The 67,863-nt window shown below is 58.4% G+C and overlaps 3 protein-coding genes across 3 annotated transcripts in view; 2 read left to right on the top strand and 1 right to left on the bottom strand.

The window, feature by feature from the left end:
- LOC119156493 (PTTG1 interacting protein) overlaps window positions 1–6,878 on the bottom strand; it is a 9,853-nt gene extending 2,975 nt beyond the window's left edge. Inside the window, exons 1-4 of the mRNA XM_037406252.1 lie at window positions 6,607–6,878; window positions 3,995–4,047; window positions 2,933–3,041; window positions 1–102 (exon numbers count right to left, since the gene is read on the bottom strand). The exon at window positions 1–102 is cut by the window's left edge and continues 1 nt beyond it. Coding sequence (XP_037262149.1) covers window positions 1–102; window positions 2,933–3,041; window positions 3,995–4,047; window positions 6,607–6,700 — 358 coding nt within the window. The 5' untranslated portion in view covers window positions 6,701–6,878. The remainder of the gene's footprint in view (window positions 103–2,932; window positions 3,042–3,994; window positions 4,048–6,606) is intronic.
- A 13,605-nt stretch (window positions 6,879–20,483) lies between these two features.
- On the top strand, window positions 20,484–49,331 carry LOC119156473 (diacylglycerol kinase beta-like). The gene is made up of 25 exons (XM_037406218.1): window positions 20,484–20,678; window positions 26,835–27,102; window positions 29,160–29,236; window positions 30,567–30,732; window positions 31,535–31,771; window positions 32,507–32,677; window positions 33,067–33,116; window positions 33,715–33,789; window positions 33,899–34,018; window positions 35,021–35,138; window positions 35,330–35,418; window positions 35,849–35,965; window positions 36,104–36,202; window positions 36,317–36,430; window positions 36,528–36,601; window positions 36,730–36,804; window positions 36,893–36,978; window positions 37,187–37,276; window positions 37,735–37,895; window positions 39,416–39,480; window positions 40,497–40,587; window positions 43,351–43,552; window positions 45,055–45,175; window positions 45,266–45,326; window positions 45,927–49,331. Exons 2-25 carry the CDS (start codon window positions 27,036–27,038, stop codon window positions 46,023–46,025), a joined length of 2,625 nt encoding a protein of 874 aa, XP_037262115.1. The 5' UTR covers window positions 20,484–20,678; window positions 26,835–27,035; the 3' UTR covers window positions 46,026–49,331.
- A 2,004-nt stretch (window positions 49,332–51,335) lies between these two features.
- Window positions 51,336–65,096, top strand: ETV5 (ETS variant transcription factor 5). Its single transcript, XM_037406232.1, has 13 exons — window positions 51,336–51,449; window positions 51,943–52,079; window positions 52,215–52,302; window positions 52,453–52,500; window positions 52,612–52,662; window positions 57,775–57,904; window positions 58,046–58,303; window positions 60,078–60,337; window positions 61,077–61,136; window positions 61,615–61,683; window positions 62,062–62,231; window positions 63,040–63,141; window positions 63,325–65,096. Exons 2-13 carry the CDS (start codon window positions 52,035–52,037, stop codon window positions 63,544–63,546), a joined length of 1,503 nt encoding a protein of 500 aa, XP_037262129.1. The 5' UTR covers window positions 51,336–51,449; window positions 51,943–52,034; the 3' UTR covers window positions 63,547–65,096.
- Window positions 65,097–67,863: the final 2,767 nt, after the last annotated feature.

Below are 67,863 nucleotides of genomic sequence, written 5' to 3'. Positions count from 1 at the left end.
TTTTGCTCTTTTTCTTACAACAGCAGCAGCAGCAGACCCCCAACATGATAAGGATTGTTCCTCCCACCACAGACATCGCAATGATCAGGGCTTCAAAGTTCACTAAAGGATGTGACAAAACAAATTTAGCACATAAACACACGGCTGTCTGGATTTACAGTTTTTACAAGCATAAGCTACTGTCACCAGCAGCTTCAGTCACTGGGCTGGAGACATGCGTAACCACCTCAGAAAGCAAGATGGACATCATTATCTATAGGTACACCAAGCACTAGCACCAGCACGTACACACCGAGCAGATATAGCTGCTTAACTACAGCACTTATTTACTGGCTATGAAGACATGCAAGAACAAATGCACTGAGGTCAGACCCCTCTGGCAGAAACAGAAGCAAAGTTGTCTTAATCACTAATCCAGGTGAACAGTAACCCATCAAGGGGAAAAAACCCTGCAGGCTGCAGTGCTGAGAAGCAACCTCTGACAAAGAAGCTGCAGCTGGCACTGGAGCTGCTGCCCACAGGGGCTGGCCTCAGAAGTCATCCAAGATGAAACGACAGTGGACTGGAGGCACTTATGGGCGTCTGGAGCTCTTGGACAACAAGCAGAGCAAGACAAGATCTGTTGTGATTTATCAGCTCAGGGCCAGCAGCGTGGCTGAAGCAGCTGAAAGTGGAGGGCTGCTTCATGCACACCACCACCACATCTCCCCAGGGCTTGGGGGATCTGCTCGCCCATGCACAGCGCAAAACCTGCCAGGATGTGGTGGTGAAGCAGCAGCCTTGAGCCCTGGCCCCAGGGATGCAGTCATCCTACTCAGCTTCTGTAGTGACAGCAGTAGAGACACTGGCCAAAATGGACATATCTAGACATCACCTGAAATCTTTTGCCACAAAGAGGAATTTCTTCCAAGTATGATTCAGACTGTTCAGCGACTTGGGCCTCTAGAAGTATTTGTTTACAAGCCGCTTCGCGAACAGCGGCCAAGTTGCAGAAATCCTAGAGCACCCAAGCCTGCTCAGAGCACTTCCAACCCCCACTTCTCCATGCATCTCAGACCGTAAGCCCAGTGGAAAACCTAAGCACCACACATCGTGTATCTCAGGATATTTCAGAAGATGCCTGCCTGTCCCCTTGCTGCAGGGACTCAGCTGCAGCAATCTTACTGGGGTGCTCCAGGCTGAGCTGACTCCACCACTGAACTTGCTTTCAAAGCCTTCTGCTCCCAGTGGAGAGCTTCATTGCTGCCACCTGCGCCCCCGACTCTCAAATCATACTGCATCCCTACCCAGGTTACTGTGGCATGCACCATGCAAGGAATGTGGTTCCAACTGCAGACCACTGCCATGGCCTAGAAGGTCACCAGTGAGCCCAGAACTCAGCAAGCCACCAGCCTGCAGACGCTTGTGTTTGTCCCCACAGGTGGGCTCGTGCAGCCTCTCCAGCAGCCACCCTGCAGCAGGGAGGTCAGCAAGTCTATGTTCCCAGTAAGGCTTTGAAAAAGTCTGAATTTGAGACCTGACGGTCCATGGCACTGTCTTGCTTCAGAGCAACATGAAGCTTTTGTGAGTCCACCGCAGCACAGCCAGCAGTCACACAGGGGACAGCCCAAAAGCCAAAGACTAGGAGTCAGCCCAGTGGGGGTAGCTCAGAAGGGAGTTTCTCCACTAGCACATGTCTGTACTGGTGCCTCTGAAACCCTGGCTTTCAGGGTGAGCCTGGGGGCTCAGATCACCCCTTCCCGGACAGGGGTCTGTGGCAGAGCACCGGGCACTCCTCCACCTGATGATAATGTCACACACACTAAAAACACAGACTTGTTTAAGAGCTAATCCCCCACAGGACTAATCTCCTCTGAAGCGAGTTTTGCAAGCAAAGGAATGTGTTCTTCTGTAATTAAAGTTTTTGTGAAGCTGCTCACAGAAAAACTTGTATTTCAAGGTCTTGCACAAGTTTCAGAAAAGCACACTGTGGTGCTCACAAAGAGCAGATTCTTCCTCCACAAGGTATCACAGCAGCTTTAACTGTCCTGTGGGTAGAGAAGAGAGCCCTGCCTCAAGCACAATAGGTGACATAGGACCACAATTCAACTCCAAGCCCCCCACCAAGGGGATAGGTGAGATAAACCAGCTTGCTTCCTAGCTGCCCCAGCCCCTAGAAGCTGGGTCCTGTCCGAGCAGGAGCATGCACCAAGCTTGGTCTAAACAGACGCTAATTTCTCCAGAAACACACCAGAAAACAGAGCACCAAGGCGTAAAGTCAGCCAACAGTCAGTGTCAGCCAGAAAACGCTCCCAGAGGTGACCCGGCTGCAGGCAAGCCAGCTGCAGCACAGCTTGCACAGGGCTAGTTTCGGAAGAGGGCATTTCTCAGGCGGGTGAGAGCTGAGCAGGACTGTGGGATGCTCAGCACTAGAAGCCCATGCAGCCCCCTAGGTAAGTCACCTCACTTCTGATTCCAAGAGGCCCCGTGAATTTTGAGAGCCCGCCTGGGTCCACAGCTGCACTGCTAAACATGAAAAGCCAGAAGCAGTGCAAGGAGCGACGCACGGGGCGCAGCAGATCCTGGTGAGCACGCTTTGAGCGCCGGGAAGGGCTGCGCAGGCAGCTACCCACAGAGCACCTTCGGCTCTTGTGCCTAGGTGCTAGCCATGTCGGAAGCCTTCCTTCACACCAAAACATGAAGAACATATTTAGAGTCGCTAAAGCCCCACTGGTCCTTCTTGCCAGAAGGCAGGAAACTGCTCACACTCTGCTTTCTCACCCACGCTTCAGGAAGTTTACAGAGCCCTGATTGACTTCAGCCTGTCAGTGCTACACCAGCAGCGAGAAAGGGAGGGAAGGGAAACCTCCCGTTACCACTAGTGCAAGCAGCAGCCCGTGCCATTTAGCAGCAAGCGCTAAAGGCAGCCATCACTCGAGCATCATCCACTTACCCCAGCAGACTCCCCAGTGCGCAGAGCGGAGCTCACAGAGGTCAGCTGGGGGGAGGACTCTTCGGACGGGGTACTCCACACACCTCCCACTACTGGCACACCATAGGCACTGGAACACAGGAACCAGGCAGCATAGCTTTACTGGTGCATGGCTGTGCTGCCAGTTAGCCATGCTCTGCTTTGTTAGCCACAGTGACAGGGCCGCTGACACCTGCTCACGAGAGCCAGGCACCACCCCTCAGCAACAGGTAACAGTTGTGTTCAGTCAGCACAGGCTGCATCAGGCTTGCCCGCACCTGGGGAGAGGAGTGCACATTTCTAGAGCAAGTGAAAGTGCTGAGCGCCCTTCTCCTGGCTTGCATGATGGTAGTAATAACCAAATCCTTTGTGTTTATTCCACGCAGCATTTTGGGGACAATAAGAAAGCCTTTGAAACAAGCCACTCGGAGCTGATGAGCAGGAGAGGTTTGTGTGTGCCTTCACCAGTCTCTCCTAGCCAGACTACCTGCAGCAGCTCTACACCCTCCTTTCCTGCTGGCTCCAACCCCCAACACCAGTGTTTGGCTGTGTTTGGTCAAACTGGTTCTGGCTACATCAGCTGCAAGATCTGACTCAAGTTCAAGTTTGCTGATATCAGAGATAAGGTCATCGGTAGTTGGCAGCACACAGGTACATGTCCTGCATCCACCATCTACCCACTGCCACAACACCCACACACTGGTGGGGAGGCAGTTTGACCAGCCAGTCCAGCCCACTCTGCTCCTTCTACATGCACCTCCCCTGACAGTGTCTCCCACCCGTGAGGAGGGGCTCAGCAATTCCATTACTCACCTCAAAAAGCACACAACAAAACCCCAGGGTTTCCAGCAACCTCTTCCCAGAGCACTGAGTCATGGCTGGCTGCTCACCAGCATGGGCCGGTGGCATTTGCAGCATGCTCAGGATAAGGGCAGGGGAGCAGCCCCTCTTCCAGGAGGGAAACTGCTCCCTAACAGCCCTGCAAAGCCCACGCTACATTTTCAGGCATCATGAGAGGTTGGGAGTTATACTGCTGATACTTACGGTGACATTTTTCAGACACTCTTCACAGCTCCTGTTTGTATACTGGTGACAATCTACAGGAAAGAAAAAAAAAAAAAGACATCTCAGTACTTTGAGGACTTCTCAGTGGTTTAAAACTTGAGGTTCCTCGGAGCCTGCTGCCTTGCGGGCTGCAGGAGGCAATCGCTCCCCTCTGACCAGCAGCAATGCAGCATAATGGTGCTGCAAGAGCTGCCAGCTTCAAGACACACTCCGTGTCACAGTGGGAGGCCTAAATGCAAATGGAAGTCATCTGCCTTGCCCATGCTGACCCAAAGCCCTGAGCTGTTGAGTTCTTTTCCCTGGGTCTTATTTTCCCTAAAAGCCTGAGCATCTGCTGTGGCCAGCAGGCAGCAGGACAGCTGGGGTCAGTCCAGAGGGACCCTCCAAGGATAACAGGCACTGGGTAGGCAGAACAGTCCCATAGCACTGGATGACAGAGCAGCCTAAGCAAACAAGCCCCAGACAAGGAAGTTACCACAAGGAAAAGCAGAAGCAGAGAAGCACGAGGGGTGGGGGGGGTGGACAGGCACAGCTACAGTCCCCACAGCAGCGTGTACCCTCCTGCTGCACATGAGGGGCCATACACTGCCCCAGCCAATTCATCCAAACCCTCCTTCAGCAGGAAACGCTCTAGCTGATGGAAGTGGCACCACAGCCAAAATCTGCACCCTTGTTCAGGACCTGTTCCCGAGCCCATCTGGCAGAGAAAGACCCCTGCTCTATAGGCAGGGGTGGCTCTCTGCACCAGTGCTACCACAGACGACAGCATCCCCAGGGGAAGCAGGTAGCTGGGAACAGGGAACAGATCAGGTCTGAACAAGGGACCAGGTGGCCCCGTCCAGATGCCTTCCTGGGCTTGCCTGCAGCTGCCAGCAGTACTAGCTCTTCAGGAAAGTCTTCCTATAGGATACTCACCTGCTATTTCACCGGTATGCTCCCCTAGATCCTCAGGGATGGTGGTTTCTGAGTCCTTGAGGATCAGCCATTTAAACCGCACCCCTGCCCACAGGGTCTAAGCATCAGCCTGTCTTGACTGTGGTTTAAAAAAACCAACCAAACAAAACACCACAAACCAATTTGCTTGACTACTCAGTAACTGGTGGAAGAAGGATCACTGCTTCACAGTACCTTAATCAGGAAAAAAATCCATCCCAGAGGTGCTTGTTTTCAATACGAGCAGCAAAGCTGCATTTTCTCTCTCCAGCTGGCAGGAACCCTCAGCTGTGACCCACTGTCAACAGTCACATGCTCTGTGCAGCCCTCCAAACAACTGGGCGATTTATTAACATAGCTCAGATAAGGGTGTTTACACACTGCCCAGAGAGGCCAAGACTGCAGATTTCAAACACTCTAGGAATCCGAGTCTTCCCCATTTCTCCAGTGGAGGCTGAAAAAGCATCACAGCGCCTGTGCTGCTCCCAAAGCCATGTGCTTACCAGGAGTCCTGAAACTGCCCTCTCACATCACGGGAGGCCATCGACAGGCAGAAGGGGAGCCTGTGGTTTTAACTGGGCTTGCTACTTGATGCTTTCCTCCGGGTGTCCTCTCTCCTGGCACCCCTGGCTGGCATTCACTCTCTGAGCTGTTAGGTCAAAGCCACACTCTCACAGCTGTATGGGATGGGGCAATTTCCAGGACCTTGCAGCCCTCCAGGACTGGGGTTTTATCCAAACGCCCAATCTCAGTGGACCAACCCACTCACACAGGATGGCACGGGAAGCATTGCAGTCCTTTGGGGCAGAGGTGGAAGAGCAGCTCTTGGGGTGGTAGAAGCCTCCCAGATGATACTTTTGCCACTTGGCAACAGAAGTGAAGCCAATGGCTTGGGGTGGAAGGAAGACAGCAAAGCACGTGCTGGTCCTCACCCTCCCCCCAAGCAGAGCTGCCGTGCAGCCATCAGAGGGCTGGTCACCACGTCAAGAGCTGCTCGCCCAGCGGGGCAGGCGGGCTCCCCGGGACACCCCGAAGGGGACGGTCCCCACCCTGTACTAGAGCTTCTGCTCTACCTGGCACGGCCCTCGCGGAGCTGTGCTGCACCCTCCGTCCAGCAAGGGGGCACAGCCGCCCCCCACCCTCCCCCATGGCACCCGGGGCTCACCCAGCCCTGAGGCGGGACCCCCTCCCAAGGGCCGCTGGTGCCAGGGCAGGCGCCCAGCCCCCCCCCCCGCCCCCCCCCGAGCCATTAGCATCACCGCACGCAGTCACATCGCAGCGGCCGCCGGGCATGTGGCGAGCACAAGTTCTGCTGCAGCCGCACACCTGAACGCTGGGGATCCGCACCGCGCAGGATCGCGCCCTGCGGGGCTCCGGGCAGGGACGGGACCTGCCCTCCCGGCTCCCACGGCCCGTCCCCGTCCCGAGTGGGCGGCCACGTCGGAGCAGGAGCGCAGCGCACAGGCCGGCAGCCGGCGCCCCCCGCCCCGCAGCAGCGGGCTCCGGGGTAACGGCACGGCCGTGACCGCCGCGCGGGGAGCGCCCGGTGCCGGTGCCGCTGCCCCTGCCCCACACCCGCGGCCCCGGGGGCAGCTCCCCGCGGGGCTCGGATCCCCGCTCCCGGGGGGGCCTGGGCGGCGAGGGCAGCCCACCCTTACCTGCTGCCATGTCCTGCGCGGCGGCGGGCAGCAGGGCCAGGGCCAGGGCCAAGGTCAGCGCCGGGGCAGCGCAGAGGCGGAGCGCCAGGGCCATGGCGGAGCCGGGCGGGATGGCCGCCGCCGCTGCCTATGTAGGGCCGAGCGCGGGGGCGGGCCGGGGGCGGCCCCTCCGGGGGCCGCACGGAGCGGGAGCCGCCGCCCGCCCGGCTTTACCCCCGCAAAGCGGGCGGAGAGCCCCCCGGGGCGGCCGGAGCACGCCGGGGCGGGGGAGCCGCCCCCCGCGCAGCCCCGGACCCGGCCGCAGGGGGGGGCCAGACCCCCGCGCAGGAGGAGCGGGCGGCTGCGGGGGCGGCTGCCCCCTCGCAAAGCGCCCCCGGGTTGTGTTGTGCCAGCCCGAACCGCGGAGCCTCCTCCCGCCCCGGTGCGGACCGACCCCCGAGGGTCCCCCGGGCCCCTTCCTGCACTGCTACGTCCGTCTTTATACCGTGAAAGTGCTTTAACTCTGTTGGTACATGTATTAGTTCACATGATGCAAGGTGATGAGATAGTGGAATTTTACTGGAGACTTTGGTATCGTTCGTGCTTAATTAAAACAACCGAAAGAGCGGCCCGGCCCTGGAACAAAGGGTTGTGCTGCTGGGAAGCTCAGGGCTGTCCATGAAGGAGAAACAGCTTTATCCCTGGGACAGCCACGCTAACGCCGCCCCCCAGCCCCTCTGGCACGTCTTTGAAACCCTCCCAGCATCATCCGGTGTCACAGGTCCCCACCGCCAGCAAGACCGACTGCAGGGACACTGGATCAACAGGCGAGTGGCAAGAATGCTGCAGAAACAGAGCGGCTTTGCAAAGTTCTGCTGCAATTAGCGATTGGTAGCGTGGGTGTTGGTGATTAGCCAAGCCGTGTTGTACCTGAACACTGGAAGAGTGTAAGAACCCCGTGTAAAACCACACTTGGGTGCCCTGGTTTGGCTGGGACACCTCATGCGTGTGAATAACCACTTACCCTTGTAGTTCTCTGCTTTGCATCCCAGCCTCTCGCCTCAGTCAGCACAGGCCAGGTGTAAGTTTCTGTGACTCGTGGTGCTGGGGTCTCTCTCCTGGTCAAAGCAAGAAGCCCACTGGCCTCAAGCCCACGTGTTCAACGTTCAAGATGTGAGAAGTTGCAGCACTACATACAGGGATTTTTGTATGCTGTAGGTCTAGAACATTGCTGAGTGCTTTTCTTTGTTGGAGCCAAAGAGCTCCATGTTCTTTGATTCATGCCCAGCGATCCAGACAAGATTCCCAAAAGGAATGAGTTTCCAGCTGTCACTGTGAGGACGGTTGTGACACTGCAGGTGTAGGGCTGCTCTGAGTTCTGGTTTTACCCCCGATCCCTTGGGAACAGAATAAGGGTATCACTACATGCATGTGGGCTTCTTGGCAGCAGCAGAGCAAAACTGCTGTTCCTACACCCATCTCAGCTTCCAATCCCGCGCCTAGGCCCCCACGGGTACCGCAAGGTGCTGTATCCGCACTGGCAGCTGCTTCCCTGCTCTGCAGTGATGGTGAAGCCAGCGTCCCTCGAAGCTGGGTGCGCATCGGGCTGCAGCACAAAGGCACACTCAGGCCAGGCTAATTGAGAGCAAGACCAAGATTTTTCCCCAGAGGGAGTCACGCCCTGACACCATCACCCCATACCTGTCACACTCCTGAAGCACACCGTGCTTGCCTTGAGGTGTGGCAGCAGCAGGCAGCCTGGCACAGGCAGCGGGGCAGGAAGACAGGAGCTACCCCCACACCAGCACCACGACCAGGCGCACCCTTGGGATCCCGTGGAGGAACTGAGCACCACACGGATGTTTTTCTGTAGGAAAGCTGGCTGAGTTGTTCATGGTTGACTGATTTCAGCCATGTGGCAGGTGTGGGGAAGCACGAAGGACCCCATGGGTGGGAGGCAGGAGGCTGTGCCAGAGCTGAGTGTGGGTGCCAGGGGCAGAGCTCTGGGTTGGCAAATAACTGACTCCTCAGCGTGTAGGCATCTTGGGGAGAAGGAAGAAAATGTATTTTGGATTGCCCTAAAGTAAATTAAGAAGTCAACTAATATTTTTCAGCAAAATGGAAAGTGAAACTTAAGGAAAGTGATCCCATGGCTTGAGCAGGCAGCATCGCTGGCCACCCCTGGCACCGCCACCTTCATCACGGAGCTCATCATCTGCTCAGAAAGATTCACTCCCCCTGTTGTGTTCCTGGTGTCCTTGAGAGCCAGATGGGCTGGCCGCTGGTGACAGAGCTCCCGTGGACTGGGAGAGTAAATAGCTGATAGCATTAGGTTGGCCGAACCATGGGATGTATGGGCTGAGCTGTGGGAGGTGCGTGATGTGGAGGAGGGAGCGAATGGGCCTCTCTTGATTTTGCCACTGCAGGCGAGCGCGCTGACACCAGCAGCCGCCTCTTGTAGGTGGTTCAGATTTTGGCAGCTCCTTGGGAGAAACACGGGGCTCTTTGCACGTAGCAAGGACTTGGGGGTTGCCAAAAAGACACGGAACCTGTGTGTTTGTTCCTCCAAAAGCAGCTGGTGCTTGAGGCTGGGCAGGCATGGGGATTGCTCCAGCATTAGCAGGCCCTGGGGGGGCTCTCCCTGAAGCCACCTCCTCAGCTGGAGGCAAATCTTTCACACTTGCTGAGCGATGCGCTGATGCCGAAGCCGCTGCCGGCCGGCTTGGGCAGCAGGAGGAAGTGCCTACTGAACCATTTCTGTCTGCAAAGTGCCTCATTCGTTTGTCCCGGGTTCATTCATGAAGCAACACTTGGGCTACGGAGCATTCAGGCGACATGGGCAGGGACCCAAAGCGAGTGGCCACGGGTGGGTACCCCAGGCGGTGAGAGCAGGCAGGGTGCCAACGGGCAAGCCGGGGGAGACGAAAATGCTGCTGTAACCCCGCCAGCCTTTCCGCTCCCTCTCCTTATTTGTCTCTGAAGGGTATTTTCAAACCCTTCAAGATGGCCTCAAATGGTTTCCAAGGTGACGGTGCTAAAGTCATCACTGCCATGGAAACCCTTTCTTTGGCATAATATAAATATTTCCCTTGAAGGAGGCTGGATGAGTGGGCGATGTGCTATTTTCTAGCACTCCCTGGCTGCAACAGGACAATCTCCAGGAGCTGGGGAGGATAAAATTAGCTTGCCATGCCAGCCGGCAATAGAAGGAAGTGGTTGCCAGTGTTTCAGTGCAAAACCTGGGCTTGTTTGTGTCAACAGGCACCAAATGAAAAAGGTTGTAGGGAGAAAAAGGGAAAAAAGAGTGGGGGAAAAAAGTAAGGTAGAAAACAGCGGCATTTTCTTGTCCTTCTTCTAGGTTTTCCCTTTAGTCCCAACTCCACATCCCCTCCGGTCAGCGCGGGCAGACGGGGGTCCTGGAGCACCCTCTGTGCTGGGCCAAAGGCAGCTGAACCTGAGCCAGCCTCTCCCGGGGGCACGGGCATGGCCACGGTGCTTCATGCTGCTTTTAATTGCCTCCTTTCTGTCTCGTCAACTCACCAACACCTTGAGCCTGGGGAGAGGTGCCTGCCTGCAGCCCTGAGCATTAGTGGTGGAGCAGGAACCCCCAGAACAGCCTCTGTGCTGCAGCGTCCCCTAAAGTGGGGCTGCCCACAAGGGTGGGGGCTCTGCCTGGAGCCCCAGCCCATCGAGCCCTCCAGCCCCGTGCCTGCCTGGGCTCCTCAGCACCTGGGCACATCTCCAGAGCGGGGCTGCCAGTGTGCCCGGTGCCCTCCACAGCAGGGATGCCCCAGCAGACCCCGGTCTCCCAGCACACAGCTGTCCCCGCTGCCACCCCGCTGCGCCAGTTCTTGTCAGCCACCAGCTAAGGGGGATTTCCAAGCTGCTGTAGGAGATCCCAGTGCAGCAGAGCCGGTGTTTTCCTAAAGAGAGACGGCTGCATTCATCACCGGGGTGGAGGTGCCAGCGGGGTGATGGGGGGCTGGGGATGAGGCACCCGCAGAGCTCGTCACTGCCCGAGCTGGCACGGCAGCATAAACACTGCCTGTCCCGAGCAGATGGCTCCTCTCACGGCCACACTCCAGGCAGATACCAAAGGGCTTTCCTAACAAATAAAACCCCACACTGAAGGCAGGGATGTTCCCAGGCCTGGAGCAGCGCTTGCCACTTTCCTGGAAGAAGGGGATGCTCTCACCTCACTGAACCACCCAGACTATTTTTAAATCGCCATAGCAACTAGAGGATGGGGAGACCGGGTGTGCCTCTGGCTGGGGGCGGATTCCCCCCTCCGTGCTCTCGTCTGCTCTTTGGCAGGGGCTGGGGATGAGTGCAGCGTGCCAGCAGGTGCAGCCCCCTCCAGCCAGCCAGGCTAGGGGACAGGGGCTTACCCTGTGACCCCCCCAGCACCAGCTCAGAAAGTGTCCTGGCAGGCAGAGAGCTACCCCAAGGCCCACTTGACCTCCCTACCCCAGGAGATGCAAGGGTGTCAGGAGGGCCGTGGCAGGGCAGCAGGGTCAGACCTCAGCACCTGCTTTCCTTTTTCTCCCTTTGGAAATAAAAACCCTAAACCCAGAGCAAACAATTAAAATGTTCCAGCTGCTGGCTCAGAGCAGCAATCCCAGATAAAACCCCAAGGATCTGCCGGCTAAATATAGTCTGAGCCCCATAAATTAAACAAAAGCTTTTCACTGGGCTCTCAGAAAGCTGGTTCCAGCAGCAGTTTTAGCTATGTAAGGTATAACTCTGGTGGTATTTGTTATAATTAGCCATACCTCCCCCATGTCACTGACCTCCCCAATGCCATTGTTTAGGAACATGAATTTTTCAGAGCCAAACTTCTACCTCCCAGCAGTTCCTCTGCTGCAGAGGGACCACACCTCAGCCACTTTCCTGCCTTTTAGTAAGACTTTACAAACCCAGAATTTTTTCATTTGGACAACTGATTATTTGATACTTGCCTGTCTCAGGTGTCCCCTGTTTTCTAAGGCTACCCTCATTTAAGGCCCATCTCAAGCATCTGCTTGATTTTTATCCCTATTAGCTGTGAACCCTCTAATAAAATTACTGCTTGCAGTGCAAAGGTGTTGGAAAGCTCTTGTGGATACCGTGCAAGCCAATACACATGTAGGTGCTTGTCTCGCCTCAACATTAACAATATTTTATGATATTACATATATTGCAGTATATGTATATGATATTAGGTAGCCAATGACTTATGGCTTTCTGGAAGTTTTGTCCCCTAACCCTTTAAAGAAGGACACTGCTGCCTTGAGTACATGTGGTCAGCTCACAAGGAGGAGTGATGCTACTTGTGTTGCTGAGGATGAGTTTGCTCCATTTTTTCTCCAGTGCTTCCTCCCAGTGCTCTGTGTTGGGTATGAGGAGTGCATCCAGCACCTTCTTTCCCACCCTAGGTATTTAGGCTCTGTTGCTTTTTCTGTGGGCTTTCCCCTTATTGCAGTCAGAGCAGCTCCATCCTGAAGCTGAGGGCTGGCTCAGCCTGCATGTAGCGCTGCTGAAATCCCAGCCCCTTGCTCCATCCCAGTGCTGGGCTTTGATTTTGTTTCTGGATTTGCTAGTGGGTCTATGGCTGAGTAATCTCAGAAAGGTGTGAGCAGGGCTGGCAGCCCAGAAAATCCAAATTGCCTTTTCCAAATGAGAACACCACCTCCTCACGAGTTCTTCTAAGCCTCCCATCGCTCCTGGCTCCCGGCAGCAGACTGGCTTTGCCAAAACCACCCGGCAAAGTTGCTGAGCTACATGTAAGCAAGCCTCTGCAGGCGCCAGCCTTTCTCCGAGGCCACCCGCTTGTCTTGTCCCCCATCTTGTCATGCTCTGTCCCCCCTCCCCAGCTTTTTTGGTTCCCTGCAATGGTTTTTAGGCAGATAGCCCTTTCCTGGGCAGGGTGTGAGGAAGAGGAATCCAGAGCTGCCTCCCTGGTTCCTCCTCAGGGACTGGAAGGCAGGCCAGTGGCTCTGCACCTGCATCCCCTCCATCCCTCAGGAGCATCCCAGGGTGGGTGGGAGGAAAGGCGAGGTTCCCCCTCCTGTCACCTCCTTGGGTTTGTACCTCCGTAAACACACCTCTACCTGCCCCCTTGGCAGGGCACACCAACAAAAACAACAACCAGGCTATTTTAAGTGAACTCAGCCTCCCAAAAAAAAGTCAACTCCAAGGCTGTCATGGCTATATTTAGTTGGAACTTTTCTGTCCAGGATTCAGACTCTATTTGGAAACCATGTACCTTGGCATGCAGCCAAGCATTTTGGTTTTATACAATAATCCCTTAGCACATGGCAAATGTTTCCCATCTCCTGGTGGCTGCGGCACTGGCCCCAGTAGCCTGGCAGCGGAGGGTTTTAAGCTGAAACCGAGACAAGCTGGCTGGCTGTGGTTATGGATTCACATCTTAGACCCAGAAAGTCCTTTAATAGAAACATCTTGATGTAGCTTTAAAAAATTCACAACATCCTGGGAGCATCAGAGCAGCCCCCTGCGCTGGCCCCCAGTGCCTGGTGGGTGTTTTAGGGGTGCAGACCTTGGGGCATCTCTACCAGCTGCTGACCTGGGGTGATGCCTGGGAATGGAGCAAGAGGAAGATGTGGGGCATGCCGAACCATGCCCTTGGGCCTCTCAGCTGTCAAGGTAAGAAACAGCTTCTGGCTTATTTTGCCCCTCTTTCCACTGAAAATGTCATAAAAATTCCCCTGTTTCACATGCCAGCAGTTCAGGGGGTGACACAACAATTGCCCAGAGCATGGTGTAGTTCCCAGTAACGTGATGGGGATTCAGTGCCAACAATTTTGCCCTGACAGTCTGCGGGTGTCTAAGTGATGCTCAGGGAAGCAGCAACCTCACATGCCCTGGTCCTGTCTCCTCTCCCATCCTCTCCTTTATTTTGGATGAAACAAGGCTTGTGGCAGCATCTCTCATGGAAACACAGAAAGTAACAGAAAGTAAAACTGCAGGTTTGAGTGTGCCACACACATCTCCCTGCTCGGTGGCAGCTGGGAGATAGAGGGAAGCAGGAGCGAACTGAGAAAAGGTGGATTTTAAAACGGCTATTTATACAGTCCTTCCAAATATTTTAGACTCGTGACATGCATGATGATGTATAACAAAAATATCTGCTTCAAAACTTTCCAAGTTAAATCCCACATCTTTATTTTAATTCAGGAGTTCAAGGGATTTAAGGAAGTGCTTACTTAAAGTGATCCTTCTTATCACCCACAGCAAGGAGCACTCCAGCCAGCCCTCGGGGACAATGGGGCGGGCTCTGGGGAGAGACCCTATAACCCAGCACCACAAGCCCAGGGAAGAGGAGCTACAGCAGGAACCCAGTCTGGACCAGTCGCAGGAATAATGTGAAGGACATCTGCAGGGATGTGCAGGATCAGCGCCCTTGAGGTGGTTTGATTCGGGGGGGACCCCTGTCCCCGTTGGTGGCCCCGTGAAACCTGCCACAGGAAGACTTGGTGTCCCCTGCAACCTGGTGCTCAAGACTGCTCAGCCTAACAGGGTTTCTAATGGGGCTAATTTAATCTTGCTCACTTAAGAGAGGCCAAAGCACCCAAGGGATCATTCAGGGCTCTGCAGGGCCCAGGAACTGCGGGTGGTGAGCCCCCCAGCCCCCAGCTGGGTGTGGGCAGGAGCAGAGGGATTCCTTGGGGGTGCCAGTGTCTCACACCAGTCCAGCCCTGCTGCTCTTCACCTTCCCCATGCTGTAAGTACCGCTGCAGCACGCCGAGGCTGGAGGGCTGGTAAGCAGAGCCAGGAGCAGAAGAAACAGCGGCAAATGAAGATCTGCCACCTCCTTCCAACCCGATGCAGCAGCAGCCTCCGCCGGCTTCCCCAGAAGCTCCACAGCCCCCAGGGCAGGGCTTGTCCTGGCAAAGCTCGGCTCGTGCTAGCATGCTGTGCTGGGACCACGTGCTCTGGTGCTGCAGCTCAAGGCACTCGTCTGCTGGCCCCTTCTCCTGCCTCGGGGGTGGCAGTGTGCGGGGTCCCCCATGAGCACGGCGCTGTTCGGATCTCCTCTCTGCCTGTGCCGTTTCCCCTGTTCTGGTGGGAGAAGCCTGGGAATGGGGCGCAGAGCCCATTCCTGCAACACCCAAGCGTCTGCCGGCACTGAGCCAAGAGTAGTTTAAACACCTGCTGGCATGTTTGCTGAAGTTCTGTGATTCATCGATAGCCGCTCAGTTCAGCTCTACCCTTTCATCATCCCCGAATGCGGCATTTCCCTAAATCACATGGGCTTTTTCTGTGCTATTACACACCTACGGGTCCAGCTGTTCCCTCCCAAACACTTTCTGTACAGTGCCATCTTGCTTTAAAAGTGCCCGCTGCCTGCATGACACATCGCCTTTAGGTGAGGCACAGGTTTGTCACAACGGGTTTGATTCCCACAGTCTCCCTGCAATCCCTCTTCCCAGAGGACAGGAGTTTCCACGCCGTGGTTGCCACCCCATGCATCTACCTGTGTCCCTTGTGGTGCAGCAAGGAAGGATGAGAAGATTTGGATAAAGGTCTGGTGGCTCCTTGTGGATGAAAGGCTGGTGGAAAACCTGGGCAGCCCAGCCAGCCCCCTGGTCAGGGATGCAGGATCCATGTGTGCACTCCCAGCGAGACGGGGCATCCATGGGAACCAGCTGCCCCACCAGAAGTGACCCACTGCTGGGTGGGTGTTTGCAGGCTGTGCAGGATCTGCACATCCCAGAACATGGAATGAGTTGCCCAGGAGCTCTGCTGTGCAGCAAGGATTTTTGCTGTTGTTCTGGTTTTTCTCAGTCTCAGACTGGGAAGTTTGAGCTCACAGTGCCAAATGCCACCCTGGCATGTTTATTAATGCTGATTGTAAAACCTTGGCAAAAGCATTCACCATCAGGTCTGCAGAAATCCTGCCGGATCCACTGCCTTCCAACCAGATGGGCCTTATTAAGAGATGTCACACAGCTAACAACATCTGACAGCTCTTGGATTCCCTTCCCTGCTCTGCTCCATGCACTCCAAGCAAGGCAGCAGCCTAAGCTGAGAGCTGAGGGGAGGCAGGAGCCCACTGTTCCCATGCCAGCCCCAAGGGCGCAGAGCTGGGGCTGTGCCTCAGCATGGGCTCCTGCACCCCAAATTCGCTTCATGCTCCTCACCTGCCCTCCTCTTCTCACCCCCATTTTGCTGCTGGAGGCACCCAGCTGCACCCACATGTACAACGAGCTGTCACCCACAGCGTCAGTCACTGGAGGCTGCAGATGATACGTTGATACCTCTGTACAAGACAGTTTTTCCATATATTTTGTTGAATGTGTGATTTCTTCTGCCATGCGATTTACTCAAGTTCAAATAACCACTGGGAGCACAGATATGGCAGTCCACAGCAGTTTTCTACATGTTTTAATAACAATATTACACCAACATTAGCAGACACAGGCAGAGCATCTCCTGCATGGCTGGGCTGAAGCATCCCTTGTGTCTTTGCTGTGCATTTACACTGCCAAGATGTAATTTTGGTGAACAACGTGGTTGTGACATGGATGGCAAGTGCAACAGTGCACCCTGCATTTTGTGTGCATGGCCATCCCTGGTGCTCTGTGCTGACAGCTTCTGATGCCATGATGCTATGATGCCATGATGCCATCCCTTTCTAAGCCGTTGCATTGTCACTGTGGTCATCATCTTCTGTGACTCAAGGTCACTCAAGGTGAAACAGGACAAGGTTGATGTTTAGCAGAGCACCCGTGGGTGCTCTGGCTTGGCCCATAGCACTGCCCTTGGTTGTCCAGCTCCCTGCCACCTGGTTTTCCCCAGCCCATGCTGAGTTCCTGGGCTCACAGGGAGTGGGTGGCTTGCAGGCTTGGTGCCACCGGTCACCATCTCAGCGTGGGGTCTTCCTCCAGCCCTGGGGAGAATGCTGCTCTGCCCAAATCCCTGACTCACTTGCACCATCTTTCCCCGACACCAGGCTGGCTCTGTGCAGGAGCCGGGCTCGGGCCAGAGCTGTGCAGCTCTGGAGAGCTGCTGCTGGCACTGCTGCACGCGTTCCCTCTAACTGCATCGCTGCAGCTCTCATTTGCTGCCTGCCAGGGCTCCCCCATGTGATAACACCAACCCCATAGCCTACAAAATCAGAACTATTTCACACTCCAACAAGTTATCCTGCCTAAAATTCTTGGTCCAGTGGGGAGCCGGGCAGTTTGGTCTCCAGGCACAGGAGGCAGGCACAGAGTCAGCTGGCAGCCAGCAACAGGGATGCTGTTGTTTTCCCCTCAACGTGCAGCACCCCCAAGCAAGAGTCTGGGAAAAGCCTGCTGGGGTGACACCAAGTTCTTTGGGAAAACACACAGTAATGAAAGCGGGCAAGTGGCCGAGCAGCCGGCTGTCCTGCCCTGCCATGGGCTTGGCTCGCTCAGCGCCCAGCACGAGGCTCTGGGGCACCCCACATAGCTATGACCAGCAGCTGGGAAGGGGCCAATTTGGCCACACCAGCATCTCCTGGCTCTGCAGCTGAGTCCCTCTTGGGGGACATCCCATCCCCACCGTGTTTTCTAATTTCCAGACTAATCTGCCGCTCTCCAGGCTCACTGCGACTTAATATAACGCTGGTGCCCACCTGCAGGCAGGAGCAGGGGAGCTTGTCTTTCTCTCTGCCTGTTCCCAGGGCACCACTGCCACGCAGAATGAAAGCTGTTAAAATCCCCCCAAACCAGCCTGGAAATCGCTGAAGTGGTTTGGGTTTGGGTGGGGTTTTTTTCCTTTTGAAATTTACCATCTTTCCTCTGGTCACTGAGACATAGCTGCGGGGGGTGAAGGACAGGCAAATGGCTTTCTGAGCAGCCTGCTTGTCTTTGGAGCAAAAGCTGGGGCTGGGGGAGCCTAGGCTTGTTTTAATTGTATCTTAACTGCAGTGCTCACTACTCAGAGCCCTAACAGGCTCTGCAGCTCCCATTTGTAATCACACATTCAGTAAAATAATTGAGTTATAATTGCTAGGGATTCCTTCTCCCCTATGTAACAGAGCCCAGGCAGGGGAGGCGGCACTACAACTGAGTTAGCAGCAAACAGCGTTGCCTTGGGATGACATTTCAAGAACAAATTAACCAGAGTTAAAGCAAGAGAGCTGGTAAAAATCCCCCAAATCTGCCCAGGTGATACAGACACTTTTAGCCTCCCCTTCACTTGTCCCACTGAGAAAAGCATCCTCTTGCCTTTGGGTGGCCCCAAAATAAGGCTCGCCCTGCTCCTGCACCTCTGCCCGTGCCTCTGGCAGCAGCAGGGGCTGCCCATCAGTGGCCACCCTGGACGGTGATGGCTTTGCAGTGCAACCACCTCCTTGGAAGCCCAGGCACTCGAGACCCACGGGTGCTGGGCAGAGCGATCAGGGCAGGGATTTCAGCCCCCAAAGCCACAGGGACCTGCGGTTTTTGCCTGTGGCTATGCCCACCCTTTTGCCTGCTGACCCCTGCTGGGGTTGGAGCCCTGCCAGGGGGAACCAGCGAAAAAGAAGATATTACTGAACAAGGAATCCTAAGTGACTCAGGTTTAAGAAGGACAATTTTTGCCAGGCAAAATGTGATGGCTTTTTTGGATGGGGTTAGAAAACGGGCTGCAGCTCTAATCAATCCAGCTTTCAGCACATTGCTTGCATTAATCTGGAGAGCAAGGCTCGGCCAGCCCCGGCCTCGAGGCGCAGGGCTTGGCAGGAGCACCTTGCAGAGGAGGCACGGGCAGCCATGGTGGGTGGTGGGGTCATCACTGATTCATGGCAGGGAGCTATCAGCACAGCGGGGAGAGTACTGGTAAACTGGTGAGGACTAGGTGCAAGTCACAAATCCCCACTGGGGAGAGGTTATAAAACAGGGCAGCATCCCCACATTGGCACATGGATCTTCCCACTGCTCCAGACTGGGATTTTCCTCTTTCAGTGTGCACAGAGGCAGCACGCAGGGACTTCCCAGCTGCTGCCAGCACCCCTGAACCACCATCACTGCCACCCCAGCAAAGGGACCACCCTCCTCCTGCAGATGCAGAGCACTGTGGACCACATGGTCAGGGCTTTCAGATGCAGAGATTGGTGTTTAAGGCACCCGTAAGTAGCTCTCATCCATCCAAGCCCTGACCCCAATGTCTTTCCCACTAAGGGAATGCATTTGCTTCCCACAGCCCTTCAGGGGAGGTGGGAATGTGATGGGACACAGCATGTGGGTCTGCAAGAGGGAGACATCATCACCAGGGCTTGTGCCTCATCATAATAATTTTGTCTTTCTACAATTTTAATTTACTAATTAATCCCTGGAAGGAATACCTACTTGGATGTGAGGAAAGAATGAAACTCTTATCTGGATGGGCAGAGCATTAGCAAACACAATGCAGGGTGGGGGGGTACAGCACCTCAGCTGGGCTGCCGGCTTTTGATGGTCGAGCTGGACTCCATGCCTGAAAAAAATGTTCATGCACCACTCATGCAGGGCCACTTCCAACAGCTGGCAAAACTGCGAGCATGGCAAGGGCCGGGGTCAGTCCTGAGTTGGGAAATGTTTCGTCTGGTGCAAAGCTTTTTCTGGGAAGAGGGCTCTGTATCTGCCATCTGAGCCTTTGCAGGAGGTACTTCATCGGCTCTGAAAAGGTCTCTGCCTGCCCAGCCTGGAGCCGATGTGCCCTGGTACCCTGAGCGAAGGCAATAGTGGCTGTCCAGTCAGGAGCCTTCCCCATCCTCCTCCTCCTCTCACCCACGGTGTTTGGCAACCTGCCACCTCCCCGCGGAATGACCTCCCTGGGGTGGAGGGGAGGTGACTCGGAGCCATCGGACAGGAGGAGGACAGGGCTGGGGTGCTTGTCTCAGGGAAGAGGAGAGGTTACACGCTTTGGCACGGGTTACAACTCCCAGGGGAGACGGTCGGTGTGGGTGGGAGCAGGCGAGCTCAGGGCCCCCTTTTCACAGCTCCGCAGGCAGAGACCGCTCTCTGCTCTGCCACAGCCCATCACCAGGGGCTGTGGGTGCTTTGAAGGGATGCACCTCTGGCCTGGGCACAGATGACATGAGTGCCACCATGTCCCCTAAAACTGGCATGACTCTGGAGACTTCACCATCCTTAGCATCCCAGCCAGCAGCCCTGACCCATGTCTCTGGGGTCCCAGCCAGGAGGGATGGAAAATGGGGCTGAGACTGGAGAGATCCCAGGCACAGAGCAGGAATGGCACATGGGACAGGCATGCAGAGTGCAGCCGTAGTTGTGTGTTCTGCTCCCCTCTGCCTGTTCCTCTCCAGAAAGTTCAGTCTCGGCTGTCAGTCCCCTTCTGCTTTTTTTGAAGTTGGAGAACTACGTACATTGATGGCGTCTCTAATTAATATAAATATAGTGAAACATAAATAATAGACATGCCTGAAATAGTGTCAACCCCGAGCAGGCAGGCGTACGCGTCATGGAAAGAAAATAAAAATGCTTTTTATCTGTTTTGGCATTTTTTTGTTTGTTTGTTTTTGGTGGTTTGTTCCGTTCCTTAGGAAAGAGCAACCTCTGCCACGGGTGAAACCGCTCAGGAGCAGGAGAGACCGAGGTGCGGGGTGGGGTGGGGGTGCAAAGCCCCAGGGAGGAGAGCGGGCAGGGATGGGGACGGGGATGGGGGCGGGGATAGGGACGGGGACGGGAGCAGGGACGGGGGATGGGGACGGGGAGCGGCGGGGCTGCGGAGCAGGGTGCGGGACCGGTGGGGGAAGTCCTGCCGCTGTGGGGGAGGGTGTGTGGGAATTCATAATAAATGAGTTTTATCGCGGGAGGGCGGCTCGCGGTGCCCCGCAGCCCGGCTGCTCCCGCCACGGCGCTGCCCGGGCGGGCGGGGCGGGGCGGGGGCGCGGTCGGGCCGCCGGGCTCTTCCCTCCAGCCCCTCCCCCCTCGGCTGCCCGCCGGTGCCGGCGGAGGCGGGCGGGGCGGGCCGGGGCGGAGCGGAGCGGGCCGGGCCCGTTCGCATCCTTTCGCCCCGCCGAGAGAGCGGGAGCCGCCGGACTGCCCAGCTAGGCCGGCCGTCGGCAGCCCCGGAGCCGCGGGAGCCACCTGCCCGGCCCCGCCGTCCCGCCGCCGATGGCACCGCGCTGCCGCCGCCAAGTAAGGGGGCAGCGGCGGGGGGACGCGGGGCTGCGGCGAGCGAGAGGGGGAGGGGGGGCCGGGGACCCGCCGTGGGCTCGCCCTTTCCAGCCGTGGGCAAACGCCCCGACCCGCGCGGGACCGCCGCTCGCCCAGCCGCCACCTCCCGCCCCGGCGGCGTCCCCCCGCCCCCGCCCCGGGCCGGTGCCTTCGGAGCCCCCGCGGCCGGGCCGCCGCCGGGCCGGGGCCTGGGGGTGCGGAGCGGGGCAGCGGCGAGAGCCGGGGGCTGCGGGAGCCCGGGCGGGGAGCTCGGTCCTCGGGAAAAGCCGCCCTAAGGGTCGGGAAGGACGGGGCAGCATCCCCTTGTCCCCCAGGGCGGAGAAGATGGCTGCCACCGAGCCGGTAAGGCAGCCCGGGGAGGCTACGCGGTCACCACTGGTGTCTCAGCGTGTGTCGGTCTCAGCGTGTGTCGGTCTCTGCTGTAGAACCGCACGCCCTTCGGGTGGGCAGGGGCTGCCCGGGCAGCCGCGCCGCATGGCCAGGCTGGGAAAGCTCCTCGGTGCCCCCGGGGGGAGGGAGCTGCCGGGGCCGTTGGCTGCGGGGGGTCGCGGGTCTGGGGTCCGACAGGGCGCCGAGGCGGGGTTCACCACCCTGGCCCGCCGGGGGAGGCTGCCTGCAGCTTGTTCTCCAGGGTGTGCTGGGGGGCGGCAGGGGAGCAGAGCGTATTGCAAAGCCACCGCAAAGCAGCTTCGTCCCACGCGAGGTTCAGTTCACCCGTGGGACTCGCTGCCACGGGGTTCCTGCAGCGACAGAGCCAGGGCTGCCCCGGGCCGCAGCAGGAAGCCCTGGGTTTGTTGGTGTGAGGTGATGGAGCCGGGAGGATCCCGGGGAGGATCCCAGCCTCCCCATCTGGCGTGGGAAGGGGCTTGTCCATGGGACGAGCTCTGGTCTGGCTGGGACCTGCAGGGGAACTGGAGAGGGGATGGGTCTCGCTCAAAAGGCATCCTGCTTGGAGACAGTCCGTTCCGAACTCGGCCAGCAAAATTATTCTCTAAAAAGGCAACAGTAGTAAGTCAGGAAGTCTTTGGTGTCCCTAGGGTGTGAGCTGAGCTGTCTTGGCCCTGGCAGGCTGATGGGGGGGGGGGAGCTGTGCTGGGTCCTCGTTGTCCCCATGTGGCCCAGCTCCTGGTTGGGAGTCTGTACATCTGCAGCCCGGCCCTGGGGCCAGAGGGCCAGCCACAGTCACCCTCCTCTTCCTCAGTCGCTGCCCGACAGCGTGGGAGCAAGCACCCACCACACAAGACCTGGTCAAAGTGACGGCAGAAGACTCTTCTGCCCGGCTTTGCCAGTTCTCTAACACAGTGGTTGGGGAGAGGGGAGCATCTCTTACCGAAACACTGCTCACTTGCTTTAAAGCTGCCGGGGAAGGATGTCCTGCAGCCAGGAGCGGGTGCGGAGGCCCAGCAAGGTGCTCCGGGCAGATGTGTGCACATGCAGTTTTGGGGTTGTGCACCAAGAACTGCCTCTGTGTTTGCTGGACCGGTGCCGAAGGCAGGGGAGCAGGCAGCTGGCACAGCGCACTGAAGGGCAGCTACCCCAGGTGGGAAGGAGCACCCCCTCTCCCACCAGAGGTGCTCGGAGCTGGTGGCTGTGGGCTTACAGGCAGCTGCCCTCCCGGGTGCTCTGGGCACCCCTGACAGAACGTGAGGGTGCTCAGCACCCAAAGCAAAGCTGATGCAGGGTACCTGGACAGCGTGCCTGTCCCTGTGTGGGTGGGCAAAGGGCTGAGGGAATGTGTAGAGAGCAACAGGCAGGGAGTATGGAAAAAGCGGATCCCGAGTGTCCTCTCAGGCTGACAAAATGCAGAGAAGTGTGTTATCCTGTCACTGCAGAAAATAGTTTGAGCGTGACTTGGTTGGGGTTTGTTTGCTGCACTGGGACAGGAGGGATTTACACTCCACGCACCGCCTCAGGGGCCTCTCCCCAGTCCAACACAAAAATAGGCTGATCTTTCCAAAAGATGGGCTGGAAAAATGCCATTCCTGCAGGGACCCACCGAGCTTCTGCCTCGGGAGAAGATGCTTGAGTGCCTGTGGTTTTCAGCCAGCCCAGCCAGGGATGCAGGGAATAGCCCAGCTTCAGGCCGTGCCGTGCCCTGCTGCTGTTGGAAAGCTACAGCCTCCACACGTGCAAGCGTGTGTATGCACAGCGGGAGCTTTCCCTCCTCGTGTGGTCTCCTGAAGCTCAAGGAGCCAACGCACCTGAAGCAGAAATCTCCTGTGGGCAGGACAAGCGCTTCCAGCCCCATCTGCCTGCCCCCGCGGAGGCGGCTGAAGGCTCTGCCAGTGCTCTTCTGCCGGCACCTGGAGGCTGCTGTCCTGCTGCCCACGGTTGCTCTGCCTCAGCTTGGACAGAATTAGGTCTCCATCACTAGCTCTGGTTCTGGAGAGGGCAGGTGGGTGCCAGTGGAACAAGCCCTCCCAAACCTATCGTGAGCCCCGTGGCGCTGTGCTGTGTACCAAGGGAGCAGCCCAGGAGCCGAGTCCTCCGTCCTCGGCAGCACTGGGTGGCCAGGGGCTGGCGAGGAGGCTCGTGGGCAGGGGTGACTGGCTGGAAAAACAGCTCCTCTGCCCTCCCATCGCTGCTGCCAGGAGCCCCCAGCCCCAGACACTGGGGTTGCCTGTGTGCAGCCCTTTCTCATGGATACCAATACATACTGGCTGCCCACGGCTTAGGCTGCCTGCATGGGCCCCGCTCACTGGCGGGGACTGGCTCATTGCCAGCTTCAGCCTGGCATCCCCCTTGTTGACGTGAGCTTTTCAGGCCCTACATGGCTGGGCCCTGGCTCCCACCAAGCTGCACCTCTGCCTGCACCCAGTGATGCTCCCCGCGATGCCCCCTGCATTGCCCCTCACCCAGCTCCTGCGCCCAGCCCTGGGGCTGGCAGGGTGCTCTGTGCAAGGGCTTCCTGAGGGCTCCAGCACCAGCTAATCCCCCGGGAGGGTTTGGGAGGTGCTCAGAGCCTTCCTGGCTCCCTCCCTCCATCCTCCCCCGGCCACTTCAGCTGCCTTGAGTCACACCGTGCCACTGGTGCCGGCAGAATGGCAAAACCCACACACGCGGCTGGCAGGCATGGAGCGAGGAGTGGGAGAGGGGCTGTGTCCCAATAAATGCTTTCAGGCAGGGTAATCCAGTGTCATTTGTAACACTAGTAGGGGAGCTATTTTTAGAGAGAGGCAAATTTGATTTAATAGAACATAATTTGCCACTGACAATTCAGAGGGCGGCCAAACGAGCAGCAGCTGGATTCCTAAGGAGGCTTTTTCCTGCCCTTCCTGAAATCCAAGGCTGACATGCCAGAAGTGGCATTTGTTATTCCAGCAATTGCTGGGGGAAAGCCCCTTGGGATAGCCCAATTAGCTCCACTTTGCTTTCCTTCCATTGCTTCATGCCACCCTGTAACCCACTGTTAAAAGAAGCAAGGGATGTTTTTCCTGCCATCCATCGCGGGAGGACTCAGTGCACCCAAACTCCTTCAAGCATCTGGAACCAGCCAGGTTCCCCCCTTCGCCTTTTCTTTTGCAGGCTGAGCTAGCTCTGCTCTCTCAGCCTCTCCTTGTATAATTTTGGATAAAAAAATGGGTTCTGGTCAAACCAAACAGCTTGTTTGCCAGAAAACAGAAAGCCTGCATGCACTCCTGGAGGGTTTCTTGCAGGCTGAGTTCTTTTGGACCAGCCTCAGAGATACCTTCGGACAAACCCTTCACCCTGGAAAGGTGCAAACACCATATTCCTGCTTGTGCTTTCACTGAGATGAACATCCCCAGAAAACCGACGACAGTGTGGGAAGAGGTTGGGTGTTTTTTTTCCTAGCCCTAAAACTGTTGTGTCCAGCCTGTCCCCAGTTGGTGGCATGGGGACAAAGAGCTGCTGGGACGAGCTAGAACAGCTGCAGGTTGGAGGCTAGCTGCCAGGGGGTGGGCAGGGCCCTGGCGAGTGTGGGGAGGTGACATTTCCCTCAGAATCGCATGTTGCCCCACACGAGTGTCCTAAGGGCAGAGCGGTGTGGGCACATGGCATCATCCCCCACAGCCCTGTGGCAGCTGTGCCCCTGCTGCCCTGGGCAGGAGAAGCAGAAGCATCTCGGGGGGGGTCCCCAAGTCCCTGCCAGCTCAGCCCTCACTGTGCTCCTGGTAGCCTTGGGGCCATGTTGTGCTGCAGCCAAGAAGCCCCAGGTCATGGGGTGGGCTTGTCAAGGACAAGAGCCCCAGCAACTGTGTCCCCCGGGACCGTCTCCTGCTAGCAGAGGGAAGGGAGAGCCCTGGGCAAGAGAGGCAGGAGCTTTTCTAGGCAGCATCATCTGCCCAGCTCTCTGAGAACATCCTTGGGCAGCAGCATCCCGGCAGGGCATGGCTTCATACCCAACAGAATTTGCCATGAAGCAAATCCCCCTGCCCACCAGCCAGGCCTGCAAGGCACAGGGCTGGAGCAGCTCCCAGCGGTGAATCAGGGTGTTTGGAGCTGCAGGTCCCACTGCTCTTGGGAGGAAAGGGCTGGGCAGGGCTAAGCACAGCTGTGTCATTTAGCTCCAGCAAACATGTGCCCGGGGTTTGGTGGGCTTCTCTCCAGATGTGCAGTCGCTCCCCGTGGCTGGCACCCCTGCCCCAGAAGCCATCTGGGTGGGTGCTCAGCCCTGTGCTGCTCCCTCAGGGGTCACAGTCTTCCCCGTAGCTCCAAGGGGAGGTCTGTAGCACTCCCCTCCCCGCCAACACGGGGCTTTGCCCTTGGGCCGTGTCTCACCCTGGACTACTTGCAGTGGCTGGAGTTAAAGCCAAAATAACGTGAGCAAAGAAAGTCAGTTTTGCTGGAGACCAAGCAGCAGTGCTGCCCTGATCGCATCCCAAAAGCCTCGTGAAGGTGGTCATGTCTCCTTCCTGACACTGGGGCTGCCCTGTGTGGCTGGGGTGAAGGTCTGTCCCAGGGACTGCTGCGGGGGGAAATCCTGAGGTTAAGTGCCTGCCCCCAGCGTGCCCCATATGTGAATGTCCCTAGGATCGCCAGCTGGGGTTGGTGTGGCACGTGGGACCTGGCAGCTCCCCAAAATGACTCACTCACCTTAATCAAATACATTTGCCTGTGAATGAAAAGGTGCAGTGGGCAGCCCAGCCAGCCTTTTGGGGGGTGCGGGTGCTCCCCAAGCATCACCCTAAGTCGTGTGGCCTTTCCCAGCTCGCCCTTGCTCCACTTTATTGTCAGGCTGGTGGAAACCAGGAGCCAACATTTAGCAGGGGGACAGCCCTCAAATCGAGATCAAATTGTTCTCCTCTCCTCCTTGAAGAACAACCACCTCCTCAGGATGCTGCCCTTTCCCTGTGACTGATCTGGTTAAATGGAAAAGCTAATAAGCTTTGAAGTCTGCAAATGGATGGGTTGGAGAGGGCCACTTGGTTGGGGGCCCTCTGACGCTTCTTCTGTGGTGCAGGCTTTTCCCTCTCACCCAATTTTGAACGTAGATTTTCATTTACAATGGTTCTCGGCAGCAGAGCCAGCTAAAGGTCACTGCCAGCTTCGGAGATGGAGGCATGAGCTGAGATTTTCCACTTGTTCTGATCCCCTGCCTCCAGGCACTGTCTTCTCTAATTAATTGTGTCCTTCTTTCTGCTCCTACCATGCTGGGTTCCCCTGGAAAATGCTGGGGGTAAATAAGGCGACAAGCTCCTTCCCCTGCCCATGGCGTTTGCCTTGCCTCTGTTGAGATGCTTCCTCTGGCTGCTGGGAGCTGTGGCCACTGTGGGTGGCACTGCACTGGGCTCCATGGCAGAGGGGCTCCCCCAGGGACAGCCATGTACCGAGGTGCCCCGTGTCCCTCCTTGCACTCGCCCGCCTTTCTGCCAGCCCCACGCTGTAGCCCACCGCTCCCTTCTCCATTCCTGGAGGGCACCTGGAGCAGGGGTCCCCCACATCCGCGGCAGGGGCCCTCCGCAGCTGGGAAAGCACCCTTGCACCCCATTAATGTCCCAGCTCACGTACCCTCTGCTACAGCCCCACCGAGCACCCCTGCCGCAGGCAGCTCTGCCCCGGGGGAGCGCAGCGGGCAGCCTGTGCGGGCAGGAGCCAGCCTCTGCCTGCCCTGCGCAGGGCACTGCTGACCCCCTCCTCTTTCTCTCCCCGCTGCAGGGAGGAAGGTGCTGACGGTGCTCTGAGGCTCCGGGGTGTGCTGCCCACGGGCTCAGCAGGATGATGCCAGCCAGCCGAGAGCTCCCCATGCCCCCTGCGGGGACAATGTGACCAAGCAGCCGGCCCGGACCTGTGGCACCGAGCCCGGCACGGTGGGTGCAGCGGCTCGTGGCCCCACCGAGTGGGCTCTGCCACACGAAGATGAGCGATGGCGGGTGGATCTCGCTCAGCCCTGCTGAGTTCGCCCAGCTCCAGCAGTACACAGACTGTGAGTACTCTGCGCATCCCCCTGGCATAGGGACAGGGGGTTTAAAAGTCCTGTTGGTCTGTGCTGGAGTGATGTCCTACAGGTCCTTGGCATCCTCCTGGAGGAGTAGATGACTTCTTAGATTTTGGATGCAGAGGCTGGGAAGATCCCTGACCCCCAGCGTCGGCTGGTGGGGCACAGCAGAGCAGCGCATGCCTGGGAGGATTTAGCTGAGCAGAAGCTCTCCTGCTTTGGGGAACGCACACGTGAGCGCGGCTCAGTCCCTCTGAAGGCGGCTGCTCCCACGTTCGTTAGTGAAGTGAAATGCCAACGAGGAAAGCAGACTGGCTTTTCCTAAACATGCGGAGCTGCTCCACAGCCCGCCTTGGGTTGCCAGCCCTCTGCGGTAATTTTGCTTAGTGCTTTTGCAGAGCAACTCTCTCCTGTGGCTCCTGCTGAGGAGAGCGTGTTGGCAGTGGTGCTGTGGGATCCTGGGGCTGCAAGCAGCTGGGGAGGGTGCCTGGGCAAAGCCCAGGGGTCCGAAACAAGGTCCTTAAGGTCCTGCCTGCTGGAGAGCTGGTGTGCAGATGTGCTCATTGCAGTGTGTGCAGCCTGGGGAGGTGCTGACAGCAGGGCAGGATGGACAGGAAAGCCCAGCTGGAACTGTGGGATGAAGGGAGAACAGGTGTAAAATCTCAGGGGCATTGCTTTGCAGGGGTGGCACGGCTCCAGGGTCAGCAGGCTCCTGTGGCTGTGCGGGATAGAACTGGGAGGCAAAGGGGAACCCATGAGCCCCCCAGGGCTGTCCTCAGGGCTGCTGTGCGTCGTAGGGATGAGGCAAATCGGGTCAAGGCTGACAGCACGGGAAGGCACAGTCTCCCAATCCAAAGAGCCCAGTGCAAGCAGCCCCCTGCCCACCTGCCAGACATCCCAGGCAGGGGCAGGCAGGGCTGTGGGCAGACGTGTGTGTGCAGCGTCGCTGTCTGTCTCTCGTCCTGCCTTTCCAGAGAACGCTTTCTTAAATCACAGACCATAAAACGCCATCTGTAATGCTAAGCACAGAACCCATACAGCATCTTCATTTCGTTGATCAAAGTGTAGCGAGCAAGGCTACAGTGTGGTCAGCTGCCCTCCTCCCCGGGAGGGTGGCCTGGCACTGGGCTGGGGATCCTCCCACAGATCCCAGTATGGGCCGGGAGCCCCCTCCTCTAGTGCACACTGGCCCCTGCTTGTGCTCTGCCAGCCCCAGACCTGCCTGAGGCACCACAGACAGTTGTGGTCCCGCACCGAGCTCCATCCCCCGTGGAGGGCTGGGGGGAGCAGGAGCCAGCACAATCCCTGACTTGGGGAGAGGATTTCATGGTAATTAACAGGGCTGACGTGTCTGAGAGCTTTTTAAATGGGCATGCCCATAGGTATGTGTCTGAAGGTTAGGGCTTAACGTTACCTCCCTTTGATCTTGTTTTCCATTTTTCCCTTATTTCTCAATTTTGGAAGGACTGATGTCCCTCCAGCCCAGAGGACACCCAGCCAGGGAAACTCACAGGCCATTTACTGTTTGTGTGAAAGTTTGCACGGAGCAATACCATTCTTTGTCCCTCCTGGCACCTCCTGGAGATATCAATGGGCAGCCCAGGGCAGGCTCCGGGGATGGCTCGGGCTGCCAAGTAATTGCCAACAGGCACCAGCTCTAAGTGTGGGGGCAGCCACCCCAAGCCTGTGCAGAGGGGCCGGGGCAGGCACGGCCAAGCTCTGTGCCCAGCATCGCCCCTGGAGCAGCTGGGACTGGGGAGCAGGCTGGGCTTTCCTTGCCCAGCACCTCGGCTTCCCTCTGGGTCTGCATTTATTTTCATACAGGTAGGAGGAAGAGAGCCTAGCCCTGGTGGCCAGCTTTACATATGTGCCCTACCCTCTAGGGTGTGGGGGAAAGCAGGGCGTGGATGGCCCCTTCTCAGGCATGGAATGAACCAGAAATTGTATATCTAGCAGATAAACTTGTCTCTACCATCCTGCTGGTGGTCTAATGGCGAAGGGGGCTCGCCAGCACCATGCTCAGCGAGATGCCTTTGTCTCCCTAGACTCCACCAAGAAGCTCAAGGACGTCCTGGAGGAGTTCCACGGGGACGGCGTCCTCTCGAGGTACAACCCTGAAGAGGTATGGCCCTGTACCCTCCAGCCTCCCCCCACGCTGCTGGCCCCCCCGCCAGCTCCCCCAGCCCAGCTCCCCCAGCTAAGAGCGGCTGGGAGAAGACAGGTCTGCTCTGTCTGCCCCCCTGCCTCTCCCCGCAGTCCTGCTCCCAGGACTGGGAAAGATGCTCCCCCTGTGTGGGAAGCCCAGCCGCATCCCCTTGGCCGCCCCGGGGGCCAGGCTGGCCGCACAGCCATCCCACCCCATCCCACCGATGCTGCCAGCACCCCACGGCCACGCTGCCATCGGGGCTGGCTGCAGGCTGCCTTACTCTGAGCATTTTGGGGCATATCCTTGCCAGGCAGAAGCCAGGAGGGATTTACTCTCTCTTCCTCCAAAAGCAGACAATTTTGCTGTTGCCAGCGTGGGGACGGGAGAAGGCCCTGTGCCTTCCCGCTCTTGCCAGGGGAAGGCTTATTTTTTCCAAGTGGTCCTTTCAGAGAGACCTATTAGTGTGCCAGTAGGACAGAGCCTTTCACAGGGACCATAATTACTAGAAATGAGGCGAAACAGGAAAAATCAGTGGGCTGAACATGGTGAGGAGGGGCAGCAAAACTACCCTGCTATTCAAGGGCACTGCGGGACCCTTGCTGCAGCTGGCGCCACTAAAGCCACCCAGAAGGCAACATCCCGATGCGATGGGGAAGGCCAGTGGGGAAGGAGAAGGCGAGGAGACCTCAGGAGGATGATAGCCCTCAGGGGCTGAGGGTGGGCTGGAGGGTCCCGCTGCTCTGTGCTCCACCCCTGGGGAGCAGGAGGCTTTCAGAGCACAGCTCATTACAGCCCCCTGCCTCCAGCAGCCCTAGCCTCCTTTGGCTGTGGCAGAAAGTCTGTATTTAGTTCCTCAATTTTCTTCTGCGAGCTGAGCCTCTGGCTCTGTCAGAGCCTGCTGCCCCTCCAGTGAGCTGCCCACCGTACGGGGGTCCGCAGACCCCTGGGCAAGTGGGCCAGCTGCTGCTCCGCTGCCAGCAAGCACCGTCCCAGTATGGCTGCGCCCCTCCCTGCAGCCCCCCCAGCTCCTACCCCAGCTGCCCATGACTCCTGTCCCTGCTCCCAGCACCGCTGGCCTGGCTCAGCCGTGCTGGTCCCTGGCAGCCAGCTGGCACTGGGGATTTATGACCTTGCTGCCTCTGACTCCCTTCAGGCACCCACTGGGATTTGGGAAGCCGGTGGTTTTGGGGAGGGCTCTGCAGCTGATGTAGCTGGTGAGGGGGGTCCAGGGCACAGGACCCACCCCACTGCCTGCAGTTCTGCATCCCTGTGGCACCTCCATCCTCCTCCTCTATCCTCTCCCCAGCCCATTGACTATGAGGGCTTTTGCCTCTTCATGAAGACCTACCTGGAGGTGGATGTACCTGAGGAGCTTTGCCAACACCTCTTCACCTCCTTCAGGCGTAAGATATGCCAAGCCTCCCCCGAGACTCAGCGCCAGAGCCCCGGTGTCTCGCAGCTCAGCACCCTCGGTGAGCCAGCCCTGCCCCTGCCACCCAGATGGGCACACTGTGGCATGTTGGGCTTGCTCCCACACCAGCCCCATGGGGATGGAGGTTGTGGGGTGGCACCTGCAGCGGTGGCGTCAGGGCTCTGTCCTATCCGATGGATAGGCTCCCAGGGGCCCTGCGCTGCGCCAGGGAGGGGAGGGCTTTCCCTGAGCGGGGACCCACAGGGCACCGTGGCACTGACCGATCCCTCCTTTCCTCCGCGCGGTCAGAGCCCAAGTCACTCGATGCTGGCATCTCCATCCAGACTGAGGTGGCCTGTGCCCCTGTCACCAGTACCGATGCTGACAGCCACCAAGCGCGCAGCTGCACCCGGAGCAGGGGACGTGTGCCAGGCACCCAGCTTCTGCCTCCCTGGGCCCCTGCCCGGCTGGATTCGCAGCGTGTGGAGACATCTGCTGAAAGGACCATAAACTGCAGAGGAGAAGGGAGAGCCCTTCCCAGCTGCTCAGCTGCCTGCTGGGCTCCTGAGCGGCTCTGGCTGCTGCTTGGGGACCACATCCTCCCTGCCTGGTCCCGAGCAGCCTGGCGGCCAGCACCCAGGGGCAGGAGCGCTGCTGGGAGCCGTCTGGCCAGGCAGGATGGTGTGGGCGGCCCACGGTGCCCCTCAGAGAGTCCTGGGGCTGAGATGCCACCCTGCTTTGGGGATAGCAAGGAAGACCCAGGGCGAGTGACCTGCACCCAGAGGGGCTTCTTGGAGGAAGGGGCTTGCCGGGTACAGGCATCGTGGCGTCACACTGCCCACGGGCTTATGTCTGCTTTGCAGGGATCAATGGGAAAACACTTCTAAGTGCCCTGGGACGACACACTCCTGAGCCCAAGAGCTGCCACAGCAATGCAGCTGAGCTGCAGCCAGCATCCCTCACCCCTGCATCGATCCCCAACGCTTCCCCCAGCTGGTCCAGGTCATCCTCCCAGAAGTCCACCACCGGCACCCCTTCTGCTCACAACTCCTCAGGCTCTTCAAAGATCTCTGGGTCCCTGCTCGGCCCTCAGTCGCCAGGTGAGCTTGGCTGGGGCTCCACAGGGACACGGGCTGTGACAAGCCCTCCCCTTTGCTGAAGCTGCCCAGTTTCCTGGCAGTGCAGCTGGTCAGGTCCCTGGGGCGGTGGCGGTGACCTTCCAAACTCAGCAGGTCCCTGGTGTCTTGACACCTTTGCTTTGCAAACTTAAGCTGCCAATCCCATCCTGCAGAGCCCCCACCAGTCAATGTCTTAATTACCTGGCAGCAGCTCCCAGCGAGGGGGGACTGGAGCAGTGAGTCACTGCTGCCTCTGGCCCAGCTCCTGCCAGCCACCGACGAGGGGAGCACTGCGAAGGGCCCCTCTGCCAGGAGCAGCCATCTGCCGAAGGCTGCCATCGTGGGCGGCTGTGAGCGTGGGCTGCCCCGGCACCCCAGCAACCTGCCCTGCTGCCTGCCGAGCTTCTCACTCCTCTGGGTGGGCGTTTGTCCCCAACAGGGCACATCCCTGCGGGCTCCCACCACTCATCCCACCCACAGTGCCGGAGATGCAGGAGTCTGTGCCCCGGGAACTGACTGGCAGTGCCCAGCCCTGCTCCTGCCACGGCACCCAGCCCTGTGTCCCCTTGGGTGCCCAGCCCTGCTCCTGCCATGGCACACACCTCGTGCTGAGTGGGTCCGTGCCCCAGAGTTCACATGCTGCCAGCCCCCTGCCCCAGCTGGGGGCGGCTCCTGTTCCAAATGGCCAGCCCTGTGCATGGGCTTCATCCCTCACAGGCACGAGGAGTGTGGAGAAGAGGTTACCTTTCAGCCTGCGGAAGAGCCACAGCTCCCTGAAAGCCACCCCGCCACTGCCCCCCATCCCCCTGGCCCAGGTGGTCCACCTGAAGGACATTGTCTGCTACCTGTCCCTGCTGGAGAGGGGACGGGCAGAGGACAAGCTGGAGTGTAAGTGGGACCCTGGGGCCAGGGACTGGGGCAGGGGGATGGACCGGTGGCTGGAGGTGTTGCCTGGGGGCTTCACCCGAGGAGGGGTGTGGGGCTGGATGCTCCTGCTCACTTTTTAATGCTGAAACATTAAAACCACTTGGGAAAAATGCTCAGCGCCATCCCTCTGCTCCTGCCGGCCGGTACCTGGGTCTGGCGGCCAGGGGGGCCATGGCTTTGCTCTGACACCCCGCAGCCCGGTGTGGGCTGGGGTCACAGCTTGCCCAGGCTGAGCCAGCACAGCGCTGCTGCCATCCCACAGCCCCCGCTGCCCCGGTACTGGACGCAGGCTGCCCGACCTGCCCCGGTGCTGGGCTCTAACTGGCAGCTGGCTTCTCTTCTCCCTCCAGTTATGTTTCGCCTCTATGATACTGATGGAAACGGCCTCCTGGACAGCTCGGTAAGCCTTCTCTTGGGAGAGAAAGCTGGGGCCGGACACACACAGGCCCCCATCAGGGTGCCCACTCCCCTGGCAAAGTGATCCCAGCTAGCCAGGAATATGGGAAGGGAGGAGGAAGGCAGCAGCATTTGCTGTGGGGCTGGACCATGGGGCTGGGGGACGCACGCCAGCTATGCAGCATCCAGCAGCAGCTAGAAAAAATCCACCCACCAGTAACTGTAGCTCTACATCAGGTCACAGTGTTTCAGAAAAGGAAAAAATCGTGCACAACCCTCTCCCCCGGGATGTTTTTTCTTTGTCCTTTGGGTATTTTGCTTGAAACCCATTGCAAAGAAAAATCTCTTTTATCAGAGCAGTTTTTCCAAGGGAAAATGCACTGCAGATTTTCTGGCAGATTTTCAGAGGAGAAAGCAGCTCCCAGCACCACCCAAGAAGTGGGGTGTCGCTGGCCCCCTGTGCAGGCGGGGGCCCAGGGCACCCATGGGCATACTGGGACACAGACCTGGTACATCCCCAGTTTGGGGGCTGGAGGCTGGACATGCCGCTTGTGCCTGAAGCTGTCCCTAAGCACTGGGGATCGTTGTCTTTCTGTGCTCAGGAGCTGGATCGTATCATTAACCAGATGGTGCACGTGGCCGAGTACCTGGAGTGGGACTCCACGGAGCTGAAGCCGGTGAGTGCTGGGGGCAGCTGGGGGGGCCACAGGGGCTCTTGGACGGAGCCAGCAGCTGGGGTTTGCGGGGGTGGCATCGCCATGTCACTGTGTCTCCTCCCTTCTCCAGATCTTGAAGGCAATGATGGAGGAGATCGACTACGACCACGATGGGACTGTGACACTGGAGGAGTGGATCCGGGGCGGCATGACCACCATCCCCTTGCTGGTTCTCCTGGGAATGGAGACGGTGAGTGCCCATGTTTTGGCTGCATCCAGCCACCCTGGGAGGAAAGCCCAGGGCCCGCAGCAGCAGGAGTGGAGGGTGGTGATGGAGGGCATGCAGGGGCCGTGGGAGGGCACCCTGCCCCCAGCTGTGCACCCATCTGGCGCTGCACAGCCCCACACTGGCCCCTGGGCTCCCAGCCCCTCCAGACACCCCTGCCCTGCCTCTGCTGACCAGTCTTCACCCCCCAAAGCTTCACAAGCTCAGTTTTGAGCTACAGTCATTGCCAGCTGCTGTGCCCAAGCTGACTGGGCTTGCTCCTTGCTATCGTACCACACTCTGATTAATATTTAATCAAAAAATACGATGAGCACCTAAAATGCCAGCTCCTCTCCTGGGATGAGCTTCAAAGAGCAGAGGTGGGGTGGTTTGGGACCCTCCCCTTATTTGCCTGTGTTGTTTTCTCATCCTTTTTTGGCTTTATTTCATGGAGATGCATCCCTGGCCATTGGCTGATACTTTGCAGGGAAAATCTGGGGTTTTGCTTCCTGGTGCCCATTTTGGTGTTTGCTTCCCATGGAGAGGTGGTGTGGCAGGCTTTCTGGCGTTTTCAAGTGGCTCCTGCAAAGCATTTGTGCCTGGTCTCAGATGTTAGAGGCCTGCTTTGGCCACCCCATGGTGGCGGTGGCCTGGCCCCAGATCTGGAATCACCTTCCCGTCTGCCACCAGCAGAGCATCCCTGCAGCGCAGCTGTGCCAAGAAGCCACGGGGAGCTGGAGCTTGGTGCCAGGAGTGCCAGGAGCCGGACATGCCCAGGGAGTAGGGGGTACAGCAGCAGTGGTATTCAGGGAAACACCAGGGAGAAGGGGAGCAGGAGAACTCACAGTCCTGCTGGGAGCAAACTCCCACATACACAGTGGGGGCTTCTATGGGACAAAGAGCTGATAAAAGTGGTGGGCTGCGTGGGCTGGGACCCCCAGCAGTGGGGGAGTGACCCCCCTCGTCCTCCCCTCTCCTGCCCTGCAGAACGTGAAGGACGATGGGCAGCATGCCTGGAGGCTGAAGCACTTCAAGAAACCCGCCTACTGCAACTTCTGCCGCACCATGCTGCTGGGGGTCCGCAAGCAGGGCCTCTGCTGCTCCTGTGAGTCATGGACACATGCTGGACTGTCGGACTGTCGCACCCCCGGGCCGGTGGCTCCTGCCCCATCCCAGTGCCCCAGGGAGAGGCGACTGGTCCCCATCGGTGCTGAGCCCTCTGGGTGCTGCAGGGGGAGCAGAGAGGGGGCAGTGCCTGTACCGGGGAGTGATGTTCACCACCTTCTCTCCCACCAGTCTGCAAATACACCGTCCATGAGAGGTGTGTGTCCAAAGATATTGCCTCCTGCATCAGCACCTACGTGAAATCCAAGAGAAATGCGAGCGTGAGTAGGCAGCCAGTGCGTTTCTGAGCTGGTGGGTCTCCCATGAAGCCCTCTCAGAGGCAGCACCACTGGCAGCAGCTGGCCCTCAGTCTCCTGCCCTGGTCCCCCATGGCTTTTTCCCCTGCAATTTGTCTTTTGGGTCCTGGGCAGTAGCTCGTGGGCAATTGCAGCACCCAGAGCCTGGCAGGGCAGGCCCCGTCCCTACGCCCCGAGGTTTGCCATGGCTCCGGGTGGGGGATGGGTGTCCCTGCTGTGCCGTATGGAGCAGCGAGGAGGGAAGGCAGCCATGCAGGGGGCTGGTTTGTATCAGTCAGCATCCCTGCACAGTAAGCCACTCTCCGAAATCACAGTGGCAGCCCTTAGCGGAGAGGAGATGCTGGAGGGTCGGTGGGTGCTGCACCCGCAGTGCCCCCCACACTGTGCCTTGCAGGTGATGCAGCACACCTGGATCGAGGGCAATTCCCCTGTCAAGTGCGACAGGTGCCATAAGAGCATCAAGTGCTACCAGGGCATCACCGGCCTGCACTGCGTCTGGTGCCAAGTCACCGTGAGTATACGGGCCCGGGGGGCCCGGGGTGGCCTCTGTGGCACACCCCACATGGCCGGCCCTGGGGGAGGAGAGGCTCGTGAATAGGGGATGCAGGGGTGTCCCCCACCCAATGTCCTTTCATCATGCCCTCTCCAGCTCCACAACAAATGTGCCTCCCATGTGAAGCCAGAGTGTGATGGGGGCCCGCTGCGGGATCACATCTTGCTGCCTTCCTACATCTGCCCCGTTGTCCTGGTAAGTGCCACCATCCTTGCTGCCGGGCGGCAGGGACCCGGCAGGGCATCGCCGCAGCCACCCCACCTCCCCTTCTCAGGGGAGCGTGCCCATCCGTGCCTCTGCTCCCCAAAGGACAGGCAGTCCCACTGCCGGAGATCAGAGAGCGACTCCCCCGCCAGCACCAGCCCTGAGGACAGCCAGGGCTTCAAGTTCAACTCCATGACGGTGGATGGGCAAGGACTGCAGGTAAGTTCCCATGCCGGGCTGCTGGCAAGCTCTGCCACGGGTGCATGCCAAGCCCCACGGCGGCCAGGCATTTGCAGCCATGCTTTCTGCCCTCCAGATCAGCCCACGGCCTGGGACGCACCCCCTCCTGGTGCTTGTGAACCCCAAGAGTGGAGGAAGGCAAGGGGAGCGGTAGGTGGGGTCCTGCCCAGGGAGAGCATCCCCCTGGGGTTGGGAGCTGCTGGTCCATTGGGCTGCTCCAGCACCTCTCCCAGATGGGGATTCACCTCCCTCTGCAGCATCTCTCCTTCTTTTCCTAGGGTCCTTCGGAAATTTCACTACCTGCTCAACCCACGCCAAGTGTACAACCTGGACCGTGGTGGGCCGGCGCCGGGGTACGGAGATGCTACGGCCAATCCTCTGCCCTCTCCTGCCAGCCCCTCTTCCCCCACGTCACCCCCTGTCTCTCCTGGCTTTCTCCAGGCTGAGCTTCTTTCGGGACACTCCAGATTTCCGCGTCCTGGCCTGCGGAGGGGACGGCACGGTGGGCTGGATCCTGGACTGCATAGGTGAGTGAGGAGTGGCCACACTCCTGCAGAGCATCGTCCACCACATCCTCAGTGATCTGCCATGGGTTCCCCATATTCCTCTGGCAAGAGTGAGGAGGGGGGTCCTGCCAACAGCATCACCCCCAGGCTGCCAGCCAGGGAGGGACAGGGAGAGGAGCAGGGAATGACCCCTTTCAGCCCCGAAACTCTCTTTCCCCTTGAACTGCAGACAAGGCGAACTTGGTGAAGCACCCGCCGGTGGCTGTCCTGCCTCTGGGAACAGGCAATGACCTGGCCCGGTGCCTGCGATGGGGAGGAGGTGAGGCTGGGCGAGCATCGCCACGGAGGGGGGGGTGGGGAGGGGGGGGGCGGCGGGGGGGGGGGGGCTGGCCATGGGGACTGGCGGGGTGGCTGGGTAGGTGCTGTCCTGGGGGAGGGAGGACTCCTCTGCTCTTGAGATGTGGCTGGGGGCTGCATCTCAGCCCTAGTGCCTCGTGCTGGTGCCTCTAACCCCTTCCAAAAAAAGCAGCTGCTGCTTTCTAACCCCCCATCAGCTAGGTGCTGCCCAACAACCTTCTTCATCTGCAAGAGCCGTGCCGTTAGCTGAAATCTCAGCCACTGCTGCAAGGACTAGCCGGGCATCTTGCTGGTGCCATAGCTGCAGCCCCAGGCTCCCCAGATGCTTGGCACCCAGCTGCCTCTGGCCCCACGTGACATGGCTGCGCTCCCCTTCGTCCTCCTTCATCCTTCTCTGACCCCACCTTCTTTTCCTTACAGGCTATGAAGGAGGCAACCTGATGAAGGTCCTGAAAGATATTGAGCACAGCACAGAGGTGATGCTGGACCGCTGGCAGATAGATGTCATTCCTAGTGATAGAGAGACCAATGGGGACCCCGTCCCATCCACCATCATCAACAACTACTTCTCCATCGGGGTGGTGAGTACCATGGGGCAGGGATGGGTCTTGAGGGCAGCCCAGAGTGCAGGGGACACACGTTTTAGCTGGAGAGAGTGGCACAGCGGAGGGCTAGTAACTGGTGCCCAGACCATGCCATGCCCACTGGAGCCTCCCAGCCACAGCAAAGCAAAGGGAAGGGCTCCAGAGGCCAGCAGAGCACAGGAACTGTCACCTGGATCCACAGCACAGCCACAGCCTCAAACCCACCCAGATCAGCAGATTGCCAGGGGCATTTCCCACTCAGCCAGTGGGAAATGTCTCAGCTTTGTGAAGTGGCTGGAGCGATCCAGCCCAGCAGGTGCACTCAAGCGATGCCAGCCCCCTGCAGCCCTCTCTGTCTCCTAGACTCATCCTTAGACCTCTTCCGAGCCAGCCCCATGTTAATTCCCAGGAGCAAAGGCTAGTTCCTCGCAGACCATAAAAGCCTTTCTACGTATTTGGTGAAACTGCATTTGAGCTTGAGTCGCCCAGGCCAGCGACTCTCCCTCCCTGCTCTTTCTTGCTCATGTTCCCAGCCTACCTCCATCTCCTGGCGTCATTCTTCTGGGTTTATTGTCATTTGTAATGGCAGCACTTAAGTACATAAACAGGCACGGAAGCTCTCTCTTCCCAGCTGGGAATGTTGCAAGAGAAAGCGTGTGAGGAGCTTAAACAGGGTTCAGGGAAGTTTGGGGTCCCAGGGACGGGGGGAGTGTGCTGAACACCCCACCTGAATTGTTTTGCCAAAACGGCACCCATCAGCAAAGCCCTGCTGCGGTGCTGGGACCTGTGTTCCCTCATGTTTTCCTCATGCAGGGAGGTTAGGGAGCCTGGCAAGGATGGCTGCCCCGTGCCACAGGGGTTTTCCCCAGTGCCGGGGGTCAGTCCCAGGAGCAGCAGGGCTTTGGGGGAACGGCAAAGTGGGAAGCACTTCTCTTCCCTGGGGCTTGCAGCACTTTTGTCCTGAGCCATGGGTGCCGAGTGGTGCCACCGCAGTGTGGGTCACCCACCCGGCAGCACTACAGGATGCTTCTAGTTTCACATCAGCTCCTGCTAATGCCAGGGGATGTCACTGCAGATGGCACTTGGTGACAGCTTCCAAGTCAGGCTTAAAACACCCACCACCCTGCACAGGAGAGGTTGCAATGAGTTTCACGAGAGCTGCCATCCTGCCAGGGGAGCTGACAGGGTGCGGGGTCCTGGGGTATCTCTGCAGCCCCACTGCCCCGCCGCTGGTAACCCTCCCTCTTTCCCTCAGCATCACCTCCATGCGGAGCCCCTCTGAAGAGGGAAGAGGTGCACTAATTATGTCTCGCTTAATGAGCCCGTTCAGCACTTCGCAAGCAGCCTGGCTGAGGGCTGCCTTGGCATGGCCCCTGGGCTCTGCCTCTGTGCCAGGGGGGCAGCAGCGAGGGCGAGGAGCTGAGTCCCTGTATCCTGGCACAAGCCCATGGGGTGCAGAGGGGGGTTTCTGTTTCTCTGCTGTGCCACCGACATCTCTGTGCTCCCTCTGCCTGCAGGATGCCTCCATTGCTCACCGTTTCCACATCATGCGAGAAAAGCACCCCGAGAAGTTCAACAGCAGGTAAGGGCTGCCCGTGGTGCCCCCGAAAGCAGGGTGTGGGGGGTGCCGGCTGCTGTTGTGCACTGTGCCGAGGGGTCGTGCTGGAGCCTGCTCCCCTCCCGCCGAGCTGCTCTCAGCCCCCTCCCCACCGGACTGGCAGCAGCCCCACGGAGGCAGTGCGGTGTTTGGCCAGCCTTAGGGGATGGGCAGGGGGCACACCGGGCGCGACTGAGCGGTGGGGGCCAGGCGTCATGGGGGTTGGGGGTGCTGCCTCAGGCCCCAGGCAGTGAGGCAGGCTGCTCGAACTTGGCTGCACACCCAGTTACATTCATTCATGCTTTATAATCGGCACTGAATTCCAGGACCGGCAGGAGCAGGCCAGGCAGTGAGGGCAGGGCAGGCAGCAGGTCACAGCTTGCTCCCACTGTGCTCGGGGTACAGGGAAGTGGTGTGATGGCAGCAGGAGCTGTGGCTTGTGACCCCCATCCTCATGTTCAGAAATACCTGCTAGAAAAACCCCAAATGGACGAAAGCGTCTTACTCTGCTCTGACATTCAGCTCCCCTCAGCTTACAGATCCCCCTCAAAGCCTGTGCAGCGGTTGATGCAGGGGGCGAACAGGATTCAGGGGCTGCCTGGTAGGGTGCTGGGGGGGACACGACATCCCCTCTGTGGGGTACCCTGTCCTCAGTAGCCCTGTCAGGAGATGACAGCCCATGTTCAGCTCTGCTGAGGTGATGCAGACACCTCGTTCCCATGCCAAGGGAGCACCCAGCCCCCCCATCCTCCCCCCTGCAAGGTGTCAGAGCCAGGTCTGCCTGAGCCACCCCCTGTCTCACGCGCACTCCCTGAGGCCATAACACCCGTGGTCTCCCTCCACAATGAATTGTGTCCCCATCAATGGTTTGTGTCACCATCACAATGGCTCCAGAAAGGCCCTGGCAGCCCATCCTGCCACTGGCTGTGCTGAGGGCAGCTGGGGCAAAGCGCTGTTTCCGCTGTTTCCGAGCGGGATGCTGACACATCTCTGTGCCCCAGGATGAAGAACAAGCTGTGGTACTTCGAATTTGGGACATCAGAGACCTTTGCGGCCACCTGCAAGAAGCTCCATGACTACGTTGAGGTGGAGGTGGGTTTCCCTGGATAGTCCCTGGCTCCAGCTGGGGCACAAAGGGTTTTTGGGAGGTGTCACCCATGGGTCCCCTTTTGGCTGTTTGGGGAGAGGGTGCTGCGGCAGCTTTGACCCCTGATGGTGGCAGAAGGATGCAGTGGCTGGCAGGACCCACTCTTCCACCATGTGGCACTTGCTGCAAAGCCAGCCAGCTGCAGGCAGAAGAATAGCCCTGTATTTTTTCCCCCCTTCCAGCTGTATTTGAGAGCATGCCTGGAATATTCTCTGTGTAAACTCTGCTCCCAGCCCTCGTTGGATGACATGGAAACAGCCTTTAATTAGAGTGGGGAGGAGGGCCCACGGTTGCTAAGAGCACTGTCATTTCTCCGCTCACGCTGGGGGGTTTGGGCAGTGGTTTGCTGCAAACTTCCGCCTCCTTATCTCTGGATAAATGACCCTTTTATAACTTAGGCTTGAGGGCAAGGGGAAGAAACCTGGCTTGCTGCGATGGGCTGGTGTGAGTCGGACCAGGTGGTGGGTGCGGGGTCGATGGCAGCAGGCGGAGAGAACCCAGGGAGCTGGTGGTGTGGCGCCTGCAGCCGTGGGCAGAGGGACTTTGAAGTCTGTTTCGAGGTGGCGAGTTTCAGCCTTCCCCAAAGCCCAAAGGAGGCAGCTGTGCCCTCATGGCGGGTGGGAAGAGGCAGGAGCAGGGGCACGGCCATCCCAATCCCTTCACCAGCCATGCACCAGCATCCTGGGGTGGGTAAAATCCATGTCTATGGGACTGAGCGCTGCCAGTGATGGGCATGAGATGCCCCCGGTGCTTGCGAGGTGCCCCCCGCGCTGCCCGCACGCTCCCCACCGAGCGTGTGTCGGTACAGCTGTGCCGTGCTGGCAGGAAAGCGTTAATCCTGCTGTATTTGAAGTTGAAAGCGGCAGCCTGTCCTCCCTTCAGCTCCCAGGCAACTGTCAGCCCTGCAAAGAAATGGCAGTTTTGTTTTGGAAATTGGCACTCATTCCCCTACAGCTCCTGGAAATGAATTTGCTTTTTCCCCAGCTGCAAATTTCTACTTCCAGCATCGCTGCCAGCATGCTGTCAGCTGCCCCTGCTCAAAGAGCCCATTGTGGCTCGCTGGCACACTAACAGGGGAGAGCTACGCAGGGAGAAACTGCTCCTTGCACGCGTGTGCGTGGGCAGGTATGGGCAGCTGTGGTCCTGCCCACCTCCCACGACCCCAGGCAGGAATGGGCTCCTGCAGCGTCTCCGGAGAACGGCAGCCCCAGGCAGCAACTTGCTCTCATCCCAACGCGGCGGGTTGGTACCCGGTTGCTCGCAGGCAGGTGGCAAAGGTGCCTGCGGTGGGGGCGATGCTCAGCTCGGCCAGGCCTGGGATGTGTGGTCTGTCCCATGAGGAATCGGAGCCCTCTTGCTTGGTATCCGCTGCACAGAGCGTTAAGGTCTTTTCTCTTCCTACAAATCATAATATCATTAAGATGTATTGAGAGTGAAAGGATTTACATCCTTTACAAGCTTTAGACAGCTCTTCACTCCCAAAGCAGAACATTCCTGCCTTTTGCTTTCAACGCAAGACTAAAAATAAGGTCTCGGAGCATCAGGGGAGGCAGAGAGATGTTTGCTGGTGTGCACACCCAGCTCCACATAGGTGCAGCCAGCATGCTCAGCACTTGCCCAGAGGGTATTATAAGTAAGCTCAAGACCTTCGCTCTTTGCTAGAGGGAAAAAACTGGAGTCAAAGCAGCAGCACAGCAGCAGGGGTTCATCAGCCCATTTGCATTCCTCTCGACGATGCAGGAGAGGGCATAAATGCTGTCACATCACCAAGGCAAAAAATGCGCTGGCATTTGCTGAAGCATAGCATGGGAGGTAGAGAGCCGATACATAAAGGAAAATACAAATGCTCTAGAAAAAATACAGTTGAACAAGAAAGTGGCTGCTTCCTCCAGAGGTATCTAGAAAGGGGATCCAGTGTCATCTGGGTAGTGTGAGAGTGGGAAAATGTGAAGTTAAGCAATGCATTTCCATGGCTGCTGCTTCCACTCCTGTGGGAAAGCCACAGACAATGGATATTTTACCTTTTACAGGGAATTTTCAGGTGGGGCAGTCCGGCTGTGTGACAGTGAAGCCTGGGATGCCAGTTCTGTGTGTTGGCTTGTGGTTTTCTCTCTAAAAACTGACTGCTTTTCCTCTGACACCTTTCCTATCATTTCCTTCCAGCCTCATTTCTAGTTTCCAAATTGCACTTGAAGACAAACTGGTTTGAGTTGCCCTTTGGGCAGCCAAACTTTCTGATTCTTTGGAGTCAGTTTGAACAAGGGGAGGTGGGGAAGCGTGGGCTGGAGGTGCTTGGATGGAGGTTGCTGTGGGGCCAAGGTGGTATTGCCTCCTATTTTGGGTCACAGCACCGAGCCCAGCCAAGGTTTTTTGCTGTCTCATAGAAATTTGCTTTTTGAACCTGCCATCTCAGATGTGTAGTAAAATTCATATTGAAATAACAGGGAAAGCAGTGCAAGGAAGGCGAGGTGGTGGTTTTCAGCCCTAGAAAAGCCAATCCGGGTGGTATTTGTTTGCCCCTCCTGCACCAGCTGCCCCCAGGCTGCCAGTGCCACCCTGGGGCAGGTTTGTTCTGGGCATGCTGTGCTTGGGGAGCCCCGTTCCTTTGTTCCTTGGGTGGACAGGCGGGGAGAGGAGGCTGGGTTTCATGGTGCTGGGCACCAGCTCCCCCCAGCTTCATGGCCGGACACTGCCCGTATGCCTGGCAGTGCGATGGGACCCTGCTAGACCTGAGCAACGCGTCCCTGGAGGGCATCGCCGTCCTCAACATCCCCAGCATGTACGGAGGCTCCAACCTCTGGGGCGAGACCAAGAAGCAGCGTGGTTACAGCAGGCTGGGCAAGAAAGCACCGGAGAAGCAGCATGCCACGGTGGTCACTGATGCCAAGGAGCTCAAGTTCTGCGTGCAGGGTGAGCAGTGGGGCCTGGCAGTGCGCGGGGGGTGCGAGGTTAGCACGGGGGAGCTGGGCAAACGCCACTTCTGGCTGTGGCTCTGTGCAGGTGGTGCTAGAGCAACAGCACTGGAGGGGCTGCTGTTGGCTCGCTGTCTTTTGAGGTGCTGGGGTAACCCCAACAGCCTGTCCAAGGTGGCAAAGGAGGGTAGCTCTGCCCACCTGGGTATGGCCTAGGACTGGATTTTTTGGAGCTGGTTATGCCGTGCCATGGTGGCCAGAGAGGACGTGGCTCCCCTGCCCTGTCATCCACCTCTCCCCCCGGCCTCTGGGGATCACGGCTTGGGGGTGCCCGGCTGGGAGCTGTCACCTGGAGGCATGGGGCTGGGCAGCCCCGGTGCCCGCGGGCTGGCAGGCAGCCACGGTAGGGCCGGGTGCCCGCTGCTGCAGGGGAGGAGTCGGAAGCGGAGCTGCAGAGCTGGCACCGAGGGCTTTTGTAAGCATCTTCTCATACTCGGCCACAGCACTGCCAGCCTGGCTGCGGGGTTTTGGGAAGTGCACAGTACCCATGCTGTGCCCTGGCCAGCACCTCGCACCCACTGCTGCAGCCGCCGGAGCCGTCCCCACTGGCACAGGCAGGGTGCAGGCAGCCCGAAGTGCTGGCAGGGTTCCCCAGCAGAGAGCGGTGGGTTAGAAAGCAGCCAGCAAAATAGGCAAAAGCGCCTGTATTTTCCAGTCGCCACCTCCTGCAGCCCAGGGCTGGGGCAGGAAACAGCCCCCCTGCTGCATGACTGCCAGGACGGTGGTGTCACCGGCCATCCGAGCCTGTCACCAGCTGTCCCTCGCTGGGTGAGCCTGTGGGAATGGGCAGCAGGGAGTGGGACAGAGCAAAGACCAGTTCCAAATGTGGTGAGAGGCAGTGGGGTCAGTCCCCTGGACACATCCCCACTTGTGGGTAGGTAGGAGGGTGTTGGAGGGGGTCAGAGGGGGGTTCCCACCAGGGGTGAAAGAGGACCCTGAAGGGAGTGAGAGATGGAGCGAGTTGCCCCATTGTTGGGTGCCTTTGCTGACAGCACAGAAGAGCAGAAGGAGCTGGGAAAAGGAGTGATATCCCGGGATTAGAGCAGATCCCTCCTGGTGAGGGTTCCAGCATGCATCCTGGCTCCCACGGGGGCTGCAGTGCCCCAGGGCATGCAGGAGGGGGTGTCTGACACCGTTTCATACAACACTGCAAACAAGCAGTCGAAGGGCTGGGTGGGGGGATCCAGGCTTCCACCCTGCAGCCATGGAGGACCAGGTGCTGTTTCAGACCAGGAGTATTTTTGCACCAGAGACTTTGGACAGCAGCGTTACCCAGCGCTGCGAACACCCAGCTGGGTGGTCTCAGGGTATGGGGAATATTGGGACACATCCCCACAGTGCCACAGCAGCCCCAGTGTGCTGGCCCTGATGTTTCAGATGACAACGGAAGGCAGGGGATCCCTAGGGATGGGGGGACTGACTCAGACCCCTCTCTTTCAGACCTCAGCGACCACCTCCTGGAGGTGGTGGGGCTAGAGGGTGCGATGGAGATGGGGCAGATCTACACGGGGCTGAAGAGTGCTGGGAAGAGACTGGCCCAGTGTTCATCCGTCACCATCAGGTATTTGTCCCCATCCCAGTTGAGCACCCGACCCAATGGCGCAAGCTGTCGCCTGTGTCACCCTGTGTTCCCTCTCTTTGCATCTTGCAGGACATCCAAACTGCTGCCCATGCAGGTGGACGGGGAGCCCTGGATGCAGCCGTCCTGCACTGTGAGTCCCCAGGGAGGGGATGGCTCCGCCACGGGCAGCCGGAGTGGGCAGGGGCCACCGGCACAGCGGGATGGGGCAGGCAGGGGCCACCGGCACAGTGGGCAGCCTCGGCTCCCCGTGCAGTGCAGCAAAGCCTCTAGAGCTGGAGGGAGGCTCCTGCGCTTGTTGGTGGGTGGCCGCAGAGCTCAGCCACCTGTGACTCCTGTCTGTGCCCGTGCTGGCCCTGCGCTCACGGCAAGCCATAATGGGAGCTGTGGGGACATGGACATGCTTTTCCCTTGCCGGGTGGGTGGGTGCAGCAGCCTCACTTCCTGGTGGGGCTGCAGGGGGGTCCCCCACCATCCAGCAGGCAGTTTGCACAGAGGAGAAATCCTCTGCCCATCCCAGCATTGCCTGGATGTGATTCTGAAGCTGTTACTCCTGTGCAGCAAAGCATTTAGCAACCTGGCTGGGGGGCAGCAGCAGCTCCTCACCCCGGTGCTGGGTGCTGAGTTGCCCCTGGCTTGCTCAGGTCGCTCCCCGGGGTCCCTGGGCTGGGGGATGCCCAGGAGGGCTCAGAGCCTGAGAGCCCCTTACTGAGCTGGGTTTTTCACTTTTTAGGTCAAAATTACACATAAAAGCCAAGTGCCGATGCTGCTGGGCCCCCCTCAGAAAAGCAGCTTCTTTTTCCTGAAGAGGAGAAACCGAACCCGAGATTAAGCAGTGTGTGAGGAGCTGCGGCCCAGACCGGACAGCCGCCCGCTGTGGGGTATCCCCAAATCCCCACTCTGTGGCAGGGAGAGGAAACACCCCCCTAGCCCAGCGAGGATGATTTGTCCTGGGCAGGTCTCAGAGACTCCTTCGCAAGCACCACAAGCTCTGGGCAAAGGCCGGCAGACAAGTGGGAGTGTTCCCTGGAGCAGCACTAGGACTGGGTTTTTTTTCCCTTTATTTAAGTAACCCCCGCCCACCCCGGCAGAGCTGCAAATGAATGTGCTCCTAGGAAAATGCCAAGCTTCACTTATTTATTTTTAATCCTCTTGAAGGACACTTGATGTTTTGCTGCACTGGCTTTCTGTCCACCAACCCTTGCGCATTGGAGAAGTTATTTATTTTCTTAGCCTGGAGGAGACGGTCTCTGCCGTGCCTTCCACCAGCATTTCTGGGATGGGTTTTAAGCAGGTGCAAAGACAGTGTTTGCTGCCGGCCCTGGGAGCCTCGAGGTGTGGGACAGCCTGGGGAAAGAGGGTGCTTGGGCCATGGGGTCAAGCGTGGGGTGGATGGGTGGAGACCATGTTTTGACAGGGAAACAGCAAAACCAGGATTTTTGGGGCAACTGCTGATCCTGGGAAACCCCTGTGTCCCAGCTCTGGGCTTCATGTTCATATTTATGTATTTATTTAGCAAACTTTGGGGGGGTCACCTTTTTATGAGCCCAGGTTGGACGCAAACGCCACCTCCCTTCTGTGCTGGCTGTCCCCCATGACACTTCCTTCCACGTGGACTTTCCTCTCTCCTAAAGCCTGCCAGCCTTTGCCGGGGGCTGGGGACTCTGAGGACCGACATCTAGAAGCTCTTCTTACTTGGCAGTGTCCCCCCCCACCTTTTTACACGTGCTTTGCCAGGCTGATGCTCTCCCAGTGGCCGGTGCTGCGTCCAATGCTCCTGAATGGCTGCAGGGCATGGGGGTGAACTGTTGCACCTCAGTTTCCACACGGCCAGGTCTCCCCACAACCCACCCCGGAGCTGAGGAGCTATGCAGATGCCACTGCCAGCCCCCTGCCTGCATGGGTGCCCACTGCTTGTCACCTGGCTGCTCCTTTTCGCCTCACCCAGCCAGCTGCTGCAGCCCAGCTGGGATGCACAGGCAGATTGCACTGGTGGCATCACCCCTGTGTCCCCCACTAGGCATGTGGGGACAGACCACGGGATGCAGCTTCTCCCCAGAATGTGGTGGGGACCAGAAAACGGAAAAAATGCATGGAGGCTGTGGTGGCTCCCAGAAGCTGGGAGCTGGCAGGACTGGCCCATAGAAGGGGCTGCTGGTTGCTTCTGCAGGCCCCTGCTGCTCCCTGGGGTGGCCCTGCGCGGGGGCATGCCCGGCTCCCAGATCAGCCCCTGCTCCCAGGCAGCTCCCTCCAGTCTGGTGGAGGCCGCTGTGCCGCTGGGAGCAAGCCGGAGCGGTGTGCCCCTGTGGGTGTCACCGGCAGGCAGGAAAACTGCTGCTTATCCCCTCTGTGCCCCTGCCACAGGGCCAGGAGTCCCGGCTGGGACAAACCACCCTGTCCTCCCCAGTGCCCCAGTGCCCAGTTCCTCCTTGAACTGCAGGTCCCTATGCGATAGCATCCCCCTGGCAGTGCAGAGGGTGCTGCCATCATTATGTTTCAGAGTGAACAGAGAGCTGGAAGGGAGCTGTTTGTCACCCTCCCCAAGCTCTTGTGTGAGTTTGAGTTTTAGCTTGGGGCTGTTTGTGACAGCAGCCGTAGGGCCCTGCCGACATGGGAGGAGGTGGCAGTACCCTGGGTGAGCCCCAGCCGGCCTCCAGCCCGTGAGTTGCCCTCTCAGCTGGGGTGCAGGAGGAGGCTCCAGTGGGCTGCCACAGCCCCCTCTTGCCCTGCCCTCAGTGCCAGCACTGGGCAGGGCAGGGGCAGGGGCAGGCTGCAATGTGATGCTCGGGGATGTGCTCGGAGCACCGGTGGCTGCTGAGGAGCTGGGGGGAACGAGAGGGAGCGTGGGCCTGGCCAGTGGGCATGGAGATTGCCGCAGCCATGACCTGCGTACGCGGGTATGGGCACGCTCTGCCTGTGGTGCATAAATTCGCCCTTGTCACCCTGGGGGCAGCGGTTAATGAGTAGCCAGATGAAGTGTATGGGAGCTAGGCCAAATAACCCCTGGGTCCCACGAACCAGCAGCCTTCATTGCCCCAGCCTCTCCCCAGGGGCAGTTGTGCCTCGCAGCCCCCACGCTTGGGGAGGGTGAAAGAAAAAAAGCCTCAACCAGCTCTAGGGCTCTGCAGGCAGGTGTGGTGACAGGCTTGATCTCTGGGGTGACAACACGAGGTCAGCAGTGTTTATAGCAGCGGGTTTGGCTCCATTTTGCTGCCCGTTCAGCCTCGAGCCAGGGCTCTATGATTAGAAAGTGCCTGTATTGAATGGGCAATGGTTTTCCCTGGTGACCTGCTCCTCACACCCAGTCATGGCTGGCCAGGCTCTGGGCAAAGAGCAGCGCTCTGGTCTCCGGTGCAATTTGCTGGTGGTGGTGGCGGAGCCGGGGGAAGCAAGTGGGCACCATGCCCATGCCCGCAGCCATGGGTCTGGCAGTGCACTGGGGGTGAGGGGCACTGATTGGAGTTCAAAATCGGGGCAGAGCACTCAGACAAGTGTCCTGAAGGGCACGGGGAGCCCAGGGCCACCGCCCTTGGCCAGTGGGACAATGAGATACCAGCACCAGTCTGCCAAGAGTGGCGGGCTCCAATAGAGCCATCCCCTTCTGGTCATTAGTGAGATGGTCCCTGCCCACCTCCCCCAGGGGACACAGCACCGATCCACTCCCGCTGTGCCGAAGCCATGGTTCAACGGGCCTGGCAGCTAACAACCTCCTTAGTCTAAGGATGCAAAAGTCTTCAGCCCAGGAGGGGACCTGCAGGGGCTGGGAAGCCAGCCCAGCTGTCCCGGGCTCTGGGGAGGAGTATGCCACGCAGCTGAGGGGCACTCAGGGCTCTGAAACCCCTCATCCCCCTCAGTGTCTCCTGGCTCAGCCCCATTCATCCCCCAAAGGCCGCGGGGATGGAGCAGAAGCCCCCAAACGCACACACACCCCAGCCCCACACCCTGGTGCCAGTGTGCAAGCACCCTGCTGAGCCAGTGCCGTTCTGGGGAACCCCATTCCCGTGGGAACCCCAGCCTGGCGCCAGCCCTGTCCTCCTGCTGTGTGTGTAGCTGTGGTTGCCTGCATGGAAATGGCGTCCCTAGCATAGCGTGTGTTGCTGTGTACACCTGGACCACTGTGGGCTTGCCTCAAATAAAGATGGTGATGAAATACCCGGCTGATCACTGGGGTTCCCCAGTTCCTGCCAGGTGCAGGGTCCCCACCTTCAGGAACTCAAACAGGGGGTGCCCAATGTGGGGCACAGGGGCTGAAGGAGCATTGTCAGTGGCAGCATGATGGAGCAGTGCTCAACAGGAGCTGCAAACAGCTAAATTTGGAGCCTGCAATTTTTTATTTTTTTTTTCCCCTGAGTGGGCTCTAAATTTAGCAGGCACCGGTTGCCATCCCCGCCTCCCAGCCCTGGCTCTCCAGGGCCTTCGACTCTTCCCAAGGAACCCCTGAAGCCTCCCACCCACCTGCCCCACAGCTGAGCTCAGTCCCCATCGCCTCTCTCTGTGCCAGCTGGCAGCAAGACGTCCTGGGGTGCTGAGCAACCTCTGCCGGTGTGGGGCCACAGCTGCCTTGGGGCGCTGGTTGTGCCCAGCTCTGCGATGACCCGGCTCGTTCCCCGCAACCCGCTTTGCTCCCCAGCCCAGGTTTTGTGACCTGGCCACCTGTGTGTCACCTGCTAATTTTACCAGTGGGTGCCGGTGTTCAGAGGGGAAGTGAGAGCCCAGCATCCCCTGGGGGCAGTCCCCGGGTGGCAAGGACACCTTGTGCCCTCTGTGTGCTTCCCCCCACCCCATGCAGGCACTTGGTGGGCAGTGTATCCTGGCAGCCTCCCCCCTCCCCATTTCACCTAGAACACGATGGGAGACAAGCTACCTGCCATTACCAGCATCGTCCCTAGCAGGTGGTGTTACGGCCCTGAAGGACTCTGGGAGCTGATCAATACCCCAGCACTGACAGAGAATTTTCCAGCAGCAGCCTGGGAGACACACTCGGCAGCTCTCCCAGGACAACAGATGCAAGCCCATGACCCGATGCTGAGGATTTCAAAATGGTCAGGGCAGTCCCGTACCAATAGGCTTCCTAACCCCTGAGCATCTTCCCAGGATCTGAGCAGAAGGCTCCCGTCCTTCCCAAGCTGAGAACTATCCCTAACGCCAGCTGAGCACTATCCCTTGTTTTTCCCTTCTCCAGCAGTGATTTCCCACTCTCACTCCACAACAACGTGAAGCCTCCACACAGTTCATTTATACTGTGCAAACTGCTGCTTCCTCCATGAGCAGCCACTGGCAGGTCTCCATGGTGGGTCTCACCACCTTCGGTTACAGATGGGGAAACTGAGACACTTGACAGAGCAACACCGGGGCAGGAGGCCTGGCGGGAACCCAACAGCACAGCTCTGTCCTAAACTTGTTTTCAATCCTCTGAACTATTTGGGCTTGGTCTGCAAACCTGCTCAGGGGGATCCGTGGCCAGGGCAGCCCCAAAGCTCCTGCAGGTGGGAACTATTTTTCCTATGGCCTCCTCCAAAGAACCCTTCTCAAAGGCAAACCTGGCTCCAGAGTGCCTGCAGGGGACGAGCTGTCAAAGCCGCAATCAGGCACGGGTTAGCCCTGTGCCCGCAGGTAGACCCGTGTGATGCCACCTTGCTGGGGTCAAACCGCCTCCCAAGAAAGCAGAGGGGACCCCACAGCCTGTGCAGAGGACCCAGGTCCAGCCCACACGCAGAGGTTGCTGTGCGGCAGGTTCTTGGGCACGGCGTGCAGGGTGAGGCCAGAGCCGGCCTCCTGGGCTGTCCCCCCAACCCCTCGAGGCCGCCCGCCAAACCTCCAACTCCTACCCTGGGCAGGGCCGTGGCTCCTTTAAATCCTGCGCGGCCCCAGCCCCACCCGCCGGCCTCTTCCCCCTTCTATTTTTTTATGAATGAAAAACGTTCTCGCCGGAGTCATGCAAATCACTTTGCGCCCATTGGCCGTCTCCACCCCCGCCCACCCGGCCTGCCTCAATGGTGCTCGGCGGAACGGCGCACGGGCGGGCACGCAGCGGCACCGCAGCCAATCCGACGGCGCGGGCAGCCGAACGGCGGCTCCCCATTGGCGGGCGCCGAGGGTAAACAAGCGCGCGGGGCGGGGCGCGGCGGAGGCCGCTGGCTGGGGGCTGTGGGCCGGAGCAGAGCAGCAGCGCGGTGCCCGGGCGCGGAGCAGCGCCTTACCCGGCCCCGGCTTCGGCGGAGCCCCGCGGCGGCGGAGCCCGCGGCGCCCCGGCCGGGTACGGCAGGGCCTGGCATAGCGGGGCCCGGCGGCAGGGCCCGGCGGCGGGGCGCGGCCGCAGCCGCAGCCAGGGGCGGGGGCGGTGTTTATGAATGGCGCGGGCCGCGCGGTGTGAATGGCGGGGGGGGTGGGGTGGGGGAGGGGGGGCGCGCGAGGGGGAGGGGAGGGGGGCGGAGTTTATGAATGGGGCGCGCGGGGCGGCGTGGGAACGGGGCTGGCTGCGGCGCGGCCCTGCAGCGCAGAGCACCGGCAGGGGCGGGGGGAGCGAGGCGAAGCGTGCGTGGTGCCGGCCCCGGCCCCGCTCCCCCGGCGCGTGATGTCACGGCCGTTTCTATAGAAATTGGGTGACATCACGAGCCGGGGGGCTGCGACCCGCCACGGCAGGAGTGGGCCGGCTCCCCGGGGAGGCGCGGCGGCCCCGCACCCGCACCGAGCCAGCCCCGGGGGCGGCAGGGGCCGGGGCCCGATCCTGACCCCCATCTCCCCGCCAGCCGCGCACCTGCCGGGACCCGGGCCGGACCACTCTTCCCGGGCCGGCGTCGATGCTGAGCGGGCCGGGGGCACTGCCCGCCTTCCCCGCACCATGGACGGCTTCTACGACCAGCAGGTTCCCTTTATGGGCCCCGGGGTAAGTTTGCTCTGTGCTCCCCCCCGCCCCCACCCTGTTGGGCACCCCCCACCCATCCCCCAGCTGTGGGGACACCCCCATCCCCATCCCCGGAGGCTGCCACCCTCACGGGCTGCTGTGCCCTGCCCGTTGCAGAAGGCCTGCACAGAGGAGGGCCGAGGCCGGCCGGGGTCCGATAGGAAAAGGAAATTCTTGGAGACTGACCTGGCCCACGACTCCGAAGGTAAGGCAGGGCTGGCCCGAGTGGCCGTGGCCTCGCTGCGACCCTGTGAGACTGCTCTTCTTCTGTTTATCAGTTTAGAAATAACCCTGCGAATAATGGCAGTGTTATTTATTCTTCCATGGAGCGCATAAGTCTTTCACTCTGTTCCAGAGCTCTTCCAGGATCTCAGCCAGCTTCAAGAGGCCTGGCTAGCTGAAGGCAAGTCTTCACCTCTGCCTTTTGCCATGTAAAATGGCTCTGTGAGCATTTTTTTTTGAGAACAGAAAATGCCATAAACCCACTTATTTTGTTTGTTTTTTTCTTTTTTAGCTCAGGTCCCTGATGATGAACAATTTGTCCCAGATTTCCAGTCTGACAACTGTAAGTGATTGTTTTGGGTTTTCATTCTCTAGGGCAGGGGAAATGTTTGGGTGCCTGTGCAAAACCTTGAGCTGAGTTTGGAGCTGCTTCCTTGGGAAAGCAGTTGTTGCTGGGGCTGAAACCATGAAATCGCAGACTTTTGGGAGAAAGCACGTGTGGTTCGGGTTCATCGAGATGAAACTTGCAATGCCCTGTCTTTTGTAAGTGGGGAAAATCATAGCCAAATGCATGGAAATTCTCTAACTGATCTCTGGGCTCCTCTGAGACTCGCTGCTTGTTCATAGTAATGTTGATTTGCTTATAAATGCTCCTTTTCCTTTTCAAGTGGAAGCGAGAGCCCGTGCTGGGCTCCTTGGTTAGCCACAATCTCTGCAGTTTCTGGAGCTTTTTACAGTCCAGGCCCAGCGCTGTTGGCAAGAGCGGACCTGAGTGGTGAAACTTGAGCCGCTTTAAGCAGCATTAATCACTGGCAAGGCAGCGTGTTTAAAAGGAGGCCAGTGAAAATGCAGTCCCTCTTGAGTTGCATAAGAGCGAGAGTTGGTTCTGCGCCGCGGTCCATTGCAGGATGTGTTAGTGAGGGCAGGGGCTGGTGAATGGCGCGTGGTGCTCATGCTCTGGGGCACTGAGGGCTTGGTTGGAGGAGAAGGGGGGACGGGGGAGGCATTCAGGATGTTTTAAGTCGTTACCTGGCAAACAGAAGTAGTAGCTTGGTGTTGGTGGCTGGGTTTTGCTGCTGAGCCAGACAGCTACAGGACTTAAGGTAAATCAAATTTAGCCTGCAGTCGAACAGATTTTTCATTCCAGCTTTGTCACAGCATGCAGCAGGGTATCTTCTCCTACAGTAAATGCATGTTAATTATTGCTCTTTGATTACTTGAGTGGGAAGCTTGCCATTAAACTGTTCCAGACAGCCCAAGTTTCAGATGCGCTTTTTTCCTTGTCTCCCCTGAGATAAAAGGCGAGCCCAGAGTCAGAAACGCAACTGGCTGTTGACATCCTAGCGCAGCCCAGCAGCTCTCGCTTGGAGCGGTAAAAACTGCAGCATGTGTGGGAGGGTGGCTCTTAGAGCTAAAGCTGTTTCCAGCGCCTTTTGGCAGTCTCTTGTTTCCTTGTAACCTGAAGAGCTCAGAGAGAAGAGACAAACTTTTCTGGGTGATCCAGGAAAAGGGCAGGGGGTGTGGGGGGCGGGGGGAGCATTTGGTTTAGACTCTTAAAATGTTCTCCTGACTTGCTCAGCCTCTGCAAACCTGGCATTGAAACAACTTTGTCACTTGAAAGGAGATCTCCCTGCATGACACCCTGCTGTAATAACCTTCCTTAACTTTCCAGGGGAAAGAAAGGAAAGGTTTCCCTTGCTGCTGTGGAAGGGGCTGTGCCAGCTGGGGTGGGGCTCAGACTGCGGTGAGGGGAACAGGGAGCCCGGCTCTTCCATACCAGCACGGGAGAGAGTCTAGCTTACAGCTTTCTGACCCAATCTTCTCATTTCCCTCTGGTCCCGAACCATGTGTGGTGTAAGAAGAGAGGGATGAATCTGGCACAGCCTCCCCCCTGCACCTGCCTTTGGCTAGCAGGGACATGCTTCTTTCCTGGGCTGGGGGGGCCACATCGGGGTTCAGTGTCCGTTAGCTCCCACGGGGAGGTAAATCCTTCGCAGGTCCATATGGATGTTTGCAGGCATGCGTTGGACCATTCCTGCAGTTGTGTAGCTCTGTGCCCTTTCCCTGAGGAAGCTGCTGCTTTCTTTTATTCCAGGCAAACCAGCTCTATCTCCTGCCCCGTGGTCCTGGCATACCCAGGGCCAAGCTTCCTCAGCACAGCAGCAAAAAGGGACAGATCAGGCTCAGTTTTGACCCTGTTGTCATGGGGAATGCTGCCATGTGTGCTGTGTTGAGTGTTGGAGATGCTCGGGAACACAGCATCATTCTCACCTTGCTAAAAAACCCTCATTGCATGGCAGCTGCCCGCAGCTCAGTTGCTGCCTGCTCACTGTGCCCGATTCTGTAGCTGAGGTCCCTGGCAGACGTGGGCTTAAAGTTGGGGCTTGGCAGCAAAATGCTGTAACACACCAGAGTGCGGTGGGTCGTGGTGTTGGGGAGGAAGTCCCGCTGGAGGGATGGAGAAAGCAGGGCTTCTCTGAATAAGGGATGTGTTGTTCTCTGCACCCTGGACCGAGCTGCAAGAGCACCAGATTTGGCGCTTATAAGCTACCCGAAGAAGTGGCAGGTCCTCTTGGGAAGGTGAGGAGGCTGCGGGTGACTCCTGCAGAGCTCACCCTGCTGCCCAGCGTGCCATGTTGCTTGGCCGGGCATAGATGTGGGTTTGCCTGCGGTGCTGTCCTAGGGGAGAGGGTATATGTACAAAGTTGTATCTTGATCCGTTGTTTAAATGACTGGGAAGCGATGGGATCGTGCTGGGGAGATCAAGTGCTGTGAGAGGCTTTGCCTTTTGCAGGGGTTTGCTCCCAGGGGACTTGTGGCCCCCTGCACAGGTGGCGTGTGGCTAAAGCCATGGGCAGTGCACGAGTGGGGTTTCTTGCACGCCAAAATGAGAGCAGGAGGTTTGTTTCTAAGGAAGGTTTGTTTAAACAAAGGAAAGCAAGAGCCTGGCTTCTATTTCTGGCTCTTCTCCTGGTGTGACCTTGGGTGCGTCCTGTAATGCTGGGGGATGGAGGGGCAGGCGCGGAGCTCAGCTCCCAGGTGATGGCTTGAGTGGGTGCCAAGGTCCCCAGCCAGTAGCTGGGCTTGAAATGGTGGTTGGGTTGCCTTCCCCATGGCTTGGGCAGCGGGTGCCGCTGGCAAAGCCAGCTTCTTCCAGGCTTGGCTTCTGAAGAGGGAGCAACCTGCCCTGTCCCCCACCAAGGATTCACTCGCAATTCAAGGCCCTGAATGGCTTTGAGGTGTCACGTTTCCCATGGGAGACCTCTTGGCTGAAGATGGATGCTTTGGGCATCTCCACCTTGGCTGGTGGTATGGCACTGAGGGTGTATGCCTGAACAGCACACCACCTCCCCCCCATCTTCCCCTCCCAGTTATGCTGCCTTGGTTGCCAAGCACACATGGCTGGCCCCCTTGCCTGGTCTCCCCAGGGCCCTTCTGTCCCTGGGCGCTAAAGCAGCCCAGAGAGGGGTTGTTGGGCACCATCAGTTGCTCTTGCTGCTCCTGTGGCTCAGTCCTGGTGTGGGTGTGCCGAGGCGTGTTCTCTGGCCCCGTCTATAGTTAAGCTGTTCCCCTGCCTATTTGTACATATTTATTTTTTTTTTAGCCTTTAATTATGGTGCTGAGCACAGGACCGGAAAGGTTAAAAGTGCTTGTGCACCCAGTGTGCCTTAGAGGCACTGGGTGTTGAGGCAGGGCATCTCCTTCCCCAGGAACCCTCCTGCCACCTTCCCCGCTCTCCCTGCCTGGCTGCTCGCTGCTGGGGTCCCAAGCCAGCTCCTTCCTCCCCAGAGCCACCGGCCTCTGTGCCCCCTTGGCTCCCGCCACCGGGCGCTCTGGCCCACGAGCTTGGCGGCGTGAGCGCATCTTGCCCAGCAGCGCCGGCCAGCCCCGTGGTGTTTGTGTAAGGAATCCAAACGTTGCACTAAGTCTGGGCTTGGCCAGCTGGTCTCAGTTAGGATCTTAAGGCTTGTTTCCCTTTTCTTGAATGGCAGCTCTAAGCTCTGGGGAATTTCCCCCCCCCCCCCCGCCCCCAGCCACATGAATGGAGCGCTCCAAACTGTTTGTGAATGGAGGGTGGTGCCCGCTCGGAGACTTTTTTTTTCTTTTTTTTTTTTTTTTTTTTTTTCCAATGAATAACCAGACCCCATTGTACGACTGGCGGAAAAACAACCCGCTCCAACAACACGGAGCCTGTTAGGGAGAAACATGCTCGCGATAGGCAGCTGGAACCCTTCCAAAGCCAGTTCCCCTTTGCTTTCCCGTGGCTCGTGGGGCGCCCGGGCTTTGCCGCCGCTGCGCCGGCCCCCCGTTAAGGCTAGAAATGCTGAGAGTGGCACAACCTCGCCGTGGGGGGAAGGAGGAGGGGGATAAATCCGGCTTGGGAGCGGGTGGAAGGCGTGTGAGGGGCTGTGCTGGCTCAGCGCTGGGCTTTGTGTTTCAGATCTTCCGGGGGGGGTATGCCCTTGGTACCAGCTGTGCTGGGCCCTTGCCGGGGGTGGGGGGTGGGGAAGGGGCACTGGTAGAGAGGGGAGTCAGCAGCTCTTTAAAGGTTTTGACAAATTAGGGGAGCAGCTAATTACCTGGCAAGCTGTGAACAGTTGTCCTGGAGCTATTTGCTCCTCTCCACTGTGTTTCGGCTTTGCATGAAGCTAATATTCCACTTCCGATTAGTCTTGGCTCTCCTCTGCAGGCACTATTTAGGTAAAGATCTTTGAGGCGCTTTCCCTTTCCTAGAGCACCTGCTTTTAGAAATTAATTAGGTTAAGTATATATTACTAGGTTTAGAATTATATATAGTGAGTGGGCTTGCAGGGGGCTGGGAAGAGTTTGCTTTTAGTGGGACCTTTGGCACTTGAACTCATACGATTGTGAGACCCTGGGACTGGGTCCTCTTGGATTACTTTGGCTGGGGGAAGGTGGATCCCATCTAGCTGCTTGCTGACTCTCTGGCCAGCTAATCGGGAACTGGGTATGTTCCTGTGAGGGCGAGTGGGTCACTGTGTCCTGCTTGCAAGCTCTCAGAGCTCCAGGCTGTCAAGACCCCTCGTTCCTCTGCCTGTGATGCCTGGGCTCATCTCACCTCATTGAGGGGCTTTTGGCCCAGCCTGGGCATGTGTCTCATCCATGGCTGTTGTCAAGCTGCCTGTTCCCCTCTTGGATCCCAGTGGGAAACATCTCCCCCTCCGTGAGCAATGTCTTGGGCCAGTGGGACTGTCCCAGCCCTGCCCAGCCCTGCAGAAGTCACCCTGCCACTCCAGCTTGTCCACCAGCATGTCAGGGTCTGCTTGGGCACCATCCTGCCATGGGTTGGTTGCCTGATGTTCCCAGGGGGGTAATTCAGCACCTGATTCCGAAGCCAAGAGCACCCAAGCACACCAAGCTCCCCAGGGGTCAGCACCCCCCCACACACACCTCCTGTGTGGGTGAGCCTGTATGCTCCTCTGTCTTGTTGCAGTGGTCCTGCATGCTCCACCTCCGGCAAAGATCAAGCGGGAGCTGCACAGCCCTTCCTCGGAGCTGTCGTCCTGCAGCCACGAGCAGGCCCTCTGTGCTGGCTATGGGGACAAGTGCCTCTACAACTGCTGGTAGGTAGCATGGGAGTGGCTGCTGCCTTCAGACCCCTTGGGTTGCAGTGTGGGGACTAGTTTTGCTTGTCTGTCGCTCTGCCACACAGAGATGTCCTTGGTAGCGTCACCATCAGCCCCCGGCCCCTTTTCCCTCCACAGTGCCTATGACAGGAAGCCCCCTGCCGGGTTCAAGCCATTAACACCGCCCGCCACGCCAGTGTCTCCTGCGCACCAGGGATCGGCCCTGCCGCCGCCGGCCTCAGCTGTGCAGGCAGCTGCCCATGGGGTGGCGGCGGCCCCTGCCCCGCACCCGCTGCAGGAGCAGAGGCAGCAGACCTTCGCCGTGCCACGGCCGCCTCACCCACCCATGCACATGCCAAAGATGATGTCTGAAAACCAATACCCCACCGAGCACAGGTAAGACTTCCCCTGCCCAAGCGAGCACTGGTGACTTGCGGGTGTTTATGGAGACTTTCGCCCTCTTGAAATGGATAGGTGGCCTCAGCATGGGGAAGGAGGAGGGATGTCCGTCCCTTTGTCCCCATGCTGCGGTTGCAGACTTTGGGCCAGGCATTGCTGCCTGGGATCCCCTGTAAACCAGTGTGGCAAAATTTCTGCTTCCCACTGAGATCTCATGGCTTTTTCCCCCCATAAGGCAGCTGCCTCCTAATGCGGACCCGTTCTTCCCAGCCCCAGGGACACCAGGCAGAACCTTTGCCTCCACCTTGAGAAAGGCGAGGGAGGCAGAGGCTGCCGCCTGCATCCATCCCTGTGGCAACGGGTGATGGTGCTGAGTCAGGTCTCCTGCTCTTTTCTCTTCCACCTGCTGCAGCTCTGCCATCCAAGCTGAGCCCTGCTGGGCTGGGGAGCTGCAAGCATCCCTGTCCTGCCCCCGAGCACCCTTGGGCTGAGGGTTGCTCCTTGGCTCCTCTGTGCATCACATGACATCCCTGTGATTTTTGGGGCTGTGGAGGGCGAGACCCTGCTCCCTGCTTCCTCTCAAAGTTGTGGTTTCATCTCCCATCACCCCTGTGTCCCTAGAGGCTTTGCCGGTCCTCTCCCTCACCCCAGGCTTGCCCATGTTATCCGTAGGTGGCATGGCACAGGTTGCAGTCGACCTCCAGCTTTGCTTGTGGCCTCCTGGATTCCCTTTGTGGTGACGGCTGCCTGTGTGTCCCCTATGGGCACGGGGCCGGACGTGGCAGCCCAACAAAGCCATACAGCTGGGCCGTGGAATCTCTTGTGATGTGCCCGCAGTGGGCAAGCATCCCTCCCCAGCAAAGCAGGGCACTGCTCCAGGCAACCTTCAAGCTATGTGGGGGGCTGGCCGTGACCCCTTGGGAAGCGCCATGCCAGCGTGGGGCTTGGGTTTCACTCAGGAAGGGCAGAGGGACACGGCTCGGAAATGGAGTAATCCCAGCCCGGCAGCTGGGAGGGCTCCAGTTACAAAGCCAAATGGTGTATGGCTCGCTGAGAGGAGCCAGGTGCGGAGATCAGAGATCGCCTTTCAAGGTGCTGGAGGACGAGGGGATGCGGCAGCACCCCCTCGAGATAGTCCTTTGTCCACTGCCACCAGCAGAGACCATGCTGGGACTCAAGCCGGTGGTGGCAGCACCCCAGAGCCAAAAATAGTGCTCCCTGCCACAGAGTTCAAGGTTTAATCCCAGCTGCACAGGCGGATTAGTGGCCGGCTGGAGCTGCGGAGCAGATTTGGTTTGCGTAAGCGCCTGCCTGGGTGCATCATTCCCCAGGCCCCACAGCTCTGCCCACCACACCGGGGGGAGATTTTACAGGTTTACAGAGATATTACTGTCGTGGGCTGGGGTTTGTATCCTGTTCCCACTCCTATCCAGATATCCCCACTGCAGCACCACGCTGCCATCACCTGAGGTGCACAGCACTTTACCGTGGTGACCCACGTGCTGTCCTGCTTCTCTGGCAGGGGGTCTCCAGTGCTTGGAGGGGGCCAGGGCTCTCTTGCAGCCCACTCGGTCCCCATGGGACAACTCCTCGTGGTGGTCATGCTCCTGAGGAACTGTCCTAGCCTGCTGCGGGTGGGACACAATGCCACCCAAAACCACCCTGGGCTGAGGGCACCGAATGAGCATCAGGGTCCTGGTCTGGGGTGGCAGCATGCTGGCAGGGCTGACCTCACCACCCCTCGCTCATGCTGTGTCCCTCTTCCCTCCAGGTTTCAGAGGCAGCTGTCTGAGCCCTGCCACCCCTTCCCACCACAGTCTGGGGTCCCAGGGGACAGCCGCCCCGTCTACCACCGGCAGCTGTCAGAGCCCCTTGGCCCTGCTGCCCCCTGCCCCCCTCAGGGATTCAAGCAGGAGTACCATGATCCGCTCTATGAGCACGGTGGCCCCGGCCTGCCTGGCCCCCCTGGCCACGGCTTCCAGCCCCCTGTGGGCATCAAGCAGGAGCCCCGGGACTACTGCATTGACTCAGGTGGGTACGAGCTGGGGGGCAGCTGGATGCCCCGGGGCGGTGCGGGTTACATCAGCAGCAGCCGGGGTAGCAGGGCCATCTCTGCCATCTGCAGCTCACAGACAGCGTGGCAGGCACAGGGTTGAGCCTCGGGCAGCAGGTGCCGCATCACCCCAGGGCTTCTGCAGCGCCAGGCTGCTGCTTCTCCTGGTTTCACTGCCCCCCTTCCTTTTTCAAAGCAGGAGGGATAGAGCAGGCATTCACCAGATGCTGCGTGGCGTGGTCTGTGCCATAGCCGCAGGCTGGGGTGCCCTGCAGTACCCGGCGGGTCCCCCTGGAGCCCTGGCCTGGAACCAGCTGTGATTTCTGGCTGCTGGACCCCACCAGCATCACGGAAAAATCCTCTAATCGCCTTAGGACCTAAAAATACCCTGACCTCGGGATGGAGGGTGGCACAGCTGAGCAGATGGCAGGGGAGGCGCAGCGATGCCTCCCTTTCTGGAGGGCCAGAATAACATAGTGAAAACCTGAGCTGACTTACACCTTTCTGCCAGTGCTCATTCCAGTGCTTCTGCCCTCCCAAATTTGTACTGGTTTTCCCCAAAACTTAGGGGGTAGGGGCTGGGGGTGGGTGTGGTAGTTTAGGGGGAGATGCCTGGACTTGGCTGTAGGATGTGCTGAGGGATGGGAAGATGCTGCTGAGTGCTTGTTGGGACCCACAGGATGCATGTCCTTAATGCCACCTTCATGTCCCTCACAGAAGTGCCTAACTGTCAGTCCTCGTACCTGCGAGGGGGTGTCTTCCCCAGCAGCCATGACGGTGAGTGTGCCCCAGCCTCCTCCCGCTCATGGGCATCCCTGGTGTGTCCCATCCCATCCCTCTCTCAGGGTAGGCAGACCCCCCTCGTGGCTGGCAGAGCTGCTGGGCACCCTGAAAACGTCTGTGAGGGCCCACACGCGAGCAGCACCCGCGCTGCTGCTAAAAATAGGGCCTGTGCCATGCAGCCCCCGGCCCCCGCGAGTGTGCAGCACTGCGTTGCATAAGCTGGGACAACGTGGCCAATGTAGCTGCTGAGAGTTTTGGTTCCCCCATCTCCCCAGGGTGAGAGGGTGCCAGAGCTGCATGGCATTCACCTGGCAAGCCAGTGCAATGCCACTGAGATAGCTGGGGATGAGTCTGCTCATGGCACTGGGGGATGGGGTCCTGGTGCTGGACTGGGCCGAGCCAGGGTTTTTCTGGGGTCTGGCTGGGGTGGTGGAGGGGCCCTGTGCTCACGAAAAATCTTCTTCCTCCCTAGGATTTTCATATGAAAAGGACACACGATTGTATTTTGATGACACATGCGTGGTACCAGAGAGGCTGGAGGGTAAGAATTCACCCCCAGAGGAGGCCTGGGGGGTGACCAGGGCTCATGGAAGGGAGGTCTGGGGCCAGGCTCTGCAGCAGTTGGCTTTTAAGGCCATGCTGTGCTGGCATGCTGCTCTTGAGAGCTGCAGGGCATTGTCCCATGTAGCTGCTTGGCATCACTCTCCAGCCCTGTCCCTGCCACCCACCCTGTGCCTTGCCTGCATGCAGCACCATCCCTACCACCCCTCCACTCTCCAGCCCTGTGGCCTGATTCTGCACGGGGGCGTCCCACACAGGGGTGAACCCAATATTGCCGTCCATGTCCCCTGATGGATGGCACAGCCTGGGAGAGGGGCAGAGCCAGGGCGATTAGTCAGCTGTGTCTCGGTGCGGGCAGGTAAAGTGAAGCAGGAGCCCACCCTGTACCGCGAGGGCCCTCCATACCAGCGGCGTGGATCCTTGCAACTCTGGCAGTTTCTGGTCACCCTCCTGGACGACCCCGCCAATGCCCACTTCATCGCCTGGACTGGCCGGGGCATGGAGTTCAAGCTGATCGAGCCTGAAGAGGTACAGGGGCATCTGGCGTGCTGGGGCTGGGGCTGCAGCCCTGGAGTGGCTGGGGGTGAGCCTGGGGCGCAGGGTGCGGGAAGACCCTTCCCACACAACACAGCAGCTCATGCTCACTTGAAGTGAGACACAGGGGCAGCTTTTGAAGGCAAAAGGGAAAAGCCAGCCACTCATCCACGCTCAGCAGCTGTACAAATTTGCCTTTAATCTCCTCTGCTGCCTCTTGGCACGACACGTGCTTTGCTTCTGGAGGTGTCGGGGGCCACCGGCCTCTGTATGCCTCGGATGTCTTGCTGAGACCTGCTGCTCAGCCGTGGCTGTGTCCCTCCCAGACGGCTCCGATCCTTTGCCCTGGGTCCCTGGTGGCAGCTCTGTGCCGGCGCGGTGCTGTGCCCGAGCCCTGCAGCTCTGCAGGAGGCTGACACAGAGGAAGGAGCTGTTTGGGCAGTAATTGAAAGCAGCTGTAGTGCTGAGCTGCGCATTGTGGGTAATTACCCATAATATCTCTTATGCAGTGCATGGAAATTGTGGTTTTTTGAAGTGTCTTTTTTGGCAGGCTCCCCTAATCAAATGTCTTTTGATTCATCCCCCGGTTTGGCAGCGGCAGCATTGTGGCAGCCAGCGCTTGGAGCTGGAGCTTTGTCACAGCAGGCGGGGAACTGCTCTGGGACTGTGGTGACATTTTCACCTCTGTCTGCTCCAGCCCCCAGAAACAAGCCCCTACCCCATGTTTCAGTTGTGATTTCCCTCAAGGATCCAGGTCCAAGCCCTGGCTGGAGCCTTTATGGTGCTGCCTCTCTCCCCACAGGTAGCACGGCGCTGGGGCATCCAGAAGAACCGACCAGCCATGAACTACGACAAGCTCAGCCGCTCCCTGCGCTACTACTATGAGAAGGGCATCATGCAGAAGGCGAGTGACCCCATTGCCATGGGGAAGGGGAGCCGAGGGTGTCACCATCCTCTGCTGTCACCCCAACATTCTGGGGCACAGGAGGAGTGGGGGCTAGGTCCAGTGTCAGTCATGCTGTGTGTGTTATTCCCTGGGCAGGGGGGAAGGTGCAAGGCACCTCTCATGCCCTCCTCCTCCTCGCAGGTGGCTGGTGAGCGGTACGTCTATAAGTTTGTCTGCGACCCTGATGCCCTCTTTTCCATGGCCTACCCCGACAACCAGCGCCCTTTCCTGAAGACGGAGCCAGACTGCCCGGTGCCCGAGGAGGAGACAGTGCCACTGACGCACTTCGAGGACAGCCCAGCATACCTCCTGGAGATGGATCCCTGCAGCAGCCTTCCCTACGCGGAGGGCTTCGCTTACTGACTCGGCCAGCTGGCAGAGCCACGAGCACTAGCGCATCTATGTTGGGCAAATACGGTTTTCTAAAAAAATACTTGTTGCTGTTCACGAGGAAAAAAAAACAAAACAAACCAACAAACCACATGCGTGTGCACACAAATTGGAGGAATCTAAAATGCCCCGTGTGTGCCACTGCTGAATTCCCACCCTTACTGTCCAAGGGCTAGTGCGTAGAACTGTCTGTCGCTGGCACCTCCTGCCAAGCATCAGCATGATGTTTTGGGGTGACGGGAGCTAAAGACGCAGTCTCTGACCTAGGCCCCGTTCCTCGCAAGCACCGCGGGGACTGATGGCTCCAGCAGCGCCCCGGGACTGGGCTGAGCCAGCATGGCTGCCTAGCCAGTTGTCACGACAATCTGCTTTGCATCAAGCACAATCCGCGTAGCTGCCTTGTGTGGTGGAAAGGGCTTTGATTTGCACAGAGGAGGGATGCGGGGGAGCCACCTGGGCCAGCACCCCGGGGCTGATGTGCGCAGCACCCTACCCCAACCCCGAGGAGCCTTCTGCCTTCTTCCTGACCCTCTCCTCCCTGCCCCACTCTCGTGATATAACCTGAAATAATGCTTTCCTAGCCCCTCAAGGTCCTCTCTGTGCCCCTCTTACTCCTCAGCTCTGGCTGTGGGCCATGGGTTGCATTTCAAGGGAGGGGAGACCCTGACACTATCTCCCTCCTTTTTTTTTTTCTTTTTTTTTTTTTTTTGATGTTTTAGCAGGAGAAAAAAAAAAGTTTCTAAACTGATTTTTGTAGATTTTTTGTATTTTAAGGTAAAGCTATTTTTTGCAGACTGGCTGCTGTTCCCAGAGCCCCTGAGGATGCCCCCCTCCGGCTCTCCTCCTAGCATGCTTGTGGGGGGAGCCCTTGGTGCCTGCAGCTCCCTGGGATGGTTGCTGAAGTATCTGGTCCACTCCATTTCACTGCTTGAGTCCTCTTTCCTGGGGGAGCTGGGGCTGAATACCGGTGCCAGCTCAGCTGCGCTCTCCCCTTGCTTGGCACGGCCTCGGAGCTGGGCTGTAAGGCTGTGGTGGGCAGGGAGGGTGGGGTCCCTCACCCCTCTCCTGGGTACCCTGCTGCACCTCTTACCACTCCTTCACCACTCATATATCCATATCTGCCTATCCCCCTACTTCCACTGGCTACATGTTTTTGTTGTAAATGCTGTATAGGAATTTTTTTTTCTCTTAGTTAGCTTTGGTTGAATCTTTTTTTTTTTTTTTTTTTTGACTGATTAATTCTTTTTTTTGGGGAAGTATGAAGATTAACTCTGGGTAGACTCGGTTGCTTTTGCCATGGTGGCTGCCGTGGCCTGTACCTGTGGGGAGCGTTTGGTTGCGGGAGCCCAGCCCTGGGGACAGGGTTTTAACCATTTGCTCAGTGTGGCAGGTCTACAGTGCAGAAGGGGTTAATCTGAGGACTGATTCGAAATAACCTTTACTCGAGCAGGGCTATGTATCTCCTGCAAAGCTGCATTACATTCTGTACTGTGTACAATAAAGGATCTTGCTTTCTGTTCCTCCCTGGGCCTCTGCTTTGCCTGCGCCAGGGGCCGTGGCCTGGGCTGGGAGGCAGCCATGTGTCCTTTGTAGGAGCTGGGACCAGGTAGGGGTCTGGGTCACCAGGGCAGGGCTGCCCTCTCCCCAGGCTTGGGGCTGTTGCTCCTGCATCTGGATGCTGCTATGGCTTTCACAAAGCCAATCTGGTGAGACGATCCGTTTGAAACGGTGCCATGATTTAATATTGCCTCTTCCCGAGGGTTTCTCAGCTAGCGGATCTGGCTGCCTTTTGTCTGCTTTGCTCTCCCCTGGAAACCCAAGCTCCTGCCATCAAGCAGGGCTAAAGCTGGTGGGGACCCCTCAGTGTTGTCACCCAGAGAGGAAAGCCCCTTCAGGAACATCTGGCAGTAGTCCTCCAGCATTCACTGGCCCCATTTCTAGGCTGGGAAATATCTCCATGGGGCAGCAAGGTCTGCGAAAGACTGAAGGAGGTGGGTATAGGGCAAGGGCTGCTCCACAAGGACTTGACTGCTGAAGGGTCTGTGTTTCCCCTCACAGGCTGCAGAAATTAGAATTGCCTGGTCACGATGGCCTCTATTTTAGTTAGTCAAAGCAGGTTGAGCTGGGTGGCCATGGGCTCCCAGCCCCATCCCTCTGCTGGGTGGTGGCATGATGCTGCTGGAGACACTGGCAGCTCTTCTCTTGCAGGCTGTTTTCACAGCCCAGGCAAACTCCCTCCCTAGACATGACAGTGGAGAGATGGAAGGTTCTTATGTGCTGTGATGCTCTTTATATACTGCACCTCACCTCAACCCACACCTGGCCACCAGCCATGTTGCTAATAGGTCCTTAAGCTGCTCTTCTTTCATCATGCCTGAAGTGTTAGGCTGAGCAGAGAAGCATGGCTATCTCTTATCCTAAGCAGGGCAAAGCAGTCCCCCGAACACTTAGCAAAACCAATTCACCTGGCATGAAGCCTTCTAGGAGTTAAATCAGCTACTCGGCCCCTGAAGACACCTTGCACTCCCTTAGGAGCTCCATGGCACCAAGCCTTGGTGTTTTGGCAAGCAAGTCCCTGACTGGTGCTCGGGTAGGTTCTCCAGTGTGGGCAACCTGTGGCTATCTAGCAGCAGGGAGACACTTGGGTGGGGAGCAGCCCTCACTGTGCTGGGGCCAGGGGCTGCAGCAGGACTGCTGGGCACCACAGCAGCAGCACTGCCCTCACCCTGCACCCACACAGGGCTCTCAGTACAGTGAAACCCCCCAGCCCAGGCACACAGCCATAGCCCATGCCATCCTCCCAACCCCATCCCACTTTTGTTGTCTACAAAGCTTTGTTCTCTGCCTAACGTCACAAAAATCAAGTTAAACAAGAGGGGAGGCAAAAAACCTTGCTAGCAATCTGAGCCCCAGACAGTGCCCAGTTAATCCCACCTCGATGGGGATTTCAGCAGGCTGAGTCCCAGTGCTCAGGACGGAGCACAGGGAAATGGGGCCACCGGCAGCGCTGCCGGCAGGCAGATGGCCTGGGGCGGCAGGACCTCAACTGAGTGGCACAACAAGTGTGTGGGACCAGTTATGGATGGCAAGGATGAGCAGATAAGGCAAAGCCTTTCAAAGCCTCATTGAGCAGTTTGTCACGCCACAACCCAACTGGCCCTGCAAATCCTGCTGTGGGCAGGGCTGGGGGGCCCCAAGAACAGCCCATAGGCTGCTCTTGCTGAAAGGTGAGGATAGGAAAAGAGGCATTTGGTTTTTTTCTATTCCAGCCTGTCAGTGTGGGACAAAAGGGTTTAGACCCCAGAGGGTTTGATACCACACTGGCTTGTAAGTATTCAGGACATCAAGAATTTGCTCTTCATTTGATCGTGCTGCACATCTCACCTCCCTCTGCTGCACACAAGAAGCTTTTGCTCCGTGCAGAGAGGATGGAGCTGCCTTGGGTGCATGGTCCCATTCATACCCCCTCCCGGAGGGTGAGGGACAAGCCACAGCTGCTCAACATCCTGCCCGCAGTCCCCCAGGAACAAGGCCAAGAGCTCCCAGGCAGCCCAGAGACTGGGGTAGCATTTGCCAGGAGTTGGGGAGATGGAAGGGGAAGCAGGTGGAAAAACTTCCCTGCCCCCTGCACACCTCCTGCCTCATCAACTGCTGCTCCAAAGCATGGGGATGAGCCCTCCCTGGCCACACTCTGGCATGCAGTGGGATGGGGAGCCAGGCCAGGGAGCACTGCCGTGGCCGCTGCCACTTCCCTCCAGGACCACAAATGGCCAGGGCCACCACTGCTCCATCCCCAAGACTGGCTACCTTGGTCCCCTCCTTGCACACCCCAGCACTGTCTGCCTTCCTCCCACTCCTCCCCGGCTGCTGGGGAGGATGAAGAATGAGCAGAAAGGATGGGAAGGATAAAGCAGGATTCTGGGGAAGATTCAGCCATCCAGGCCAGGCAAAACCATGGTGCTGGCATTGGCCTCTCCAACCCTCCAGATCACAGCTTCCACCTCCTACTCAGGACATGTGGTAACAAGGCCATTGTTGATTCAGGGTGAACAGAATCTGCGATACTGTGTGAGCAGATAATAAAATGGAAGCTGGTATTAAATGGGGATAGATATTATTTTCCTATTTTCTTCTCTTTATAGTCTGAAAATGTGCACCAAGTTATTCCCTCCCTGGAATAAGAGCTCAGTTTTGCTAGATAGTCCAAAAGCTGTTCAAATGAGAGGTGCATGTTAAAAACCACTGGGAAAAGAGGAGCCCGTAAAAGGGAGAACATCATTACAGCCTTTT

Source organism: Falco rusticolus, chromosome 13 (assembly GCF_015220075.1).
Source record: "Falco rusticolus isolate bFalRus1 chromosome 13, bFalRus1.pri, whole genome shotgun sequence".
Lineage (NCBI taxonomy): Eukaryota > Metazoa > Chordata > Aves > Falconiformes > Falconidae > Falco > Falco rusticolus.
The sequence above is the reverse complement of the archived record's forward strand: the minus strand, read 5'-3'. Positions and strand labels throughout refer to the sequence as shown.

Coding starts and splice junctions, on each gene's coding strand:
- LOC119156473 (XM_037406218.1), top strand. CDS start 27,036: ATGAGCGATGGCGGGTGGATCTCGCTCAGCCCTGCTGAGTTCGCCCAG. Junction 36,203..36,316: donor ACATCTGCCCCGTTGTCCTG/GTAAGTGCCACC, acceptor TGCTCCCCAAAG/GACAGGCAGTCCCACTGCCG. Junction 36,805..36,892: donor CGTGGTGGGCCGGCGCCGGG/GTACGGAGATGC, acceptor GGCTTTCTCCAG/GCTGAGCTTCTTTCGGGACA.
- ETV5 (XM_037406232.1), top strand. CDS start 52,035: ATGGACGGCTTCTACGACCAGCAGGTTCCCTTTATGGGCCCCGGG. Junction 52,501..52,611: donor AGAGGCCTGGCTAGCTGAAG/GCAAGTCTTCAC, acceptor TTTCTTTTTTAG/CTCAGGTCCCTGATGATGAA. Junction 62,232..63,039: donor AGCTGATCGAGCCTGAAGAG/GTACAGGGGCAT, acceptor CTCTCCCCACAG/GTAGCACGGCGCTGGGGCAT.